This window comes from Lupinus angustifolius, chromosome LG18, assembly GCF_001865875.1.
Source record: "Lupinus angustifolius cultivar Tanjil chromosome LG18, LupAngTanjil_v1.0, whole genome shotgun sequence".
NCBI lineage: Eukaryota > Viridiplantae > Streptophyta > Magnoliopsida > Fabales > Fabaceae > Lupinus > Lupinus angustifolius.
Window position 1 is genome coordinate 15,898,133 of NC_032026.1, and position 67,450 is coordinate 15,965,582.

The 67,450-nt window shown below is 33.1% G+C and overlaps 12 protein-coding genes, 3 long non-coding RNA genes and 2 other non-coding genes across 23 annotated transcripts; 8 read left to right on the forward strand and 9 right to left on the reverse strand.

Annotated features, from left to right (window-relative positions):
• Window positions 2,078-7,106, forward strand: LOC109333247 (calcium-dependent protein kinase 18-like). Its single transcript, XM_019568623.1, has 12 exons — window positions 2,078-2,653; window positions 3,170-3,300; window positions 3,510-3,551; window positions 3,747-3,858; window positions 3,937-4,015; window positions 4,139-4,308; window positions 4,490-4,616; window positions 5,325-5,440; window positions 5,530-5,637; window positions 5,706-5,768; window positions 6,019-6,192; window positions 6,558-7,106. Exons 1-12 carry the CDS (start codon window positions 2,213-2,215, stop codon window positions 6,705-6,707), a joined length of 1,713 nt encoding a protein of 570 aa, XP_019424168.1. The 5' UTR covers window positions 2,078-2,212; the 3' UTR covers window positions 6,708-7,106.
• On the forward strand, window positions 8,280-11,566 carry LOC109333196 (ferredoxin--NADP reductase, chloroplastic). 2 transcript variants are annotated; one of them, XM_019568535.1, is made up of 10 exons: window positions 8,280-8,513; window positions 9,008-9,269; window positions 9,362-9,495; window positions 9,668-9,746; window positions 9,897-9,988; window positions 10,101-10,178; window positions 10,835-10,897; window positions 10,989-11,223; window positions 11,307-11,386; window positions 11,424-11,566. In XM_019568535.1, exons 1-9 carry the CDS (start codon window positions 8,415-8,417, stop codon window positions 11,372-11,374), a joined length of 1,110 nt encoding a protein of 369 aa, XP_019424080.1. In that variant the 5' UTR covers window positions 8,280-8,414; the 3' UTR covers window positions 11,375-11,386; window positions 11,424-11,566. The 2 variants fall into 2 exon arrangements, with proteins under 2 accessions (XP_019424080.1, XP_019424081.1); XM_019568536.1 differs by having other exon boundaries at window positions 8,284-8,513; window positions 9,023-9,269; window positions 11,307-11,566.
• Window positions 9,390-9,744, reverse strand: LOC109333198. The gene is made up of 2 exons (XR_002105988.1): window positions 9,635-9,744; window positions 9,390-9,530 (listed from the first exon to the last, which is right to left on the reverse strand). It is a non-coding gene; the product is annotated as an uncharacterized LOC109333198 (long non-coding RNA).
• On the reverse strand, window positions 10,105-10,922 carry LOC109333197. The gene is made up of 2 exons (XR_002105987.1): window positions 10,808-10,922; window positions 10,105-10,225 (listed from the first exon to the last, which is right to left on the reverse strand). It is a non-coding gene; the product is annotated as an uncharacterized LOC109333197 (long non-coding RNA).
• On the forward strand, window positions 12,609-13,874 carry LOC109333441 (cold shock domain-containing protein 3-like). Of its 2 annotated transcripts, XM_019568931.1 has the most exons (2): window positions 12,614-13,486; window positions 13,559-13,874. In XM_019568931.1, exons 1-2 carry the CDS (start codon window positions 12,730-12,732, stop codon window positions 13,654-13,656), a joined length of 855 nt encoding a protein of 284 aa, XP_019424476.1. In that variant the 5' UTR covers window positions 12,614-12,729; the 3' UTR covers window positions 13,657-13,874. The 2 variants fall into 2 exon arrangements, with proteins under 2 accessions (XP_019424475.1, XP_019424476.1); XM_019568930.1 differs by having other exon boundaries at window positions 12,609-13,874.
• LOC109332376 (thaumatin-like protein 1b) lies at window positions 16,908-19,253 on the forward strand. Its single transcript, XM_019567339.1, has 3 exons — window positions 16,908-17,014; window positions 17,194-17,896; window positions 18,465-19,253. The coding sequence occupies exons 1-3, from the start codon at window positions 16,951-16,953 to the stop codon at window positions 18,604-18,606; spliced, it is 909 nt and encodes a 302-aa protein (XP_019422884.1). The 5' UTR covers window positions 16,908-16,950; the 3' UTR covers window positions 18,607-19,253.
• LOC109332961 (26S proteasome non-ATPase regulatory subunit 4 homolog) lies at window positions 20,426-34,132 on the forward strand. 4 transcript variants are annotated; one of them, XM_019568145.1, is made up of 11 exons: window positions 20,426-20,550; window positions 20,703-20,816; window positions 21,043-21,148; window positions 21,673-21,787; window positions 21,874-22,083; window positions 22,213-22,519; window positions 22,667-22,785; window positions 23,341-23,449; window positions 23,546-23,614; window positions 32,336-32,535; window positions 32,989-33,803. In XM_019568145.1, exons 1-11 carry the CDS (start codon window positions 20,539-20,541, stop codon window positions 33,770-33,772), a joined length of 2,145 nt encoding a protein of 714 aa, XP_019423690.1. In that variant the 5' UTR covers window positions 20,426-20,538; the 3' UTR covers window positions 33,773-33,803. The 4 variants fall into 4 exon arrangements, with proteins under 4 accessions (XP_019423690.1, XP_019423689.1, XP_019423692.1 ...); XM_019568144.1 differs by having other exon boundaries at window positions 22,667-22,790; window positions 23,346-23,449; window positions 32,989-33,792; XM_019568147.1 differs by lacking the exons at window positions 32,336-32,535; window positions 32,989-33,803 and adding an exon at window positions 24,143-24,452 and having other exon boundaries at window positions 20,539-20,550; window positions 22,667-22,790; window positions 23,346-23,449.
• On the reverse strand, window positions 25,307-25,380 carry TRNAI-AAU. The gene has a single exon. It is a non-coding gene; the product is annotated as a tRNA-Ile (tRNA).
• LOC109332963 (L-ascorbate peroxidase 3, peroxisomal-like) lies at window positions 25,901-28,194 on the reverse strand. The gene is made up of 9 exons (XM_019568150.1): window positions 28,079-28,194; window positions 27,833-27,957; window positions 27,677-27,726; window positions 27,467-27,532; window positions 27,244-27,292; window positions 26,974-27,056; window positions 26,723-26,796; window positions 26,276-26,378; window positions 25,901-26,121 (listed from the first exon to the last, which is right to left on the reverse strand). Exons 1-9 carry the CDS (start codon window positions 28,189-28,191, stop codon window positions 25,939-25,941), a joined length of 846 nt encoding a protein of 281 aa, XP_019423695.1. The 5' UTR covers window positions 28,192-28,194; the 3' UTR covers window positions 25,901-25,938.
• Window positions 35,497-36,463, reverse strand: LOC109332965. The gene is made up of 2 exons (XR_002105957.1): window positions 36,372-36,463; window positions 35,497-35,773 (listed from the first exon to the last, which is right to left on the reverse strand). It is a non-coding gene; the product is annotated as an uncharacterized LOC109332965 (long non-coding RNA).
• LOC109332964 (rac-like GTP-binding protein RHO1) lies at window positions 35,615-38,005 on the forward strand. The gene is made up of 7 exons (XM_019568151.1): window positions 35,615-35,775; window positions 36,374-36,461; window positions 36,548-36,657; window positions 36,829-36,892; window positions 37,419-37,483; window positions 37,561-37,626; window positions 37,716-38,005. The coding sequence occupies exons 1-7, from the start codon at window positions 35,677-35,679 to the stop codon at window positions 37,815-37,817; spliced, it is 594 nt and encodes a 197-aa protein (XP_019423696.1). The 5' UTR covers window positions 35,615-35,676; the 3' UTR covers window positions 37,818-38,005.
• Window positions 40,882-46,163, forward strand: LOC109332962 (protein MID1-COMPLEMENTING ACTIVITY 1-like). The gene is made up of 9 exons (XM_019568148.1): window positions 40,882-40,981; window positions 41,200-41,251; window positions 41,401-41,825; window positions 41,925-42,340; window positions 42,518-42,618; window positions 43,748-43,819; window positions 44,287-44,393; window positions 45,544-45,637; window positions 45,986-46,163. The coding sequence occupies exons 3-9, from the start codon at window positions 41,436-41,438 to the stop codon at window positions 46,036-46,038; spliced, it is 1,233 nt and encodes a 410-aa protein (XP_019423693.1). The 5' UTR covers window positions 40,882-40,981; window positions 41,200-41,251; window positions 41,401-41,435; the 3' UTR covers window positions 46,039-46,163.
• LOC109332803 (SKP1-like protein 1A) lies at window positions 48,725-57,170 on the forward strand. Its single transcript, XM_019567854.1, has 4 exons — window positions 48,725-49,045; window positions 49,586-49,769; window positions 50,270-50,275; window positions 57,160-57,170. Exons 1-2 carry the CDS (start codon window positions 48,749-48,751, stop codon window positions 49,757-49,759), a joined length of 471 nt encoding a protein of 156 aa, XP_019423399.1. The 5' UTR covers window positions 48,725-48,748; the 3' UTR covers window positions 49,760-49,769; window positions 50,270-50,275; window positions 57,160-57,170.
• TRNAE-UUC lies at window positions 50,447-50,518 on the reverse strand. The gene has a single exon. It is a non-coding gene; the product is annotated as a tRNA-Glu (tRNA).
• Window positions 52,719-54,372, reverse strand: LOC109332802 (protein FD-like). Its single transcript, XM_019567853.1, has 3 exons — window positions 53,845-54,372; window positions 53,552-53,629; window positions 52,719-53,121 (listed from the first exon to the last, which is right to left on the reverse strand). Exons 1-3 carry the CDS (start codon window positions 54,307-54,309, stop codon window positions 53,050-53,052), a joined length of 615 nt encoding a protein of 204 aa, XP_019423398.1. The 5' UTR covers window positions 54,310-54,372; the 3' UTR covers window positions 52,719-53,049.
• LOC109332800 (la-related protein 1C-like) lies at window positions 59,484-62,888 on the reverse strand. 2 transcript variants are annotated; one of them, XM_019567851.1, is made up of 7 exons: window positions 62,249-62,888; window positions 61,626-61,673; window positions 61,193-61,535; window positions 60,964-61,120; window positions 60,768-60,858; window positions 60,238-60,309; window positions 59,484-60,137 (listed from the first exon to the last, which is right to left on the reverse strand). In XM_019567851.1, the coding sequence occupies exons 1-7, from the start codon at window positions 62,660-62,662 to the stop codon at window positions 59,829-59,831; spliced, it is 1,434 nt and encodes a 477-aa protein (XP_019423396.1). In that variant the 5' UTR covers window positions 62,663-62,888; the 3' UTR covers window positions 59,484-59,828. The 2 variants fall into 2 exon arrangements, with proteins under 2 accessions (XP_019423396.1, XP_019423395.1); XM_019567850.1 differs by having other exon boundaries at window positions 61,193-61,673; window positions 62,249-62,887.
• On the reverse strand, window positions 64,472-66,403 carry LOC109332801 (NEP1-interacting protein 1-like). The gene is made up of 5 exons (XM_019567852.1): window positions 65,940-66,403; window positions 65,374-65,552; window positions 65,151-65,234; window positions 64,881-65,048; window positions 64,472-64,764 (listed from the first exon to the last, which is right to left on the reverse strand). The coding sequence occupies exons 1-5, from the start codon at window positions 66,091-66,093 to the stop codon at window positions 64,642-64,644; spliced, it is 708 nt and encodes a 235-aa protein (XP_019423397.1). The 5' UTR covers window positions 66,094-66,403; the 3' UTR covers window positions 64,472-64,641.

Genomic DNA, 67,450 nt, shown 5'->3' on the forward strand with positions numbered 1-67,450 from the left:
TGTTATCTTTGTAGAGGTATTTAGTGCATTTTCTCTTTGTAGAGGTATTTTGTTTCATCCTCTCATTTATCTCTATCTGAAGTCTCGAAACTCAACAGTCTCATATATACAATATATTTAATACCTCCATTCTAGAATTTGCTCTTGCAGCAACACATAGAGACAATAACAAAGCTCACAGCACAAAGAAGAAGAAGGCATAGAGAAGTTAACCAAGCTCACGACAAAGAGAAGACGAAGAAGTTAAGATTTGTGAGTTTGAGTCTTTGAGAGTTAAAATGGAAGGGTTTTCAAATTGCATATTTGATTGGGTTTCAAGTTTGCAGGGGAAGGGTTTCTTAACTATCCCATTTCTTAACTTTGCAAACCATCTGGTTCAACCATCTAGGTTATTCCGGTTTTAAGCGGTTCAACCTGGTTGAACCGGAATCTCAATGGGCAGAAGCAGGCTAAATACAAGGACAACTTTTTTGAGTAACCGAAACCGTTTGACTATCCGGTCAGTGGTTGAATCGATCGAAATGTCCAATTCGGTCCGATCCAAACAACACTACTATAAAATATACCATTTCATATATTACTTAATGTTTGGTTTAAAAATATATATATTTAAGTTGAAATTTAATAATTAAATATTTTTGTTACAAATCACATGACATATTGTTTAAGATAGAAAACATGTTCATATGAGAGGAAGGAGGAGGCTATATGGGATGAGATCCTATATTTTTATTCTTATCTCACTTTGTGTTGCTACCGAATTAGAGAGTCTCATTTTATTAAAAAGAAAAATTATAAAAACAAAATTAATATTTGTATGTTACTTTATGACATCTGATTGGTAGAAAACATATAGATATAGACAATGTTTACTTTCGGTCATCCTTGTTGATGTATATAGATGGAGATCACCTATCCTAACTTGTTATCCCCATTCCTATCTTACTCCACTTATATTTATACTGTGGATTTAATATATTATTTTAATAAAATAAAGTAAAAATACAGTATTATTTTTGATTTGTTGGTAAACACTGGTTAGTTCGAAATATGAGACATGAACTTTTTAGAGAGAGACAATCCGGTTCTGATGTATATGGACTCCAACATGCCAAACCAGTCTGCATAATTGGGCAACATACACCACTAGTTAAGAATGAGAAAATTCCTAGTCCATTTAAATGCTAGTCTAGGTTAATAAAAAATATGGGTAATTCCCTCTCTAGTAGGACACTAATATTCACAACGAACCACTTTGTATTCTATTACTTTTTGAGTAAAATTGAGTGTTACTCTTTTAATGAGAGAAATAAATATTATAAAAATACTTTATATCATATAACTATTTATGGAAATATGTCTATAGTTATTAATTGTTAATTTTAGGAAGTTTTCCACTTTAAAATTAATGATTTCATTATTCTACCTTTTTTTTATATTTTATTTGTTCACTTATCTTATATTACTGTTTATTTTGCACCACACATAGAAAAGAAAATTTTGGTTATGAATCTCAGGGTAGATAAGAAGGTTAATTAAGTCATTCATTCCCTCATATTTTAAGTTATTAAGATTGAACCAAATCTGAAACTTTTAACGAATTTATTTTCAATACAAAACACCCAAAAGTCAAACAAATGCAGTATTAGTGATTTAGTACCTCAAAACCACATTTATATATATATATAAAATGTTAACTCTTGTTCAAGCGTTTCTTTTATCCACAAGATTCAAACTTAAAATTATATTTAAAGAGAATTAAACATGTACTAATTAAACTAACATCCGTTAGTTAATAGATCTGAGATTGACATAAAACTAATAAAACTAGTAATCATATAGTATTACTAAAAACAGACATGAAAAATCAAATTTTAGGAAAACTAAGAATCCTCCGGTATAAATGGTAACAAAATAAGTAATAGGTAATAATAATTACAACTAAGAAGAAAGGAAAAGTGTATTGGTATTCGGTATAATAAAACTAACACCACATTACTAACTAAACATGAACAATGAAGAATTAAATAAATAAATAAATAAAAATTGTGCCAGAGAGGGTATTGAAAAGTCTATTTTGACCCTCTCTTTCTTCTTCCTATTGATCCATCTTCATCATAATAATATAATATCATACTCTTGATTCTTCTGTTTATATCCAAAAATCTTATCTTTCTCTCATTTCTCAAACACCCATCTTCATTTTCTCATCATGGGTATTTGTTTTTCCACCACAAAGGTGAGTGGCTCAAACAGCAATAATACTACCACCGCCGCCGCCGTCACCGGAGCAGTAACCACCGCCACCGCAAACCTGAATCGTAAATGGAGTTCCAACACGCAATCCGATGTGACCACCACGGTGGTGAGCATCCAGAAGCAGCAGCAACCGTTGACCAACGGTGGTCAACGGCAGAAGGTGAAGGAAGAGAGCCATAGTCAGATTCATAGAACGAAAGAGAAAAATTCTTCGAGGCGCCAAAGTGGGCACGTGCCGTGTGGAAAGCGCACAAATTTTGGTTATGACAAAGACTTTGATCGAAGATTCTCGCTTGGGAAATTATTGGGACATGGACAATTTGGTTATACCTATGTTGGAATTGATAAAGCACGTGGAGATCGTGTTGCTGTTAAGAGACTCGAGAAGAACAAGGTATTCTTATTCATTATGATTCTTTCTATTTTCCCATATGAACAAAGTTTTTATTTGATTTATTTATTAATTACAATTCATGATTTGCGTTTCTTATGTTTAATTTAATGAAATAAACTTTGGTTGTTTTTTCATTATGTTTATTTCCAATCCTGGTTTTGTTATGTTTAATTTTGGTCAATGGGTCAAGAAGAATTGTGAGGTTTCGGTTATAGAGGTATTCATTTTTCATTTTATATTTTCAATTGAGTCCACCTCTTGTTCTTTGTTTTGATTAGTTATTAGTTATCAGTTATGAATTACTAGATGTGTCTTATTCTTCAAATTGTTCAAGCCATTTGAAATAAAAGCGTGAATCCTGCTAAGGTTGCAGATGCCTGCAATTGGTGTTAAATAAATGTGAAATGAGTTTGAACTTCCTAAGTTGCACTCAAACACTCTTTTAGTATTTTTGTTGTTGTTGTTTTTGTGAGAGGTTTTATGTGTTCCTGAATTGATCATTGAATTTGGTGGCAGATGGTTTTCCCGATAGCTGTTGAGGATGTTAAACGAGAGGTCAAGATATTGAAAGAACTTACAGGCCATGAAAATGTGGTTCAGTTCTATAATGCTTTTGAGGATGATTCATATGTGTACATAGTTATGGAGTAAGTACTTTTGATTTACCCTCTTCTTTATGCTATTTCACTGTGCACTTTTGATTTTGATCAGCGCTTGACTGCAATAGACGCTGGATTTATCTTTTCGGAGCTAATTTGTCGAATCATTTTTGTTATGATTACTTTTTATTGTTCCTTTATATTTATATTTATGGACTTTTTATTAAAGTGAACTTCTTGATATTTTACCTCCTTAGGTTGTGCGAGGGCGGAGAACTGCTAGATCGTATATTGTCCAAGTAAGTATTGTTTGATATGGGACGTTGGACGTCATTGATTCTTTTCCTTAGCTAGGTATCACTTTAAAATGGCTACAGCTGCTCAGGTTAAGAACCAGGATAACTAATGAATCCAAACTCGTAACCAGCCAGATTCATGGGTTTGTGTTTATTCTTGTACAAGTGCTTACTTGGTCTTCCTGTTGCTTTAATCAGGAAAGACAGCCGGTATACCGAAAAGGATGCAGCAGTTGTTGTTAGGCAGATGCTTAAGGTTGCAGCTGAGTGTCATTTACATGGTTTGGTGCATAGGGACATGAAACCAGAGGTATTTTCAAGTCCACTGGCATATTTAAGCAATATGGAGTTATGCTAATCGACAATATTTCTTTCTCTTCGAGTGCAGAATTTTCTTTTCAGATCATCCAAAGATGATTCATCTTTAAAGGCTACCGATTTTGGTTTGTCTGATTTTATTAAACCTGGTGAGAAAAATATTTGTTTTAATCATTGATTTGTTTCCTCTTTTTACCCCCTTTGTTTAATAAATGTTCTTGCAACCTTTATTTGACAGTTCTAGTTCTCCTTTTTTTTTTAAAAAACTTCAGGAAAGAGGTTTACAGATATTGTTGGCAGTGCTTACTATGTTGCACCTGAAGTGTTGAAACGGAAGTCGGGCCCTGAATCAGATGTATGGAGTATAGGTGTGATCACATACATATTGCTCTGTGGGAGACGCCCATTTTGGGATAAGACTGAGGATGGTATCTTCAAAGAGGTATGGTTCATAACTGACATTTCCAAGATTCCGATAACTCAAGTGGGATTTGCTGTTTATGCTTTAAGATAATCAATAAGTCTTTGGCCCTTTCGTTCATTGCCCACCTGATTGTGATGGAAGGAAGTTTCTACTTTTAATCAACATTTTCTGTTATGCTTAATTTATGATCATAATGCAGGTGATAAGGAACAAGCCTGATTTCCGCCGAAAGCCATGGCCAACCATAAGTAATGCGGCTAAAGATTTTGTGAAAAAATTGTTGGTAAAGGATCCTCGTGCAAGATTAACTGCTGCTCAGGCTCTATGTATGTACTCGTTTTTTTTTATTATTATTATTACGAAGGCTCTTTATCATGCCCTGTTTCCTTTCCTTGAAATAATTTTACATTTTGGTTGCTTCCTCAAAGTTAAGGTGTTCAATAATGTTTAAAGTTTAGCATTGAATTTATATTTAAGTGTTTCGCACATTGCCCGAACTACCTATAACACAATTCAACCATATTTTCTACAGTAGGAATTACCCAATTTTCTTCCTAATATATTCATTCCTAATCCTATTTTGTTTAGTGTGTCCACTCATCCAACGCAATATTCTCATCTCTGTACATTGAGTTTATTCATTTGTTGACATTTTACCGCTCAACATTCAGTCTCATATAACATTGTGGGTCTTATAGCTATGAGGTAAGATTTTCCCCTTAATCTTGAGTGACAGCTTTCTATCACACATGACACCTGATGCGTTCTACCATTCCATCCACCCGCTTGAATCCTATGGTTTACACCTTTCTATCACATATCACAAGGTTGTTGCTTAGTGACCATGAGGTCAAATATTCAAATCCTGAAACTGCCTCTCCGCTAGTAGGGGTAAGATTGTATACAAATATCCTCCCCAGATTCCACTAAGTGGGAGCTTCATGTGTTGAGCCGTCCGTTTTACTCTTCTGAACATTTGTAATAGAAAATGTCTACCCTCATTTGGAACTGTTTTGATTTTCTGATATTTCCAGCACATCCATGGGTTAAAGAAGGAGGGGAGGCATTGGAGATTCCTATTGATATATCTGTCCTGAACAACATGCGACAGTTTGTGAAGTATAGTCGATTGAAACAGTTTGCATTGAGGGTAAGAAGACAAATTAATTCAAGCCTTTGCATGTTAGAAGGCATGGAATTTGTTTGAAATCCAATTTTTGTTACTTGATTATCTTGCAGGCATTGGCTAGTACAATTAATGAAGAAGAGTTGTCTGATCTAAAAGATCAATTTGGTGCAATAGATGTGGACAAAAACGGTGTTATCAGCCTTGAAGAGATGAGACAGGTAGCTGATTAATCAACTGGCTTTATGGCTATATTAAATCTAAATACACCATTTATCTATCTGTGCAGGCTCTTGCTAAAGATCTCCCTTGGAAGTTGAAAGAATCGCGTGTACTAGAGATACTGCAAGCGGTCAGTAATTTTGCTCCTCCGCAAGCACCACACTTTTTCGTTGGTCACTTATTCCAGTTTTTAAATTTTGAAAGAAATTCAGGTTCTTCGGTGTTTGTTGATTATTTACTCTAATGACAAATAGATTTTGCTTCCTCTAATCACTCTTATCAATTATGGCTGCTTTTATCCTAAGTGCCGTTGGTACTCTGACCTCTAAACATCCTTTACCTTATTAAATACTATGAACTCTTGTCCTGTGTGCATGCAGATAGATAGCAACACAGATGGGCTAGTGGATTTCACTGAGTTTGTTGCAGCTGCATTGCATGTGCATCAATTAGAGGAACATGATTCCGAAAAGTGGCAGGAACGGTCACAGGCTGCTTTCGAGAAATTTGACTTAGATAAGGATGGCTATATTACTGTAGATGAACTTAGAGTGGTTGGTCTCATGTCTTTTACTCATGCTACCCATATATTTTCTATGATAAATTCTCTTAAAAACTGAAAGTAGTATTCCTGTATTATATTTAAAGAACATTCACATCCTTAATTAAGGTTTCTGTTTAAGCACAGCAAGAAATCTACCTGTGTATATTTGTAGGCACATCAAACTTAGTTCGTCGAGGTTTGATTCCTTCTTGGGTCTGTTGTTGGTTGGTCATCAAAGTACTGCTATAAATGTTTGTTGATCCTAGAAGCATGTCTTACCGTTAATCCTATATTTTATTTATTGCCAAAACAAAAAACGGTCTTTAATTTCGCATATTTTCTGCTACTAATATTATGATATCTTTTGCTTCTTAGCATACATGCCTGAAAGGCTCTATTGAGCCATTGCTTGAGGAAGCTGATATCGACAAAGATGGAAAGATCAGCTTACCAGAATTTCGGAAACTTCTAAGAACTGCAAGCATAGGTTCTCGAAACATGATGAGCCCACACAGCCGTAGATGATTCAGGATGTAAGAGTGGAGTTCCCTTTAAAGATTATCTCATGTACAGAGTGTGCTGGAGACCTTAAGATATCTATTCTGCAGATTTTGCTTGATCTGATCATTCCATGGAGCTCTTTTTTGGGGTGGATACTTTTCTATGAAATCTTAAAGCCTAAAACTCAAGTTATATCGACTATGGCATCCCGAACCGGAATCCATGTAAAGCTGAGTCTAGAGGACTATGTCAAAGAGGTGTTTAAGATCCTGCTTGGATTGGCTTCAGTTTCATGGGTGTACATCATTTTAAGTATCAGGGTTTTCTTGCCTTGCTTGTGCAGTGTAACTATAAATAAGAATCTCCTAGCAAAAAGAAAAATAATATCCTGCAAGTTAAGATTCTCTGAAATATATTGATGTACAGTTCTTATTAATTGTTGCCCTTATTTGCAAAACTAAATATCATAGTTTAAGGTCTTTTTTCGCAAATATTATAAACCAGGTCAAATGCACTATTTTTGTGTTAAAAACTCCCTTTGAACCGGAAGAATTGTTCATTTGATTTTACCAATAGTTGATCTAACTATTTTTTGTGGGCCTCACTATCAATTTCATGTAGCTCATAAAGATCATAGAATAGTTCATACTTACAGTTTTGCATTAACTACCTTCGTATTCAAAGTGATATCAGCTATTTATTTCCTGGTCACATTATAAGTGTAAGTATGAACTATCCAGCTCATGACAAGTAAATCGAAAATGAAGGTGGAAAATAAACTCATCAGCAGCAAATATTGGAAACAAAATATCTCTAGAGTATAGAGTTGCATTCTCATTTTTGGGGTGAGAGACACTGTTTCTCCCAAAATACGGTTCCATCACTCAAAACCTGCCTACAACTAAGGCCCAAGAGTTGTGCACCACATGCAAAGGTTTTGGGCTTGGCTCAGGTCTACACCCCTTATTCAACGGGAGCACATCTTCTGTCACACTATATGTGCCATTCCATGTGCCATAGGCTGTCATTGGTCAAAAAATTAATTAATAATTATATTTTTAATTTAAATGCATTTTTTTCATCAATCATAATTTATGCCATATGAAATGGTATATATTATAGGATAAAAGATGTCATATGTTGTTCTACATCTAATGGCTTTGTAAATTTAATTTATGGCTTAGTTTATTTTATGTTGAAAGCAAAAAAAAATTAACTTTTGAAAAAAATCAATTATTTTTCATAATTTAAGTTAAACCAAACATTTAAAAACCAGGGTAGAATAGGGAAATAAAAATGGTAGCTTTTCTGGTCCTCTTATTTGTGGAATTTGAGATCTTATGGTAACCAAATGTGATTTTTTGTTATTTTCTATTTTTAGAATTTTTTATTTATTCATATATCAAAATGCAATAGACTTGAAACAAAAAATGAGACATAGTCGGGGACAAGTGATCTTTGTCATTATGTGGGTATTGATTTTAGTGGCCTAGGACCCTCTATGTTAACAGAAAATCATGACATGGTTTAGTGCCATATATAACACACATATACTTATCCTTATATCTACCACTGCATTGGCTTACAAATATCATCCACTCAATCTCAATAAAAAATCTTCATTCTCTTTCTTTTCACACTTCACTGCCACACATACATACATTACATATCATCACTTCACTTAACATAACTACTTCCTCTTTCTCTGTTCCCTTAGTTTTTAACATAAACATGGCTTCTGTGGTTACTGCTGCAGTTTCCTTTCCATCCTCCTCCACTGTTCCAACAAGAAACTCTCTTTCTGCCTTAGAGAGAGTACCCTTCCAAAGGGTATGTCTATGTCCTATAGACCTGACATGTATTGAAGCAATTGAGAGTGCAATTTTAGCATTGTAATTAGTTTGTTAAAGTATGATCTTAACTAGAGATTAATTACATTAGTTAGAGATCAGTTAGATTGCTCTACTATATAAGTTCTCTACTTTAGACTCATTTATATCATTCTTCTTCATTCAATCAATATTTGGTTTTGTTTGGAATATGATCTGCATTATAGATATAGTTCAGTAAGTTACATTAGTTAGATTGTTCTACTATATAAGTTTCTGTTCAACTTTATGCTCATTTATGTCATAATTCTTCATTCAATCAATGTTAGATTCTGTTTAGATTGAGTTAGGTTGTTCTATTGAATTAGTTTACATTATTTAGATTGTTCTAATTCTACTATATATGTTTTACTTTAGATTCATTTGTACTATTCTTCTTCGTTCGATCAATATTAGGATCTGTTTGGTTTGCAAAAATGTTTGCTAAGAACCTAGGTTGTTGTTTCACAGGTTTCATTCCAATACAGAGATGTTTCTATCAGTGGAAGAGGAGTTTCAATCAGAGCTCAAGTCACTACAGACACAGAGGCAGCACCGGTTACTAAAGTTGTAAAGGAGTCGAAAAAACAGGATGAAGGTATAGTTGTGAACAGGTTCAAACCCAAGGATCCATACACTGGAAGATGCCTTCTCAACACAAAAATCACTGGGGATGATGCACCTGGAGAAACCTGGCACATGGTCTTCACTACCGAAGGTTTGAGCTAATGCGTTTTCGCTCTATTACGGTCGATTGCTGTTAAAGTAATCAGTATTTTGAGCTAAAAAACTATCATTGTGTTATTTTAGGAGAGGTTCCTTACAGAGAAGGACAGTCAATTGGGATAGTTCCAGATGGAATTGACAAGAATGGCAAGCCTCACAAGCTGAGACTCTATTCAATTGCTAGCAGTGCCATTGGTGATTTCGGAGACTCCAAAACAGTGAGTCTTAATTAAGTGAAAGTGAACTAATCATGCTATTTCTATATATTATTGTGTCTGGGAATTGGGACTTAATTGTTGAAATTCCCTAGAGCTTTTATTATTTTTTTGTCATTCACTGTTGATCCATGTTTCATACTATTGTCTATTCTGATTCGATGCCTTAATACAGGTTTCTCTATGCGTGAAACGTCTTGTGTACACAAATGAAAGCGGAGAAGTTGTTAAGGGAGTCTGCTCAAATTTCTTGTGTAAGGATGAATAGTGTTAGTTTTCATATGAAGTATTCTAAAAGAAAATCAGCAATGTTCCCATTTGAGATATTGGATCATGAAAATGTAATTTATTTTTATACAACTATGTGTCTCTTGTACCAATCACTTCTGGTTCTCTTTATTTAGGTGACTTGAAGCCAGGAAATGAAGTAAAGATTACTGGACCTATTGGTAAAGAAATGCTTATGCCAAAAGATCCTAATGCCACCATCATCATGGTACATTAACTATCAGCCTTCATTGTAATTGAAAAAGGAATATGTGATGCTTTTATGCATTGATAATTGCAGCTTTGATTTCCATCATTAATCGTTGTAATTTTATCCATAGTTGGCAACCGGAACTGGAATTGCACCATTTCGCTCATTTTTGTGGAAAATTTTCTTTGAGAAGCATGATGACTACAAGGTAAGTGTACACAAAACCTTATATCCTTCTTGAGCCTAGTATCTAGTCTGCACCAGGATTATAAGTGTGCCTAAAATTCCCATATATTAAAAAGAACTTGATTCTTGGGCAGTCGAAACTACTTTGTAACAGATTCATATGTACTCAATCTCCGAGGCAAGAGTTCGAGGAAATGAAATCAATACTGAGTGATTGATATTACCATCAAAATCCACAACCATTGAGGCCCACTACTTTGTTGCAACTTATGGATCCTTAAATTTATACCTGGTAAACATGGAAAATGAAGTGATTACTGCCTAAGAAACTACAAAAGTTTAAACATTGTCATAGATGTATTTGTAGTATCTAGAAGTAGATCTACGGTGCCATAGACATTGATGCTTCTCACTTGTACAAACAGTTATACACACATATACGTAGTATTTGTATAAAAAATATTTGGCCCTACCCTCGGCCGATGATAAGGTTGCTGCCTTGTAACCTTCCCAGGTTCAAAGCCTAGAAATAGTTTCTCCCTATACTCTACCAGGTGATATCTTCGACTCGTGCTCTAGGTCGCTTCACTCCTATGTTTTCTGGATTCATCCTTGCTTGTAAGTGAACATTACACATTGTTAATAATTAACTTTTTTTTGACATGTATATGTATGCAGTTCAATGGTTTGGCATGGCTCTTTTTGGGTGTCCCCACAAGCAGCTCACTGCTTTACAAGGAGGTGAGTATCAAACTATCTTTACTATTCGAGAACTCTTCGACTCTATGTTCGCTCGTACATGTGCTGATACTAGTCTAACTGTATGGAGCAGGAATTCGAAAAGATGAAGGAGAAATCACCTGAAAACTTCAGGCTTGACTTCGCGGTGAGCAGAGAACAAACAAACCAAAAAGGAGAGAAGATGTACATTCAAACCCGAATGGCCGAATACGCGGAAGAGCTATGGGAATTACTGAAGAAAGATAACACTTTTGTCTACATGTGTGGACTGAAAGGGATGGAAAAGGGTATTGATGAAATAATTGCACCTTTAGCTGCTAAAGAAGGTAAGAAACAATTTCTTTTCTTCCATTACACTTTGTCTTTAAGAGAAACTTCATTATCCATCCTATTGTGTTTGTTACTTTAGGCATTGATTGGATTGAATACAAGAGGCAATTGAAGAAAGCAGAGCAATGGAATGTGGAAGTTTATTGATTTCTGTTCATTTGCATAAATATCAACTCCTACCTTTTGGAGCATCAAATTTGTCAAATCTCTTGCATTGTATAGATAGATTAAGCCCATGTAATTTTTCTTCAATGGTTTTATCTTTGTTCATGAACAACTTTTATTGTGACAACCAGTCTTACAAGAAATAATTTTGAGAATAATGCATTATAGATTAAGCCAACTTCAGATTATCAATTGTTTTTAGGTGTTCTAAATGCTTTCTTAACTTTGAACTTCATACTCATATTCTACTATGTCTTAAAGGTTATATCTAAAGTTTCACAAATTGAGAAAGTCATCATTTCAATGATTTAAAAAGAGATTTCCTCACGATTAATTCTTTGAAAAAATTGTGAAATTGTTAATGTTAATTTGTATATAACATGATGAATATGCTTGTTATGAGTCTGATATTGATGTGAAGAGCTTGATGAATTCTTGTTTGAGGGGATAAGCTATGATAACCATATCAAATGATTAATACACAAGTGATTTTTGAAATGCTAAATGCTAAACTAGACCTACTGCCCAACAAGAACAAAATTAGCTTTTAGAAAAGCTATTTTGTGTAATCAATGTGCTATGATTTGTTTGGTGAAGAATTATTATTTTTCCATTGGAAATTTATGTATGATTAAGTTGTTTTTCATCAAAATAAATTAATTGGAACTAAGAAATTATTTTTAAAAGCTAACACTTGCAAGATTATACTGTCCAACAAAAATGAAGTACCCTTAAGGCAAAATAATATCAATCATACACATGGCTTATGATCAAGGACAAAAATCGTCTATCCAAAAAGACATTATCCCTAATCAATAGTATTTCCCAAAATAATTTAAAATATTAATTTATGTATTTTATAAAAAAATCCAATTAAATAACGCATTCTGATTGACTTGGTACATTAGTGAGGTAGGAGATCTTCAATCCTATGATCAATCAATTAAGTATGCCTAACTTTTCACCACTTTTTGGTTAAGGATGAAGATTACATGTCTCAACCTGGTGTCCTCATTCATGTCTCGTTCTATTTATATCTAGACATTTAGAATTAATATATTATTTTAATAAAATAAAGTTAAAATGAGGTGTATTTGAAATGAAAGAGGATCCCGTTCCTTGGGTTAAAAGTTAAAACCACCGTTGAGATGAGTAGTGCAGAAGGTACTAGAAGGTTCTAGACAAAACCAATGTGGTTCGGGCCTAGTGGCTAACCTAGTTCCTTAATCTGTTGGGTTTCTCTACCCAATCACTAATATATATAGAAGCATCATAGACCCTCTTTCTTCTACATCACTCTTCCTAAAATTCAATTCACTCACATTTCTAGGGTTCCAATGTCGAAGGCTAGAATCACCGGCATTGTTCAAAGGTTCAACAATTCCAAAGGCTTTGGCTTCATCAAACCCGATGATGGCGGTGACGATCTCTTCATTCACTACTCTTCCATCCGATCCGACGGTTTCCGAACCCTCGTTGAAGGTGATCGCGTTGAGTTCACCGTCGGAACTGGTGACGACGGCAAACTCAAGGCTCTCGATGTTACCGGCGTCAACGGTGCCCCGCTCCGCTCCACTGTAGAGAATAACGCCGGTCGTGGCGGCGGTGGTGATGGATGTTATCAGTGTGGTGAATTTGGTCACATGGCTAGGGATTGCAACCGTGGCTCCAATGTCGGTGGTGGTCGTGGCGCCGGTGGAGCTGGATGCTATCAGTGCGGTGAATTTGGCCACCTCGCTAGGGATTGCAACCGTGGTTCCAATGCTGGTGTTTGTTATAATTGCGGTGGAATAGGGCACATGGCTAGGGATTGCACAAGTGGAAGAAACAGTGGTGGTGGTGGTGGCGGTGGCGGTGGTTGTTACAACTGTGGTGGATTTGGACACATGGCTAGGGATTGCTTGAAGGGGAGCAATGGTGGTGGTGGCGGTGGTGGTGGGGGATCGTGCTACAATTGTGGCGAGTTTGGGCACATGTCGAGGGACTGCAACGTTGGAAGTGGCGATCGTGATCGTCCTCGTGCTGGTGGTAATGGTGGAGGTTGCTATAGATGCGGTGAAGTCGGTCACTTGGCTAGGGATTGCAACAAAGAAGGTGGAAGCTATGGTGGTGGGAATGGTGGAAGCTATGGTGGTGGCAATGGTGGAAGCTATGGTGGTGGGAATGGTGGAAGCTATGGTGGTGGGAACGATGGAAACCGCACTTGCTTCAATTGTGGTAAGCCTGGCCACTTTGCTAGGGAATGCATTGAAGCTTCTGGATAGAAGATATTACAAAATTTTGCAAAGGAAAATTCCTTTTGCAACTTTTTACAGTATTGCTTTTTAGTTTACTATGGTAAAGTTTATGAAATTTATTTGGTTAACAAACAGGATGTTATGGCAAAGAGCCAAAGACTGATTATGGCTCTGTTATTGTTTCACATATGGGTTATATGCTACAGGACCAATGTTTCTATTTTCATGTTTCATTCTTGGTTGACCATATGCATTATTACACCTTGTTTTTGAAATATGCCTTTGTTGTTCTAGAGCTGTGAAAAATTCATACCATTTGTGTTTTAGGCTGTTAGGTTATTGTTAATGGTCATGGTTTGAAGTTTCATGCTTGCATGATTGTGACTTATACCCTTTTTATGGATATGATAGGAAACGATAAAATTTGGTTTACTCACTCTGCCTATGTATTTCCATAGATGTATTGGGTATGGTATTGGACTGAATTGTTGGTTGTTATTTTCATTTATTTGGGTTGAAACTTATAACAATGGGAACAAAGATTGTGTAAAGTGCTGATAAGCTGAGGAAGACACTAAAAGAATAAAAAAAAGAGTAATGATAGTATTTTGCACTCTGATAAATTCCCTCCTGCATTGCATTTCAGAGGTTGAGGAGTCTTGAAAACATAAGAATATGTCTTCTTCTTTATAAGGGTTTCGTTAATCCTCTTGCTATCTTGTTGTGCCTTCTTTTATTGGCTGAACCCTGATCTTATCATGGGCAGCTTCTCTTAGATTCCTGGAATATATAGAGTGCAATCTGTAGATCCCATTGCATTAAAGTCTAGGGGTTTCTTGTTATGGTTTTAAATTGTGAGTCACTACATTGTAGTTTTGATAATCTTCTCAACCATATAAAGATGCAATTATGGTCTCGTCAATCATAATATTCCTGTAGTTATGCAAACATAATTGCATTTGCAATTAAAAACCCTATATCTTCCTACTGATTTACTATCTTAGCTTTTGCTGCATTTCAACTTATGCGTTATCTTAAAGAATTTTAGTAGGAGACTTCATCTTACTTATATGTCTGCCTGTGTAACTAACATATGAGATATTATCATATAATCTCAAACATAGGTCTTGGGCTTTTTGGGGTAGAGCATTGCATTTTACTTTTGAGGTCTTCCCTGCATCTTGAAACCCTGTTGGTTGCCACTTCTGGTCGAGTTTGTGTCCTGTTGATTGGATTCTAGATCCTATTCAACTTTAATTTCACATCAGGATATCTATGACTTTCCATTTTGGGCTTCAATTTTACATCTAGTTTATCTCTACTTGAAGAGATGAATAGAAAAACTGATCTTTCATGTCCAGTTTTCCTGTATGATTTCTATATTGAAAAACAACATGAGTGAATTGAAATGAAATCAGGTCCTTACCCATATGTTAGTTACATAACTTTTGGTCAACCTTACCTTTAATTTAAGGTGCCATGGTTGGTTTGAAGTTAACTGGGCTAATTGATTGAAGATTATGCTTGTTTAGAGGTTGGGTTTTTAAGTCCTTGCCCGATATGATGAACTGGACTGTAGTGCCACCTTGACCGACCGATGCTTTCTTCTCTAATCTCTGGGTCACCCAATCTAATCCCTAAAGACAATGCTCAGAACTTCTAAGTGGTGTTTAAAAAAATAATCTAAGGGATTGATCACTAATAGTGTTTTCAAATAAGGATTTGCTAACCATTGCCATTTCATGCTTATGATAATGTTTAAAGAACGTAAAATGTAAAATCAATTCTGAAAATTTTAAAATGTGGACTCTTAAATGAAAAAAACATATCATTTCTAAAGATGAACTTTGTATCTTTAGGTTCTTTAAACATTACCTTTAAGGGATCAATGATGATTAAACATTAACAGTAGATATTGTCGTGACAATGTTAAAACTCATGCTGCATATATTTTTTTTCTCAACCAAGTTTTTAGTAGTATTTCTTAAGGTCATCTTTTTTTTAGTTTCTAACCAATTTTATACCATTTCAAACATCTTTCTTTTCTTTTATGCTTTTAGATATAATTTTTTGTTGTCACCTTTGGAATGCCATATCTGGTTACTGTTATCCAACAACACAAGTTTTTTTTAACCAGCATTATGTACCAAAAGAGAAAGAATCAATTATTAAAAAAAGGATTTATATTACCTTCATAAAATCCAAGGCAGAACGCAGCATGTGATCACAGACATGGTTCATGGCAACGCTGAAGCAAGATTCCCCACAGAGACAAAAGTCACATGGAGATAGTACTTAGATCCAACATGGTTATAAATTTTAAGTGAAATTTTAAACCTGAGTCATTCATTTTTAAGATTTTTGTTCTTGGATGAGTCGTAAACATAATTGCATTTTATATCCTTATGATATTATATCAATTATATTAGAGGTTTTGAGGTTTTTAAATCGAATCTTACTGATTAAAATACTACTAATATGACAAATCCTAAGAATCTGAGTAATCTTAGGATGAGGATAACATTATGTTACTTAAAAATGACGTTGCCTTCAAATGAAATAGTCTCGTATTTAGCACTTATAATTGATTCCTTCTATTATCTCAATATCTATGTTAACCATTGCCCAAACCAATAATATAAACGAATCTTGAAATGTTTAAAATGTAGGTTCTTAATAATTAAATAAACAAAATTTCAACGTTAACTTTACACTTTTAGATTAAAAAAACCTTTCTAATATAAAATAGATTCCTAGATGTAGAGCTTATGCAAATAAGCTCGCATTTCGTCATAAAAAATAGACACTCTGCCGACCCTAAAAGTTGCGGTGAATGCATGCATGTGCATATGCATTGCTAAAGTGGGACCATGTGAACAGACGTTGGTTCAAGTGGTACATGTTTGATTCCCCTTAAGTAAGAACTCGGGTTCGAGTCTTGTAGATGGAAAAATGCCCATTGAGAGAGTTAGCCCCCACGTACCTGTGGATGTTCCCGGCTCGGACAGGATTGCCTCCAGTGCGAGAGGATACTTGTGGGAAACAAAAAAAACTAAGTCTCAAAACAATGATAATAAAATAAAAATAGAAAAAATAATGAGTATTAATTGTTTTAATTGATATAGTATATTTTTATTAGTCAGATATATCAGTAGGGACAATATATTTTTATCCAATATGCATATGGTCCCTAGTTCAATCCTCTATATATTCACTTCCCTCCCATCTCCCATCCTAACCACTTTTCAAATACCCTTCATCATAGGCAACCACATTCTTCTCCCTTCACATTCATTAATTTCCCATTTTTTAGTTTCAACTATGGCTACTTCAACTCATCTTGTTACCACTTTCCTCTTTTTATTTTTCTTCCAATTCCTCAAAGGTAACAAACCCATATCTTTTAAGGTTAAAATTGTAACTTTAATATAAGTTAAAAGTCATAAATGTTATTATTTTTTAGTTTTTAATGTATTTTTCCATAATTGTCCTCTCTATTATCGGAAATGTGTTCTGCTACTAATTAAGATATCTCATGTTGTTGTGTTGTAACATGTTACACAGGTTCATATTCAACGACATTCAATATAGTAAACAAGTGCAGCTACACAGTTTGGCCAGGCATTTTAACCGGCGGCGGGACACCACCTCCCTCCACCACCGGCTTCGCCCTCGCCCCTGGCGACTCCAACACAATCGCCATCCCCACCGCCTGGTCTGGGCGCGTATGGGGACGCACCCTCTGCTCCCAGGACTCCATCACCGGAAAATTCTCCTGCATCACCGCCGACTGCAGTTCCACCACCGTAGAATGCGCCGGCAGTGGCGCCACCCCTCCTGCCACCCTAGCGGAATTCACCTTAAACGGCGCCGGAGGGCTCGATTTCTTTGACGTCAGCCTCGTCGACGGTTACAACCTCCCTATGATGGTGGAGCCTCAGGGAGGAACAGGCGCCGGGAACTGCACCGCGACGGGTTGTGCGGTGGACTTGAACGCGGGATGTCCACCGGAACTGAGGGTGGTTAACGGCGGGAATGGAGATGAGAGCGTGGCATGCAAAAGCGCGTGTGAAGCATTTGGGGATCCACAATATTGCTGCAGTGGCGCTTACGCAACGCCAGATACATGCAAGCCAAGTTCATACTCGCAATTCTTCAAGAGCGCGTGCCCACGCGCTTACAGTTATGCCTATGATGATGGCACCAGCACCTTCACTTGTTCCTCTGCTGATTACCTCATCACATTTTGTCCCTCACCAAACCCTAGGTAATTTGTTCTTATTCATAGTTAAATATCATTTTTTAATTTAATTTTACTTTTAAGCATTTAATTAATAGATTTTTTTTTTTGGAAATGATGTATTCTAATAGTAAATTCTCCTACTAAATCCCAACGGACGTTGGTTCAAGTGGTACATATTTGATTCCCCTTAAGCAAGAACCCGGGTTCGAATCTTGTGGATGGAAAAAATATCCGTTGGCAGAGTTAGTATCTTTTTTATAAGAAAAATATCTTGAAATTTTGAGTTTTCAAAACGTGTTTTTGGAGAAGGAAATGAATAATATATTGAGGTTGAGTTTTGAGAGAGTTTGGTTTAATGTCAATTATTAAGGGACCAGTTATGGGTGGGGTATCACAATAGATATGGCTGTCACGTTTCTTTTTATTTATTATATTCCTAGTTGAATGGAAACTACTCAGATTTTTGATGTTATATTATAAGTCACCACAAAATTAGTGTATAATATTTTGCTTCTAGGGTAAGCTTGCTAGCTAGATTTTGTGTTCAGATTTGAGTGCAATGTTTCTAATGGTTTTTTGAATTTGAATGCAGTTCGATCAAGTCATGGAACGGAAAATATCCAATGGCGGTGGATGTATCTATAGGTCATATAAATGGGTCACAAAACAACATCATAGCTGTGGTTGTTGCTTCTATTTTGTGGCCATTTTGGCATTTGTTGCAAACTTACTGACTGCCAATGTTATGTCACATTACGAAATGTGGATCAGCCGTCCCACTTTTTATAACCTATGACATTAGGATATAGAGTTTTTGGGACAGAAGATCATAATTAGTCACATTACATGTGGCCGATGAATTTGGTGGGCTATTAGTATTCATCACTAATTTTATAACCTTACTAATATAACTGGGTTATATTATTGATAAAAAAAAAGGACAAACAATTATATGTTGTTTATTTATTGTATGTCTCATTACTATAATTCTTTAGTTTTTTAATGATATAACCCTATTATATGGTAATCAATTAGAAGAAGTAAAGTACATAAGAAGATTTCCACATCTTGCATTTGCAAAGTGGTGAATCAGGTTCAGCTCATTGGAGGGTAGCAACATGGTTTAACAGATACAATCAGCACCTTTGTGCAAAGATTTGTCACTTCTCAACTTGCATGGTTGAAATCTTTATCTTACCCTCCTTATTATTGTTGGAAGGTTAAGATGAATTAGGCAAATAGCATTAAATAGGAGGGCATTTTAGGATTTTTATTCTTTTAAGGATAAACATCACTAGGATTATTTGCGCCAATTGTATATATCAAATTTATGGTTATTATAATAAACGAAGAGTGCAATTTTGATCCATTGAACATATTACTTTATCAATTTCGTTTCAACCCATCACTTTACTTTTGCTTAATTAATATCCATGTCTCTATCTATATAGAAATTCTAGAAAGTTTAATCATATTTTGAGTGTGTCTACAATCTTATCCATGCATGCAAACGAATCATCAAAGAAGGATCAAGACTCTGATTACAATTGTTAATTAATATTCAGATTCAACTGTATATAGGAAGATAAGAAAAGCACAGAGTCTTATTATGTATTTGATAAGATGAGGTTACCATAATAATTATGTGAGAAATCCATAAAAGTGATTTATGATAATAATCATTAACATATTGTATAGTGTCAACAATATACAAAGAATCCAATCAGTATTGTTAGAGGTATTATGTGTCTTCTTAAGATTTTGGAAGAGTTAATTTTTAAGATTATATCAAAGTGAGGAAAGGTTAATAAATTAATTACCTTGCCATATTATTTGACTAATGTTAAATTTAAGCTCATGATGAGTGAATCGGTCCTAAAAAACTATTTGCATAGAATAGCTAAATTCAATGTGATGGGTGTTTGGCTTTTTTTCTGTTTTATTTTAATGGACAAAGTTTAAATTCTGTCCTTTTCGATTTAATAATTTCTATCACTAATTAAAACATGTCACGAGATTTGAATAATTAATAATTAATATATTTTGTTGTTTATGCTCAATATCCGGAAATCACATCACCCTCTAAGTAATATTTTTAAGTTTTATATATTTTATTTTGATAAAATATAATATTTTTAAATTGAACATACTTTATATTATAATTTTATTAGGTGTATTTTATATTACATTTTTGCTTTTATTTTAATGGTCAAATTAGTTAATATATTGGTAGTAGTTATATATAGTTTTTTTAGAAATTAAAAATTGTTAAAAATAAAATAGTAAAATTATACTATGGTGATAGTTACACAATGTTTTCTCTTTATATAGTATAAAAATAAAACTCGAATTTATAATCTTAAACAAACTTTTATCATTTGGTTACACCAACAAATATTGTTTAATTAATTCTATAAAATCATTTATAAGTTCTGAATATATCATTTTATACTATTTATTTAATCTTTTATCTCAGTATCTTGCAAATCTATTGATATTTATTTTCACGAAAAATATTTTTCATGAATTGCAGGCCCATGTTTGAATATAGGCCCATTTCTTTCTCATAACACTTCACTTCTCTCTCCATTCTCTTACATTTCATATTTTCATTCACAACAACATCTCTCTAAAAAAACTCGATCCTTATTTTCTGAATCTTCAAAATGGTGCTCGAGGTAAATCTCCTTTTAACTACGCGTTGATTTCATCTAACCATAGCATTTCAATTCAACCTATTCTTTTTTATTTCTTATATCTAATGAAATTAGGGTTTTTTGTTCATGATGCTATTGAAACACTTTTTTATTTCAATTATTTTGTTCAATAGGCTACAATGATCTGTATTGACAATTCTGAATGGATGCGTAACGGAGATTACTCTCCTTCTCGATTTCAAGCTCAAGCAGACGCTGTTAATCTTATTTGTGGTGCTAAAACCCAGGTAGGTTAAACTAATCATATATTTTCCTTTCTTTTACCTCTATTTTTAAGGGGTTTGGAAAATTAGTTAGACATAGATAAATCAGAATGTTATAGCTGGCTTGAGATAGTTTAAATTATGTGTTAAGTGTTGATGTTCTATTTCAGAATTGGGTTTTAATTGAGATATAGATACTTGCATGAGATTCACTGTTGCTTATGAATGTATTTTGATTTCAATGATACAGTCTAATCCAGAAAATACAGTTGGGGTTCTCACAATGTCTGGGAAAGGTGTTCGCGTTTTGGTCACCCCTACTAGTGATCTGGGCAAGATCTTAGCTTGCATGCATGGTTAGTTTATTTTTTTAATGTGTGCTTGCTTTCCTTTGATTATGTTTTTTTCTTCATGTGCCCTATCGGAAAACTATTTGATAGGAGTGAAAATTGAACCTTGCTACCTTATCTAATGGATATATTTCTTGCTCAAGTTTTATTATTAATTGTTATTTGAAGATTGTACCTATAATTTCTTAATGTCGACACATTCTTGTTTTTGTCGAGTCCTTCTTGAAGAGTTAGAAGGATATATGAATTAAAAGATTATGCTGAGATTCTTGAGTCGTGAAAACAATTGAGTTTTCTTTGCTTATTGCCTTCAAGTTTGTTGACCTTCTGTCTTTCTGGTTGCTACTAGCAGCTGTATAGGTTGCTTTTTATAGGGCATGTCCATTAATGAGGTTGATTAACTTTCTGTGAACACTGAACATATTTCTGAATTGAACAAGTTTGCAGCATATTCGTTTACCATATTGTGTCACATGTGGATTCTTCTGTTAAAATTTTTACCCCTTCTCGCCATTTTCTTCCTAAATTAGGACTAGAAATAGGTGGTGAGATGAACCTAGCTGCGGGCATTCAGGTGGCACAGTTGGCTCTTAAGCATCGGCAAAATAAAAAGCAGCAGCAAAGGATTATTGTTTTTGCTGGAGGGTATGCTTAATTATATTTCAAGCTGTATCAGAAGTTTCTTATTTGGTAGTTATTTACTGTCTGACATATTATTCAATATTTCATAGGCCTGTTAAGCATGAAAAGAAAATGTTGGAGATGATAGGGAGAAAGTTGAAGAAGAATAGTGTAGCTCTTGATATTATCAATTTTGGTGAAGAAGATGAAGAGAAAACAGAAAAGCTGGAGGCACTCCTAGCAGCTGTTAATAATAATGATACTAGCCACATTGTTCATGTTCCAGCTGGCCCAAACGCTCTTCCTGATGTACTTATAAGGTTTATGGGTTCAGTTTAATCTTGTCCTACTTTTCCTTCCCATCTCTTCTTTCTCTATTAAGATTTAAGTTTAATGTCAGGATTTTTCATCTAACTCCTTGTTATTCATGTAACGTTGCTCTGTGGCAGTACACCTATTTTCACTGGTGATGGGGAAGGGGGTAGTGGGTTTGCTGCTGCTGCAGCTGCAGCTGGTGGTGTATCTGGATATGAATTTGGAGTGGATCCAAACTTGGATCCTGAACTGGCTCTTGCTCTAAGAGTTTCAATGGAAGAGGAGAGGGCAAGGCAGGAAGCAGCAGCAAAAAAGGCCGCAGAGGATGCTGCCAAACAAGAGAAAGGAGGTGAACAGCAAGCCAGCTCACAAGATGCAACAATGACTGAGCGCGCCAGTGCAGCAACTTCTGACGCTGAGAATAAGACAAATGATTTGATGGTTGGTGTCTTTGTTGCATTTGACAAATAAGCTTTATATTTCCCTTTGCATGTGCAATCAGTTCTCATGTTTCCCTTCATTTTTCATGTAGATTTACCTTAGACACTAGTATTTTCATTGTTTATGCTGACTTTTGAGTGGAAACAGGATGATGAAAATGCCTTGCTAGAGCAGGCACTTGCAATGTCAATGGATGATCCTGCAACTAGCCATGATGTGAAAGATACAGATATGTCAGAAGCAGCTTCAGTTGATCCTGAATTGGCTTTGGGTGGGTTTCTATGCTGTTTATGCACTCTTCATGTAAAAAAGTACTGAACACGGACACGGGATATGTCATAGGCATTGGCGCTGCAGGAATTTTTTTCCCAAGTGTCCTGTTATGCTTTTTTGTTAACTGTCTTACTGTTTATGCTTCATAGTTTTTCCATTAAACAAGGGTGAGTGCGTTGAAAGTTTGCTTGTTGCATGTTGTCTTTTCTATGTGAAATGCCTTGTCTATAGTTTTGTTGTGTGATATTGAACTAGTTCTGAATTGATAAGATTTATTCAGCTTTTCAAATTTCTACATAGTGAAGAGAAGATTTCTGTATGTGTTTGCACTTTAGTGAAGTAAAGAGTTCTTATTTGTTTCAATTTGAAGGTATGGTTTCAATGCATTGGGTTTGTTTTTGTATACAATTGCATATTTAACTCCTACTAGTTGTAAAGGCGGGCCTTAGTTGAATGAGTTAAATTAGTTCGCATGTTCTTAGATTTTGTAAGACTTGCGAAAGCCTTGGTGGTTCTTATAACTTTTTGTTGATTTTTTATTTGTTGTTTCTAGCTCTCCAATTGTCAGTAGCAGATAGTACAAAGGATGCAACAAGCCAGTCAGACATGAGCAAATTGTTGGCAGATGAATCCTTTGTATCTTCTATCCTTGCATCAGTATGTCATACAAATCCTGGAATCATCTGTTTTATTTATATACTGGATTGATATGCTATATTTTATTCACCAAATCATAATGTTTTGCTTATGCAGCTTCCAGGGGTTGACCCTAATGATCCTTCTGTCAGAGATTTGCTTGCCTCCATGCAAAATCAATCTGAGGTTAGTCTTTCTATAGAAAAACCATACATTAGATTTGAAATCCTTTCCATCTCCCCTGGTCTAATTGATATTACTTTTTAGACTATTTAGCAACAGTTGGATTTTGAATGGTGTTTATTTGGTTAGTGGATTTTGTGGACGGGTAGTTGCCTTTATTATGAATATAAAAACTTTGTATCACAAAGTGGGATCCTTGTATAATAGGGTGAGTTGTAACATAAATATGTTCCTAATAACAAAATTTAAGTAATTATCTCATCCCATTAGTGTTTGTTTGCTCTCTTTTTCTTTTAAATATTTGAATTTATTTTGAGGGGTAACATTGTGCTTGAAGGACAATAACAAAGTTCCTACAAATAGCATATTTAAATATGCTTGTGTAAATTCTGCCTTGTATATTTTTTATTTTATCACTATTTTTATCTCGTGCCAAATTTCTGTATCAATTTTTATACCTAGTTCTAGCTTATTTTCCTCTCATTTTTAAAAAGGTATACATTTTCTGATTGCTGTTGTATGTTCATCCAGCCTCAGCAGAAGGATGATGAGAAGCCATCATCAAATGAAGAGGAGAAGAAATAATCTTCAAGTGAGGTTTTTTGTGAGACATTGGTAGCATTGTGTAGATGGTGGTGCTAATCAGTGAACCATATCTTTACATCTTGCAATCATTTGCAGATTGGAACTAATGTATGTCTCATTTTAAGTGTTGGATGATTTTTATATTACTTGAACATGCTCTTAGTTGTCATGTACTATGCTGAAATGATGATCAAGGTGGTGCATTTTATGTAATGAGGTTGAAGATAGAGTTACATTTATATTTATTTCAATGCCATATCGATTTTTATGGGTGCTACGTTACTAGAATGTGGTTGTAAAATTTAAGGAAGTTTTTGACAATAAGTTGTTTTATGTTATCAGAAGCCTCATTTAGAGATATTTCTTTGAAAAATAAGTGATATGGTTCCCTTAAAATAAGGGTTCGTTTTTAATTTTACATCTTTAGTTGCCTTTCGAATTTAGCTTCTGAGAAGTTATGTATATAAAAGTCTTCTGAAAGAGAAGTAATGTTTAATAAAAACGCTTTATAATTGTTAATATAAGTTTCTGGTTCAAAATAAAAGTAATATTATCAAATATATTTTTTTAATTTCACAAACTGGTTTTTTTATCAAACATACTTAACAAGATGCCACTGCATAATAACCTATGCATAATAATATTTTTATTCCCTATATTATTTCTCAGAATTAGAAGAACAAACCTTCATGTAAACAAAATATGTGCAGTGGTAAGAAAAAAAACAGAAGTAGTAACATATAAGTGATATAACCACTTTTTTTTTAAAGAAACGACACATAAGCAGAAAATAAAAAGGATAAAAGTCGCCGAAAAAAAATACTAGGATATGAAATTGATCATTATCAATTTATCATACACTTACCCTGCAACTATGAAATAGAAGAAAACAAGTTAACTTCCATTATCTAATATTTTTTAATACTGTTAGCTATAGGCATTCCATTCAACCACAAGTTTTGTTTGAAATTTTATGAAGTGGATCAACTGATCATGTACCCATTATGCTGCTATGCAAGATTACACTTACACAGTACTGGTTTGGCTTAAATCATTGGGTTTGGTACTTTACTTTTTGGTAATTTAATGGGGAAAAAAATTAATTTGCTTTGGCCCATGCAGGTCTCGAACCTGCGACCTTCGCGTTATTAGCACGACGCTCTAACCAACTGAGCTAATGGGCCATGTTGATGTTTTTTTTAGCAAAACATTAATCTATACTAATACCAGTAGATGTAAGTTACACCCTCTTCATGCTACTACTGCCTAAAAAGGTTATCAAGGAATCAGGAAAAAGAATATTAGAAGAGGGGAACATTGTAAAAGTGATGGATTATGTTTATTATTTCATGTCATAATTTTATTTGATGGGATAGGAATTTGTATAAACTTTTGGTGACACCTTATCTGCATTAAAAAATATAACCCATACAAATTTTAGTATCTTAATTTGCTATTTCCTTAATGCAAACATTTCTAGATTTAAGTCCATAAGGTGCAGTAATTAACATTTCCCATTTGAACACATCAAGTTGTCACTTTCAATGTTGGGTTGAGTGTTGGAAAATAAAAAAAACAAATAAGATATAGTATGTTTCCAAATTCATAGAAAAATGAAAATGAGAGTGACATTTTATAACAAATAAAGAGAATATAAACTGAAAACATTCTATGTAAACATCATGTAATTTGGAATACAAGTATATTAATAATAGTAATAATTCAGGAATAATAATCTCTCTTCACTTTGTTTTTCTGTTCACTTCAATTAGGTATCCCAGGATCACAACAGTTATGGCAATAACAACTGCTATAGCTCCCTGGGCCAATGTAGGACCATTTTCTGCAACATGCTTGGAAGTTAAACCTAGCTCTGAGAGTTTCTTATGTGAGGCTGCATAATCTTCCAAAAAAGCATCTTCATCCTACAACAGTTGAAGATTACTAGTGAGTCTAGAATAGTATTTTACTAGTTTTGCGTTATTTTCTTCACAAAAAATAAAAATAATGTTGTTATTATCAATGAAAACTAGAATAAAATCACATATCATTCAATGATAATAATTATTTGGCCATTACCGTTGCATACAGCTCAACATACTTGCGGAACTTAGGATCTTCGACTAAAGCCATGTCTGTGGGAAGCTTCAATAAGTCTTTAGAATCAGCTTTCAGTAGTTCCCTATTAGTTTATGTCAAATGTTAATTTATATACTATTTTAGATAAACAAAAAATTCTAATAACAATTTTTTATCGGCAAAAGATAATTATATTAGGATAAGATAATTACAAAGGAAAAAAATAAAAAAAATGAAGCAAAATAAAGAAAGATGAGAACCGATTACACATCGATAGTAAGACAAGAGATTGAGTTAGAAACCCGGTCTGAGTAAAAAAAAGAATTATTGTCCATCTGACTATTAATTAAAAAGCCAAAAATTAACTCTTAATTAAAACCATTTCTAAAAAGTCATGTAGCCGAAGTTGAAGCTAACAATATGATACTCGAAAGTTTTGAATCTTACACAAAATATGAGTTATCAAACTTCAAATGTTCTCTTGTCCACTGACCATCATAGCCTGAGCGCTCTAGATGAGCCTTATATCAGGAAAATAATGAGATTAAATATAATGAATTCTTCAACTATATATATTTGTAAAGGGTCTCTCTTTTTATATCAGGAAATCAATAATATAAATATATATATAGTTAAATAAATAATGCAACCAGTTAGAAGGGTTCAAATAAAGGGTCTCTTTGATATATTGTTGTTACCAGTGTGTGGCCTCCAGACAAAGCCACAATGTCTTTATCAGTTAGACCCATGCGATAAAAGATTTCCCTTAAATGTGATGCACCTGAAATTTTCCATAGAATGAAGTGTATATTTTTTTAATAATTGTAAGTGAGGATCACTAATACTAAAGAGGAAAACCATTGTCAAACATAAGATCTATAACAAAAGGGTTACATGCATAAATCAATTACAAAATGTTGAATAATATATCATCTATAATCAAATTTGATCTATAATAAGTTATTTACCTTGTTTAGCATCTGGAAGTCGTCCTTCTGGTGGAGATTCCAGTAAATCCTAACAAAGGAAAAAGATTAGGATATATAAATGTAGACATATAATATATAATATATATATATATATATATATACCATTTAATGTACCTTGAGAGAGTAATGAAGGGACATTATTATGCAGTGTGTGTGATATTAACAACCCTGTTAAAACACAACTTTTTGATGATATGTATACCTTTCTTCCTGGAATAAAGTCAATTGTTGGACCCCCAGTGACCTCTACAGCAACAACACCAGCTAGCTGAAATATAAAAATCCAACTTTATAACTATATATACAAAGTTATGAAATTAATCTATGACTCAACATGTAAAACTCCTCTTCAATTTATTCATCAGAAAGTCATATATATATATATATATGGCAATATTATATATAAAATAACCTGGTAAATGTCAGCATATGAAAGTATTGGATGTTTGGTCTTTACTTCTTCTGTTCTCCAAAGAAACAACAACACAGTTAGGAAACAAATATATATATACATATATATATATATATATACAAACAGACAAAGGAAGAAAAAATGAAAAAAACACACCACATAATTGAACTGCTTTATGCAAGCCCTTATTAGCACTGTGATTCAATTCTTGTACGTTCCTGATAGAACCATTGGGACCTCCTGTTCTTGTTTTAGCATCATAAGTACCAGCATCGTGCCACCTACAAATTATTATGTATATATATATATATATAGAGAGAGAGAGAGAGATATTATGGTATAAATGTTAAAGGATATATAGAGAGAATGAAAAGAAAATAGTTGTTAGAGTGAGAGACTAACGCTAATCGAAGCATGAGAGGAGCGCAGTTTGTGGTGGAAATAAGAGCTCTTAGATCACGACGTGCTTTGTCAATTTCCTTCAGATATTCTTTGTTAATAACATGTTTGGCCATGGTCAAAGTTTGGTGCAAGATTTTGCATGTCAAGGGTTTATATATAAATGGAGAAAGAAGAGAGAATGGAGAAGATGTGCCATGTAATGTTATGTAAGTAAAGAATTTTATTCTCTTCATTGCTTTATTGCTTTCTTGCTTTCTTGCTGCAACACGAAAAGGAGATCATTTTTTGTATCTTCCTTGCACTCGGACAAGATTTGGTTCAAACTCCAAATTATTTGTAAATATTTAATGTTTTAAATCTACTCATTAATTTAAATTATTATTATTGGATTTATTTAAAATTGAAGGTTATGATGAGGAGTAAGTTTAAAAAGCTTACTCTTCAAATAATTTTATTTTATGAACTGAAAATTATTATAAAGGAATTAAATAAAGATTCATATGAAAATTGATGTATTATTATTGTTTTTTAAAATGTGTCTCAGGACATGTATTAAAATGGCTCTATGGAAAAATAATTCCCTATTTAATATGCATATTAAGGAATATAGAAATATTATTAAATTTTTCAAATTTATCAAAACCACCATTCATTAACTAAGTTATTTAATTATTTTTTCCCACTTGAGTTATTTAAGCAAATAAATTATTTTGACAATGATCATTTAAGTAGGACAAAAAGCTCCTTATAAAAGGAGATGCAATACTATTTTCCTATATTTTTTCTCACTCCATTCCTTATCTTATGTAGTTTAACATATTAACACATGGATAAAAAAATCATAAATTTGATAGCAAATTTTTTTTACTGAATACCCATATTACTTTCCTTAAAACCGTAGAGATTTGATCCATTAATTTTTTTTTTTCTCACATGTATTTTTACATTGAAAACAATCATGTCCGAGTCAAGAACATTGACAGTGTAGAAAGATAAACTAAAAGAAAGTGGAAAGCAAATCCCATACCAATGTACCATACCCCTGGTGAAAAAAATCTTGTAATGTCCTTAATGTACAGAGTAAAGTACCAAAATAACATTGGATCCTATAAATATTTAGATACTCCGTCCGTGCATCTTATCTGGCGCTGCCAAATCTACTAAAGTGTTTTGTTTGAGCATGTTGTTTTATGCATCATGCCATGCATGTTCCTTCACGTTCTGTAAAAATAACTTTGACAATATATTATTAATTAACCTATGCATGTAAATTTGTATTGTTACCATTTTTGTGAAGCAAGTCAAAATCATCAATTAATAATTCAATACCTTATATAAAAAGAATCAAATCATATTAACTTTGTAATATAGAATTCTACTTTCACATTTTGTTTCATTGAGATTTGATATACATGCTTGAGTGAACTTTATCATTTACATTTTTGTTTTAAATATCTTGACCTTTTGTGTTAACCAAAAATATTTGGAACTAATTTCTTTATAAGTGTGTAGCTATCCTTCACGCAATTGTCACTTATATAATTAAATTTTGCCCTTATATGGTAACCAAGAATATAACAGGGTTTTAAGCCACCACTGAACCAACCCATTTTTTTTTTCACCCAAATTTATTCAAATTTCAATAGTTTAAAAATTTATATTGAATTAATATATCATATAATTCATTTGTATTTTTTTAAGAGTGAATAATGACGGTAAATAAAAAGGGAACGACGGTCTGACAACGTATGAATTGTTACATTGTTACATTTTTTTAAAAAAAAATTGTATTTATCAAAAGATTATTTTAATTTTAGTGTGTAATATCAATGCATTATGAGTATAAAGATATATTCATTTATTTTACACGATCAACACATTATGCACTATTCATTTATTTTAATTTTTTAAGAACTAATAATGATTAAAAATTAATGTTTGAACATCGAATGAAATGGTATAAAACTCTTAACTTGGATACATATTTTTCTATGGGAAAATGTTAGTCTAGTGATGTAAGGTTTACTGGATCTTAGAATGATCAAAATGTTAAGAATTTAATTTATGTAAACGAAATTTGTTGAGAAGTATAATCACACACCCTAACAAGATTAATCTAAAACTATATAAGAAAATAAAGTTTCTTCATGTCACGTGTCAAGCCGAGCAAAATAATTCCCTCCTAAAAGACTTCACTTCCTCACATATACCCTACCACACATGATCAAAACCAACCTATACTCATTTGACATTTCTTATCACGTGCTTAATTAATGAATAATGATAACACCACAATAACTTTTCCATAAATTGATATAATCAATAATAACCTATCATCATTTTAAAATGTGCACAATTACCTAGATGCATGAAACCAACAATTGTTTAGAAAATATGTATTTTTATCCAGTCGAATGCGTAAAAAATATGTATTCTTAATCATACAACAAAAAAATATTATCTCGTGCGCATAGATGGATAACTTGTTAGTTTTTTTTTATCTAAACTTGCTAGTTTTTTTTTACCTCGGTAGTAGAAACAAAATATATTTTTTTCCTGTTGTTTTTATTCCTTAAATAATATTGAATAGAAAACCCTATATAAAAATAGGATGAGTGTCTTTATAGCAGGCTCTCTGCCCAAAGCTCCTTCATTGTCTCATTGCTTTCTTTCTCATTTCCAATCTTCCTTTCTTCTTCTTCTTCTTCTTCTTCTTCTTAACTACTTCAATGGGGTGTTGTCATTCACGAATAGAGAGAGAAGAATCAGTGTCAAGATGCAAGGCAAGGAAGCGTTACATGAAGCAGTTTGTTGAAGCAAGACACGCTTTTTCTGCAGCGCATGCTATGTACATTCATTCCCTACGTTCCACTGGTTCTGCCCTTCTCCGCTTTGCAAATGTTGAAACCACAACCACCCACTTCCACCACCATCTTCCACCGGACCCACCACTACCCATTCTTCCATCACCGCCGCCGCCGATGAGTCCAAGTTCAGATACTTGGACGTCATCAGTAACTGCCTCACCTCTTCCGCCGCCACCTCCGCCGCCGGTGGCTTCCTCCGGGTGGGATTTCTGGGACCCATTCATGCAGCCACATCCTCCTCCCGCTCCTCCTTCTAGGTTTGCTATTGAGGAAGAATGGGAAACTACTACCACCACCACTGGCTCTGAAGTGGTGGTCATGGCCCCTGGCGTGGCGGCGAGCATGACGGCGCCTCCGTCTATGGTGAGTGGGTTTTCCAAGGATACCAAAACAAGTAGTGAGCTTGCAGTGGTGGCTTCAAGGAATAGCAAGGATATGGTTGAAGTTATCAAAGAGCTTAATGACTATTTTCTCGAAGCTGCTAATGTTGGTTCCCATGTTTCTTTTCTTCTTGAAGTTCCAAGTTCTGGTTTTTCTGATCACAACAAAGGAGGTAAGATTCAGAAGCATGAAACAAATTTTGGGTTAATTTTGTGCAGTGTGAAGTTCACATCTTTAACTTTAAGACACAGTCTTATACTCTAATTGTTCACCTTTTTTGAGTTTTGAAGATTGTGTTTTTTGTACTTGTTGGTTGTAGGCAAAGTATTAAGCTATGGATGGAGTCTAGGTCCATCATTGTGGGCATGGGGATCGAGTCCGAGTTCGAAACTGAACGGATTTAGCAAGCTGGTTGAGGGAACACCTCATGTTTCAGTTGGTAATTTTGGGGCTAATAGTTTTAGAAATGGTGGCCATTGCTCCACTGTGGAGAGGTTATATGCATGGGAGGAGAAATTGTACCAAGAGGTCAAGGTATGTAGCATAAATTGGATGTAGGTCTAATGAATAAGCCTTCTGTAATAGATGCTATGGCATTTTACTATTTAGTAGTGGCCTACACGGTTATTGGTTCAAGTGGTACATGTTTGATTCCCCTTAAGCAAAGTCTCGGGTTCGAGTCTTGTGAATGGAAAAAATGCCCGCTGGGAGAGTTAGCCCCACATACCTGTGGATGTTCCCGGCTCGGACATGATTGTCTCGAGTGCGAGGATACATGTGGGAAACTAAAAAATTTAGTTGTGGCCTCGTATTGATCTATTAGTTTTAGTTCAATTGTTTTAGATATGTAAATTAAAAACTTCTCACATATCTAAAACAATTGTAGAGGAAATCCCACTTTTACTTATTAGATTTGTTATGTACTTTGATAATTCCATTAATAATTGGTTAAGTCTCTAATACTTTCTGTTTTTTGTTTTTGAAGATTTCTAAGACAGTAAAAATGGAGCATGAGAAGAAGGTAGAACTGCTAAGGAAGCTAGAGATGAAGAGGGGTGACTATGTGAAGACAGAGAAGACAAAGAAAGAGGTTGAGAAACTAGAATCACAGATGATGGTTGCTTCTCAGGCCATTGATAGTACATCTTCTGAAATCATCAAATTAAGGGAGATAGAGCTCTACCCTCAACTCATTGATCTTGTTAAAGGGTTAGTCTTATCATTTTCTGTTCTGCATTTTGAAGCTCCACTTCAATTTCAATTTTCATTTTATACATACAGTTCCTACCCTCACATCGGCACATCTTTTGTCCTACAATTTGTATCACTCCATGTGTCATCACTTGTTTTCTTACCGAATGATTTTCATGGATTTTGTGACTACTGTTCCTTCTGCTTGCTGAGTTATTATTATGATTTATGGATGTAATTAGACTCACTCACCAAAGTGTAAAGGTCTTTTTACATTGTCAATCAATCATGCACTGCCACATCATTGAAAATCTTTGACTATTCTAATGTATAATGTATGATTGGTTAGAGTGTATCAAAATCAAAGTCTATTATTATTAATCATTGTAGTGACATTACAAACTTGGATTTTTTGTTTGATTAAAATGAAATCAATCACACTTTGCAATCTGTGTTTCTAAATGTTGTTAGATTGATGTGCATGTGGAGAAGCATGTATGAGTGCCATCAAGTCCAAAAGCACATAGTTCAGCAACTAGAATACCTCAACACAATACCATCAACCAACCCCACTTCCGAGATTCATAGGCAGACAACTCTTCAGCTAGAGCTTCAAGTACAGCAATGGCACCAATCCTTCTGCAATCTCTTCAAGGCCCACAGGGACTATATTCAATCCCTCACATGTTGGCTAAGGCTCAGCCTTTTGCAGTTTAGCCGAAACCTGCTGAGCAGAACCACAGAAGAGTCGAAGATAGTATCTCTTTGTGAGGAATGGCACCTTGCTGTCGATCGTATTCCAGACAAGGTGGCATCTGAAGGAATCAAAAGCTTGTTGACAGTTATTCACGCTATTGTAGTTCAACAGACGGAAGAGCATAAACAAAAGAAGAGGTCAGATTCTGCATTTAAAGAGCTTGAGAAGAAAGTTTTACAGCTTAGATCCTTGGAGTGCAAATATGGTCCATACTCAACGCATGAATCCTCAGGTACCATGAGAACCAAGGACCCCGTCGCCGAGAAGCGTGTAAAGGTGGAAACTTTAAGAGCAAAGGCCGAGGAGGAGAAGAACAAATATGAAAAGTCGGTGCGTGTAACGAGGGCCATGACACTGAATAACCTGCAGATGGGTTGCCCACATGTTTTCCAAGGGATTGTGGGGTTTTCAAGTGTGTGCATGGAGGTTTTTGAATCGGTATACAACAAAGCCAAACTCTCTGATCAAGAGCATGATGTGAAGAGAATATTACCATAGAGGAATCAACATGGAGCTATAAAAATGATGATGAAGATAGTAATGATGATCACCCTTGCTCATGTGTCTAGATTGTATTTACCCTCAGTTATATCATGATAGGTTACTTAGATTATATGGAAGGTGAATGGAATAGTACAATCTAGTTCACTTGTTTTTTTGTAGGACTTGGTTTGGTGTAGAATCTTGATTCCTGTGTGAAAGTAGAAGCTGCCAACTTTGCTAGTAAAGGTAGCTGAAAAGGACATAGCTTGGAGTTAAACTTGGTTTCATTTTATTGTAATGTTAATATAATACATATAGGTGAGAAAAATTGAAATTTAGATGAGTGAAAAGTGTGTAACAATGATGTCCTTTTCTGAGTAACTAGTAGGATACCCGTGCATTCGCACGGGTGGTAATTTATTTTGTATAAATTTACTTAAAAAGTGTCAGAATAATTTATTAATAGAAATGTTAAAAGGTTATCTCATAAAAGATGATGTATGTATTTTATCGTTGAAGTAGAATTGTTAACGAATGAAAAGGTGTTATATGTTATATTAAATAATTATTATGAAAAAAATTGAAACACAATGTACAATAAGTTATAGAATAAGACATCCGAGAAATATATATGGTATTTTCAATTTTTTTTCCCGGCGTGATCTTTACTTCAAGGACATGATTTGTTATTTTAATGACAATCAATTTTGTACCATTATGATTGGAAAGAATAAAGGTTTTACTCAAGAGTTAGTAATGGTTCTGTTGAACAAGGTAACATGCCCTTTGGTTTACAAAATGTTTTTACATTCTTGAGCGCACTGGAGGCAATCCTGTCCGAGCTGGATAAAAATGTTTGATAGAATACCATAAAAAAGTTGCCAAGACAAATGGGGATATAAGAAAATCATTCCCCAGCATGCTAGTTTAACTGGTTAATTGTTATCGGATACTAAAATTTTATATAATTAATAATTATGTTTCGTTTTTTGGATTAAAATAAAATAAAACATTATAATATTACACTCAGTTTTTTCTTTTTCTCTATATAGATAGTATAAGAGTTTTTTACATTGTGTATTATTCATATTTAATTATAATTAATTCTTCAAATAAGTGAATACAAATAAATGGTATATAATGTAATAATTGTGTATAATGTAACCCACAATGTAAAATACTTTTCCTCTAAACATATAAATATTAGTCTTGTATTTTGCTTACAAATACTTTAATTCATTCTTATTTATCGATATAATCTAAAAATATTCTAATTGATAGACGAACATTAGGTGCAAAGACCCACAAGCGAAATTTGATTTGCCTCAACAAAAACTACTAGTATAACCAATTTTGATCGATACGATTACATAATAATATAATTAATGTATCGTACTGATATTTGATTCGGACATGAAGAAGAGAAGACACTGCAAAAAAGAACTATTTGTGGCCCATGAAACAGTGGAGACGGGATCCGAATTTGGTTGCGATTAACACGTGAAGTTAAAAAAACCCAAAATAGGAAAAACAGAAAATAAATATAAAAAACGATATTAAAATAAAGAAAAAAAAGGTAAAAAAAGAGAAATAATAATAACAAGTGTAGAAAGAAGATTGATTGTGTGAATGAACGGTTCAACGGCAACATTTCCCGGCCAAAAGGGTTTGTCTCTTTCTCTCTCTTCCATAACAATTAGGTTTTCCTCTTTTCTTCTATTTTCCCAATTAGGGTTCACCTTTCTCTTTCTCTCTCTTTTCAATTCATGGAAACTTATTCTATTCTCTTCAATTTCGTTCTGCTTCTTACAGATGTGTAATTGAAGCATAATTTTGAAGGGAGTGTCATCGATTGAGTCCTCAGGTTGAAGATCTGAGGGAGGCTTTGTTTTGTTTTGTGTTTGTTTGAGTTCAAAAAGATGAGTGCTTCTAGGTTCATCAAATGTGTCACTGTTGGGGATGGAGCTGTGGGTAAAACTTGTTTGCTAATTTCCTATACCAGCAATACTTTTCCCACTGTGAGCTCTTTCTCCAAATTTCTCTCTTTTGTTTCAAATTGGTGTTGTAGTTATGTTGCATTTACTGTCATTATGGAAATTTGTGGGAAAATAAGGGTGGTTTAGGCACAATTGCGGTCACAATGCCATTTCAAAACCACAATATTTGAGACACAAATTGCGGTTGCCGAACACAGATTAAAACCTTACTTTCAGCATTGCACTTTCTTTTTTGAAATTAGGATTTTGGATTTTGGCTATTCAATATGAAATTCAGGTTGTGTGTTCTTAGTACTGCAACAAATATAAAAATTACTTGAGAACATGTAATGGGGTGTTAAAATAAGTGATTCTCCAAAATCGACCTTAACAGAAATGTTTCTGTGCGAAGCACCTAATAATTTCCCCCTTTTCTTTTTAGATAATGTTTTTTAGCAAAGACCCACACAAAAAAGCATACAAATGTGCCATATAAGATGCTCTTTTTATGAAGGAAAAAAAGTAAACAAATAGGTCCACAATATGAGATTTGGCAGTCATTAGATTTTTGGATTGTATGTATATTTTCGAAAATTTAGGCATTTGTCAGTTTTTAACTCGACCCGTTGCTTGTAAACAGGATTATGTCCCAACTGTTTTTGACAATTTCAGCGCAAATGTGGTTGTCAATGGAAGCATTGTTAATCTGGGTTTGTGGGATACTGCTGGTAATGTTGCGTATCTAATTTTTGTTTCTTTGAAATCTATGATCTAGGATGTACTTTATGAATTTGTCGTGCTATTTGCGCAACAGGACAAGAGGATTATAACAGATTAAGACCTTTGAGTTACCGTGGTGCAGACGTTTTCATACTGGCTTTCTCTCTCATAAGCAAGGCCAGTTATGAAAATGTGTCCAAAAAGGTAATCAACCCACTTTACTGTGGTGTCCCTTGTTTTGTATATGCACTTTTGTTTTTTTCTTTGAAATTAATTGTAGGCTCCTTTATGACCCATAATGAACAACATGCTGATTGTGCTTTATATCAATTAACTAAATATTGATAAAAAAAATTGTGTTGGTTTCATTTCCAGTGGATTCCCGAGTTGAAGCATTATGCACCCGGTGTTCCCATAATTCTGGTTGGCACAAAGCTTGGTAAGTTTGCTCCTGCCTGATGTGATACTCGTTGTGGTAACCTGCTTTATTAGAGTCTGCCCCCAGATTATTTTATTCAATTATAACTCACGGTTTGTGTTATGATGAAATCATATAAATTTTACATGGATTTAAAACTTCTGGTTATCTGAGTGGTGAGCTTCTGAATGGGCTCTTTCTGTTGGCCAGAACGGGTTGCAGGATTGCTGGTGCAATTTATTCTCTTTTCTTTCCTCCAGTTTGTCATCACCATTTTTTTCCATTCCAATGTCTCTTGTTACCAGCATTTATGGTCAATGTTTTGATATTTCTGGTTGGTTGTTAGTTTTATTCATTAAAAGCATTTGTAGATGGATTGGCCCTTTCTCCAGATATGTTTTAAGATTTTCAAATAATCTCCCTGTGAGTTTCGTCGTCTGCTTTGTTGTGTACGTAGTTTCATGACGGGTGCATATTCAATGCACGGTTTTCTCGATTAAGAGGTAGTTACTTATCATTTTGTGATTTGTGAATTATAATGAGACAGATCTTCGGGATGATAAGCAGTTCTGCATTGACCATCCTGGTGCCGTGCCCATTACCAATGCTCAGGTGAATATAGCTTCTTAAGCTTTGAAATCTTCTTCACTTATTTAACATTTAAATCTGACATGTGCATCCCTTTAAAGGGAGAGGAGCTTAGGAAGCTGATTAACGCACCCGCTTACATTGAATGTAGTTCGAAAACGCAAGAGGTACACATTTCAATCTATTTCCAAAAAAAATTATCTCACAATTGCTAATATAATATGTAGTTCAAAATTATTTCTGGTATGTATTGCAGAATGTGAAGGCAGTCTTTGATGCAGCCATAAGAGTTGTTCTTCAACCACCAAAGCAAAAGAAAAAGAAGAATAAAGCCCAAAAGGCATGTTCAATATTGTGATTCTACCTGTATTCCACTCTCCTTGGTTTTGGTCATTTCTTTTTCAAGCATAAGGTGGTTTTAACCCTTTGTTTTATTGGAATTATCATGTTAACTCTAATAGGCAAATTTGTATTTCATGGTTCCCACCTTTTTCTTATGACATCTCTTTTGATTTATGTATTCATAGACTGGAATATCCAGTTAGGATAATGACCTTGTTTGCTTGAAGATATATATATTTTAATTATTTGTATTTTTATATAAAGCTTGGCTTTGTGTACATCCATTATTTGTATATCCATTTTAGTTTATTTCTTATTTGACATTAGTTCAAAAGCTTAAGTTGTTTACATTTTTTTGAAGTAAATTAGTTGTTGTAAAAAAGATAATTTTACCCACGATTTTTGTAGTCCCTAATTTCTCATAATCCTTCTTTTGGAGAATGTTTATTCCATGTATTAAACTAAGCGATAAATGATAAAATAGGAAGAAAGCACGCTTCTTTGATATTTTGAACCCGAGTCTTCATGTTGCATGAGATGCAACTTTAACAAGTGAATTTATTTGAGGTTATAATATGATAAATTGTGAAAAGAACTTTGTTAACCATTGATTTTAGTCCTTGGAATAATATTTAAGTAATAAAACAAGAAAATAAACATTGGAAATCTAAAAATATTTTTCTCCAATCCTTTAATATTCACTTCTCTTTTCCTGTGTTCCTTTAATTTAAGGAAATGATTAGCGGACCTCATTTTAAAATAAACTTACCTCGATAGAATATAAAAAATTAAAATAAACTTAATACCATAAAGTAGTAGCAAACAATTGGTTAAGTTGTGCATGGAAAAAATGTTTGTTAGGAGAATTAGCCCCACGTACTTGTGGGTGTTTCTGACTCGGACATGATCGCTTCCAGTGCGAACATATACGTGGGAAACAAAAAAACAATTGGTTAAGTTGTTTGCCAAAGAAAACAGCTTAAATTAATTTCAGAATTGGCTTTTCATGACTTTTGGGACTGCATTGGTTTTGCACCCTTTCATTCAATGATGAATCAAAACGATCCCTAAGATTATACGTGAAGTTACGTTCACGGATATAGTAAGGATCAAAACTTTGATAAGTGTCATAAATTTATGCCCCAGTTGAATATAAATGCTGCAACAACCCATGTTACTATTTATTAATGAGTAAGGTTATATTCTTCTACTATATCATCATATTAATTATTATACTCATAAGAAAGTGATATATGTCATTTATAAATCAATCATCAATAAATGAAGTATTGTATTGTGACATGTGACTGTCACTTTTTTATCCGTAAGATGATTAATAACAAAATTTAGTATAAAGATACAATAGGAAATATATCATTTTCTTAAAACTGAAACATGAGCAGTTATTGATTTATTTAATGTTATAATGAACCCTTTATAAGTACACCATTACAATAATCTTTAACTAGAAACAAAGTGAGATAATGCTGGCAGCCAAATAAACAAGTTATATAGTGCAACATTAAAGCCTAGTTTATTGGTCACGGGACAAAACGAAGTTCATATATAAGATGGGTTCTCGCAGTTATATTCAACACTAACATGACTCATAGGCTCATTATACTGCTTTACACTAATACTACGATAGTATTAATTTATTTTTTTATATTTTAGGGGAAATTTAATGAGTGGTTCCAATGTCATTAATTAAGAAAGAAAAAATAAAATGACAAAAAAAATTATATACTGATAATGTATGAGTTTATATATTATAACCGTATTGTTTTAGTCGGAAAAAATATCTTAACTTCCAATCCAACCTACCTTTATCTTACTCTATCATCTCTCCCCATCACTTTCAATTCATTCACGCCATTGTTAATTAACGAAAATAGATGAAATATTCCATCAAGATATTTGATTGAACTATAAGTTTTCATTCTACACTTTTTTACATTCATTGTAATAACATGATTGTATGATGATCCATATAAAAGTTAAATGCTTTATAAGCAACATGTGATGGACCTAATGTAAAAATAAACAACATAATGTAAATGATTAGATTTCAAACAATGAAGTTAGAATTATTGATCCAAGTTACAATAATCAATGTCAATTTCATTAGGGTAAAGACATGTTACTAAAAAGAATGATTATTCAAAAAAGTAATACAAATGAATAGTAATCATGTATAAATTTTTGCACATATATATTACACTATTTTTTTATTGCTCAAAACGAGTTAGCATCTTCTTCATTCATTAACGGAGAGACAAGTGCTTCAAAAACAAAGGAAAATACAAATTTTAATGACATATTTATTCTTTTAATTATAATGAAATTGCATTTTTGTCATTAAAAATAAAGGGAGACACATACACTTATATATTCACATTAATGGAGAAGATTTTTGTTCGCGAAAAACTTCAAAATATTCCAAGCTCATTGTAAATGGCAAGTGCTATGTGATTCATGCACACAGAATGCTCCAACCTTCATTGTAAATCACAAGTGCCAACTGGCTCAGCATTAAAAAAAAGAACAACAATCCTCTCTAATATTAATAAAGATATAAGTAGTTGTTTTTATTCGTATTTTTAATAGTAAAAACAATATAATTTTATAATAAACAAATAGATAAACGTATTATAATATTATCTTTTATATATTATTACGTGGTACTTGTCACATATTCCCATTAACTGAAAATGACTCTTCATTCATTTTCCACTAACAGACACACAACTAAAAGCTTGGAGAACGGAAGGGACAACAACCTGTCTCATAAAGAATGGCAATATCGTAATAAGGCTAGAAAACGAAGACCAATAACGTACTTGTATATATGTGACCAGCTTAGTGGGGCAAAGCAGCACTTGTTGAGTCGGAAGCTCGACAATAATGAGTTAGACTTCTCTCCATCAACGGAAAATAAAATGCTATACAAAATAGAATAAAAAGATAGTTATGTTATTCTTTTTATATTTGTAATAATATTTTTATCTTAAAACTAAGTGTAAAAAGATCAATTCTCTCCAATAATAATAGTAATGATATCTGCAGAAAGCAAAGAAAACAGAACAGAAACAATGAGCTATTAAAAGAAGAGATATATAAAAAGTGATTCATAACAATAACAACAGGTGCTTCTTCCCGCAAAACAATGCTTCTCTTCACGTTAATTCTATGCCTTTTCTCCTTTTTTTTACAACACTTATTAGAATACATTCAAAACAAATGAAAAATAAAACCTCACTTACTATTTTTTTAACTGTTTTTATTTGTTTCATAAAGTTAAATAATGAATTAGTGATTGTGGTTTTATATTTCTTCAGTGTCAATATTTGCTGGTTCATATTTAATTTTTTAATAATTCCATTTGCTATGTTTTGCAGTGCACGTGTCTCTGAATCTTCCACTGTTAACATTTTGATGCTTTAATCAAAGGTAACATGAATTATATTATCTCATCATTGCATAGATAATTTTTATGTTTTGTTATTATGAAATTGATTGAGTAAATATTGAAATGCAATTTTGGGAATTGAAGCTATGAACTGAGTTTGATATGGGTAGATTTTTGTTTATTTGTTAAGGTTGATTTGGATAGAGCATGTGAATTTGGGAAAACATGGGGGATTTTGCAAATGTGGCTCAATTAACTGGTTTAGATGCTGTGAGGTTAATTGGTATGATTGTAAAGGCTGCAAGTACTGCAAGGATGCACAAGAAAAATTGTAGACAGTTTGCACAACATCTCAAGTTAATTGGAAATTTGTTGGAACAGCTCAAGATCTCGGAGTTGAAGAGGTACCCGGAAACTAGGGAGCCATTGGAGCAACTTGAAGATGCTCTTAGAAGGTCTTACTTATTGGTTAATAGTTGTCAGGACCGAAGCTACCTTTATTTGTTGGCTATGGGTTGGAACATTGTTTATCAGTTCAGGAAGGCTCAAAATGAAATTGATAGATATTTGCGGCTCGTGCCTCTCATTAGTCTTGTAGACAATGCTCGAGTTAGGGTATGTGTTAATCTTAAATCTGGTTAGTTGTATCTATTATCTCTTGTAAATTTTGGTGTGACAATGGTTAATATTCTATTGCTTTTATGGAATATTCAGGAGAGGCTTGAAGTTATTGAGATGGATCAATGTGAGTACACGCTGGATGATGAGGATCAAAAGATTCAAACAGTTATTTTAAAACCTGAGCCTGATAAAGATGATGCTGCAGTGTTGAAGAAAACTCTATCTTGTTCTTACCCTAACTGTTCTTTCACTGAGGCGCTCAAAAAAGAAAATGAAAAGCTTAAACTAGAGCTGCAAAGGTCACAAGCAAATTATGATATAAATCAGTGTGAAGTCATTCAACGTTTATTAGATGTCACAGAAGTTGCAGCTTATTCGATTCCGGAGAAGTGTTCACCTGAAAAAAGTCATAAGAAAAAGGAGCACAACTACTCTGATGCCAGTGACGACAACTGTCATTCACCTGATGAAAATTACCATACAAAAAGTGACAGTCTTTCAGGATCGAGGTGATTTACTTCTCTTTAACTTTCATGTGTTTCAGGTTCAATCAGGATAGTTTGTTGATCAAAATCAGAATATTTGTGTGAATCTTTATGCGGTCAATACTAGTTATTCAAAAATGAAAACATTTGTATTTATTTTTCTAACCGACTTGTGATGCTTATGTGTGTGGGCTCAAACAGATCAGCAGTTTCCCAAAAAGATCTGCTATCAACTGGAGGTTCATATCAGCAGGATGATTGGCATACTGATTTACTTGCTTGTTGTTCCGAACCTTATCTTTGTATGTTCTCCCCTGCTTGACTTTCTTTACTTTTGCTCTGCTAAAATGATTTGTTTAATATTAAAAATATATCATTTTAGATTGTGTTAATTAAGTGATTTAATTCTATTAGATTTTAGTGTAAAATGAAAAATGTGTTCGCTTAAAACCAAAATAATCAATTTCTATTGTGTTTCCTGTTTTGTGCCTTGTCTCTCCCTTAGAACACCAATTATAATCAAGCTACTCAGAGTAGATTATGGGATTCTTAACAAAAATGTTTCATTCTGTTGAAAAGTATAATATCAAACAAACACACTGTTAATTGTATAGTGTTTCACTATATTTGTAGCCTTATCAACAGGAATGTCTTTCATTATGCATTTCCACTATGAGAGCAGTACAACATCACAGCCTTTATTAAGTTATTGTGCATGATGCTAAAACCCTTAATTCTGATATCAAAATTAATTTCTGCCATTATCTTAAGGTTTATCTTTCATTTTTTTTATAGGCAAATGTTAGTATTTCAGTATTTATTCTTCATACTTTTATAAATTCATTGTAGACTCGTTGTTGAAGTAACATGATTTGACTTATTTTTTTCCTTTCTTAGACGAGAAAATAAACAACATCTATATGGAAAAAAAATACCAACCCCACTTATTTTAAAATACTGTTATGATTCAAATTCAACTTTCTTTCTTTCTCATCAATTTTTAATTCCCATAATTTTCTACGTTTGTGGCTTGGATGAGATGTTTTTCAACCCTTAATTGGACGAAAAATTGATGACTTCTTGAAAACTAGAAAGAAAGTTAGGAAATAAGATTGATCTGGCTTGCATGATGTGCATGAAAAACATATGTCGCTGCACAACTTTTTTTTTGTGAATCTCAAATGAGACTATAGGCCCGTAGTGGCAATTGTGGAAGCCACTTCTCTATGTACTTTTATCTTGCATGCTGACTCGTGCATGAATAATTGTAGTCCTGTTAAGCACAAAAAACAATTTTTTTTTATAAAATGGAAAGTTAGATCACTCTGAACAATACAAAATGCTAGGGAATAATAAAAAGGTAAAATCAGCTTAACAGTTCTCTCCAATTCCTCTACACTTTTCATCACAAGTAATAGCATTTGATTACAGGTATGACGACATTCTTCTGTCCCTGTGGAACATTTTCAAAGATTGCTACTGTTGCAATGAACAGACCCATGTGTAAGTTAACTGTATTATATTGTGTTAGCATTAAAGTGAAGAATCTATGTCTGAGTAATGTTGATGTTTCTTGCCATCATTACTAGAATATAAGTAGATCAAGTTGATATCAGACATTATACCTTCAAGTTATATGTGTACCATAGAATGATCTCTTGCTTGGTTTCCATGACTTTTGTGGGAATCTAGAGTGATGGATTTTGAAATATTGATTTCATCAGTTCAACTGAAGATTTACAATAAGCTATATTTTCTTATGTTGTGTAGACTAAAATCATTTGAAATATCTTGAACAATACCAGTAATGAAGACATGACTTTATGTTATTAAGGCCTTTTTTCTTCAACCGATGAGGTTAATGCTAAGGGCTTTTAACGTTGAAAATATTTCTCATTTTATGCCATTCATAGCTTCAGTCTAGTTAATTTGAAACACATAATCCATTATAATTTTACTTCTTTTACCAGCTTCCGGGGATGCATGTAATGAATTGATGGCATATTCATTAATTTTGTCTTGCTGTTGTTATACTTGCTGCGTAAGGAGGAAACTTCGTAAGATGTTGAACATCACGGTAATGCTCCCTTCACATAAATATTAACTCCCATCCCCTTTACTTTGTCTTTTATGTTTTTAGGTATGTAGATATATTTAGCTTTATTGAAGTTGCATGAAATCGCATATAAAGCTTTTTTTTGCCAGCATTGCTCACTGGACAATGTAAAGTGTATTCATATTATTCCAAGGGATATATTTGACGGCTATTTTCCTAAACACGATATAGCAACTCATAGGCAGTAGTTGTTCAGTGCTTAGTATCTGATAGAGACTGGGGATAATTGATAGTATTAAGCTAGGAAAAATGGAGCTCAGCTCATGACGGTAGAGATTTGACTCTGAATACGCAGAAAAAAACAAAGAGAAAGAAGTAATACCCACAAGTCCCAAACACCAAGGGAACTCCTTTCCACACGTTTTTAGATCGGCATTCTGCCTCCTCTATATGCTCCACTAGCTCCAGCATTCGCTCCTCCATTCATTATTGTCTCTTTTCCATCAATTGCTGCCTATCCTCCATCCTCCTCTTGAACTCATCTAATCTAGCTTCGGTGCATGCTGATACCAGTCATGGCTACCAGGTTCAGGAGTTCAATACCAAATTGATAAACTGTGAAATAGTGGTAATATTAAGCTACAAAAAATGGTACTCAGGTCCTTACAACAGAGGTGTGCCTCTGAATATGCAGGAAAAAAAAACAGAGGAATGTTCACTAAGTACATTGCTTGCCTCTCCTATTTGTCTCACCCTCCTTTTAACCCTCACTCTAAGTTGATTCTTCTCTATCCCCTCATAGCTTCCCAGTTTTCCTTCTTGCATAACAACCTTCTAGGCCATTATTTCCCAGCCCTTGTTGGCCTACAGGTCTATCACTCTCTAATCATCTAGTCTTGTATATTTTTGCACTTACCAACTCCTAATTATTTCAAAGTAGAATTTGATTGTCAAAATTTCAATGTGAGTTAAAAGAATATATCAATCATGTATTTGTTGAGATTTGAGCATACTTGATGTGTTTGCCGGTATTTGTCGGGAGCACATTTGCGGTCCCACACTTTCTGACCAATCATATGCCCATGGACATGGAGTGGCACAAAGTGTGGAACAGCAGATGTGTACCCGTATTTTTCGATGTTTCATTACTCACAGTTAAATTTTATGGTAGGGGGGCTTTATTGATGACTTTCTCTCTCATTTGATGTGTTGCTGCTGTGCCCTTGTGCAAGAATGGAGAGAAGTGGAGATCCGTGGGCTTAGTGGTATATTCTCATTCTGAAATGTTACCTTTCAAATTCACCTCTAACATGTCTTGGCTCTGATGAGGATCGCCTGTTCACCAACAATGTCTCATTCTCTGTCCCAAGTCAATCACATATCGACACGTGAATAAAAGAAAACTTTTAAAAACAAAAAGTATTAAAAAGTAGTATTCTGATTGGTGGCTTGAGACAGGAAATGAGACACTGTTTGGGACAGGTGATCTCTGTCCATCTTGGCCTTGTATTTTTTTTATACCAATTTATGTTGCTTTTCTAATTAGTCTTGCTGATCAATGCTCAAGTTGTGTTGGAAATGTTTTGATGTTAAATCATTCATTTTTGTTGTAGGTCTTGAGAAGACTAAAACAAGCCCTCCACCCTCCCAGTACATGGAATCTTAAGTGAAATTTTAATTTGGTTGTTTAGAGATTCAAAGGTCTATGAAGACCTTATTAAATATAGAGGCTATCTGATATTGTAATTCTCTAAAACACAAAAGTATAATAAATCTTATGCATTTTTCTAACTTTTATATGGTTCTCCCAGCTATGCCCAATACAAATCTAAATGATATTTTGGTGCTAGCACCACCTAAAATTTACTCACTATAAAGTTTTTTATACTCTCATCCACAATTCACTATTAATTTATATTACTTTTGTTAGCGAGTTCATGATGATTTATATATGAATGGTACATGATTTACTGACAGTGTAACAAAAATTACTATTATATTGGTTAGATTTTAAACTCTTTTAAAATATAAGAGTAATGTTAAGATACTAATAACTTATGATGAGTGGCAATTTAATTAGAAGATAGATAAAAAGGACTAATAAGTCGAGCCCAAAAAATTACAAGAAAAAAAAACCTGTGCTATTAGGATTATGGAAGAGTAAATAATGAAGTAAAATTGACTTAACCAATGTATAAGCATGAAAGTGCAAGTGGTAGAACCAAGTTTTTAAAGTAATGAGATAAGGTGTGATTTAGTTTTTATTTGGTACGTGTAAAACTAAATCATAATATTTGATTGAGATATATCAATAAATGGAAGATGAGTTTTGATACAATTTTTATTTAATATATGTAGAAGTAAATTAATAAACCTATAATATAAAACACTGATATTTTTATTAAAGATGAAAATAGACAATGTAAATCGATGGAAGCGATATACCATAATTTTGTAAGAAGCTAACTTGATGTATTATACGATGTGAATGCGTTGGAAAATAAATTTAGACTCTATTAATCCGGAAAGATTAGATATTAGATTAATTTTATGATATAATAATGTATTGGATTACAGATATTGCAACAACAAATATTAGATATATATTCTATAAGATTTGATTTGATTGGAAAATAAATTAAATTAGACTATTATTATATCACATTAAAATATAAATAATAACAATTAAACCATAATCTTATCAAGCAAGGTTGGCTCAATGTATTGGAAGATATTATAATTCTCTATGTACCCAAAAAAAGTATTGTAATACACTATGATATTATTGGTCGTGTAATCTAGAAATTGATTTAAATCTCATTTTATTTACATACCCCAATGCATCTTCTAAATGAAAGAAAAAAATATATGAAGTGAGTTTGTTTCATTGTTTAATTATTATTGAATAACTTATGTAAATACTTATTATGCTCTTTCTACATCACACATTCAAGCAACTTAGAGGTATAATGATACAATATTTTTTAATAAGAGTGAATGGACTTTCAAAGGAAGATTGTTCAAGATATTATATATTTTTTGGATTTAATATATACACACAAACAAACAGTATAACTGTCTTTTATACAATCAATAAATCATATTAGTCATCGTTGACGGTCAAACAAAAGTAATCTAAATTAATGGTGAATAATGTGTTGTCAGTTTAAAAAAAACTTTACACTGACAGTCTATGAAGCACGGATTCGTCAAACACCCTCACGTGTCGGTGTCCGACGCGTATCCCTGCCGGATACGCTCGGATTCGCGAAAGATACGTATCCATAGAGTATCCAAAAATTAAAAAAATAAAATAAAATAAATAAATATTAAGACACGTATTCGATTCATTTTCAATAAAATATAGGATATATGGATTCGTTTTCAGAAAAGTATATGATATATAGATTCGTTTCTAATAAAACAGAATAAGATATATTCATTTCCAATAAAACAGGATAAGATAGACTCGTTTCCAATAAAATATGATAACATAGATTCGTTTTCATTAAAATAAGATAAAATATATTTGTTATGAAGGGCAATGATTTTATGATAGATTTGTTCTCATTAGAACAGAACAAGATAGATTTGTTATAGAGGCAGTGATTTTAAATTTCCATATTTTTTACTTTGGATATTTTGATTTACACTTATAATTTTATCATATTTTATGTGTTTTTATTATTTTATACGCGTATCCCTAAACGTATCGTATCCTGTATTTTGGAAAAAATACATGTCGATGTATCGGATACGTATCGTACCCGATACACGTATCAGTATATGTGCTTCATAGCTGACAGTATATGTGCTTCATAGCTGATAATGCCCACATATTAAATTCAAACTCTATTTTTTCATGGTTACACTTGCACTTGTTAGTGTATACATATTAAATTCTTTTTACATGGTCTGTAATATGATAATAATAATAATATAAAAGATCCTATATTTTTTTAGGGGATCTACTAGCTCGTCATCGTAACAGTCAATTTTATGAACATATAACGATTTAGATTTACTTACTAATATAAATCATTTGATTTTCCTATAATTAATGACTAGGATTAAGAGTAGAATAAAAAATTTGATGATTAAGATAAAAAAAAACTTCAAAAAAAACTTACTCTTTGATGAATTAAGTTATCTCTCCATATTTTTTGAAGGGTGAAAAGATATAGAAAATTATCGGGATTGATAAAGATATAGAAAATTATCGGGATTGATAAAGATTAAGAAAATCATTAACGATAGACAAAGATATGATTCAAAATTAGTCTGTTACTTAATTCCCTCCCTATAAATAGAATCTCTACCCCTTTCTTCTTATTCAGAAAAATCTCAATCTCTCTCTCTCTCTTTCAAATTCAACAATGGCAACAACACCAAACAAGATCACTCTTACAAGTTCCGACGGAGAATCCTTTGAGGTTGATGAAGCGGTGGCGCTTCAATCCCAAACCATCAAACACTTGGTTGAAGACGGTTGCGCTGACAATGGTATTCCTCTTCCTAACGTCACAAGCAACATTCTCGCATTGGTTGTAAAGTATTGCAACAAACATGTTGAGCCTTCGGATTCTGACAAGAAATCTAACGATCAAGATCTTAGGGCTTGGAATGCTGATTTCGTCAAAGTTGACCAGGCTACACTCTTTGATCTTATTCTGGTAACTTTTCTATTTTTTTATGTTTAATTTATTATATCTAGTTGTTTTTGTGGTCCAAGTTGGGTAATTTTTGTGGGGTTTTTTGAAAATTGGATTTTTTTTATGGGTGGTTGAAATTCGGTTTTTTAAGGTTCAGGGTTTTAGAAAGTTTGGTTTTTTATGGTTTTATGGCTCGATTGTTTTTCGAATTTAATTGGGCATTTGTGTTTGGGTTTCTATTTGAGATTGGGAATTGTTATGTTTCTAATTGTTGTTTCACAGTTTTTTGGGAATCGTGAATTGTTCTATATAAAACTTGATCAGGTGGTGTTTTTATGGTTTCTAATTGTTGTTTCACATGTTTCTATGTAGTAATGTGTTAGTGTTTTGTGAACATGTGTTAGGTTCTGAACTTGATAGGATCAATATTTTTTCTGTTCTTCTGTGTCTTAAGTCTTAACTGAGTTTGTTTTAATAGTTTTATGGTTTCATGAGTTTTGTTTCTATATTTTAAGAAAATAAATAGTGGTTTGTGATGACATTTTCTTAATCTTGATATAGGCTGCAAATTATTTGGACATAAAAAGCTTGCTGGACCTTACATGCGAAGCTGTAGCAGAAATGATAAAGGGGAAGAGTCCTGAGGAAATTCGAAGGAAATTCAACATCCAGAATGATTTCACCCCTGAAGAAGAGGACGAAATTCGTAGGGAAAATCAATGGGCATTTGAATGATCTTCTTTATCTATTCAAATCATGTTCTAAGTAGCTTACTTATGGATTAATATTATGCTTTTTTGTTTCATTATCAAAGGCATGCCAAGTGGATTTTTCTATATATATGATTGTTTTATTTTCATTACTCCTATTTCTGTTTCCTGTGTTCTTAGTTTTTCCAAAGAATGTTTCTATCTTACTTATGAGCGCATCCTTTTGTCCTATAGTTTATGAACTTATGTGTTATGCGATTATGATTAGTTAGAAAAAATATATTTGAGGTAAAATTTAATTGTGAAGTATTTTTTTGACTTGACAAGCTCATTACACATGAGAAAGACTTGTGTGGATGCATATATATATATATATATAGAGAGAGACACACAACTAATAAAATATTGTCAACACATTAAGAATTCAATTCCAATTAAAATTTAGTTCTAAATGATAGCAGCAAAAAACATAAATACACTTGTCTCTAAATATGATGTAACGTATGTGTTTTCATGTAAATTTTTCTCCATTACATACAGAGTGTTATTTATAGTTTATACAATTGGGTCATAGATGTCTATGGTCATAAAAAGTGATGATCAAATCTAACTAAATGTTTTGTCCATATATTCGTAAGAGACCAACATTAAAGCACATACATAAGCTTGGTTTCAAACTCAAATCGTTCAAAACAAAAACAAAAACAAAATGTTCCGTTGCCGGGAATCGAACCCGGGTCTCCTGGGTGAAAGCCAGATATCCTAACCGCTGGACGACAACGGAGCTTGTTGTTTGATGAATGAATTGTTCATTCAAGTTTCTACCAAGATAATATTTTATAGAATACTAGTAAGTGTTTCACAAGTATTTACCCATTTTCTGAAACATATAAAATATTTTAATATTCCCTTCACATTTTATTATCTTCTTCAAAAGGAAATACTTTAATTACCTTATAAATGGGGAGGTGACGTTGTTGATTTATATCCAAACATGTCTTTTTATATTATATACACATGTTGAGTTATGACTTTAATATCATGTAAAGTTTCATTTTAAAATTAAATAACAATAAAAGTAGTACTTTGTATCATTGTATGTATTTAAATCATTACCAACAAATTCAAATAATTATTGTGTCTTTCAATCTAACAAAAGCCATGAAAATTGGGCTTTACCCATCAAATACGCTTAATCATGGTGGACCTACATATCCTCTTCATTTATCAAGAATTGACCTTATGGTAAAATTCTAAATTATGAAACATCTTTTCCGGAGTTGTTATTGACTTGTTTACAATATCAAAGTTTTTTATATTGTCCAAGAAAAATTTAACACACATTGTTAACATTGTAGTGAATGCCAATGGACGATAAAATGCTAATAAGATAATACTTTATGTAACAAATAGGAGAATGTTGTGTTGGATTAGTAAATGGACAATATATGATTAGAAATGAAGGCATCTGAAGAAAATTGAATAACTCATTGTAAGAAATATGGTATAATCACATCGTAGATGTTTTGGACATATGTGAATGTGACTAGTAGATGCTCCCATAAAAAGATTTGATACAATAGAAAATAGTCTAATCTTTAAAAAAGAAGTAAGACAAAAAAAAAACAAAAAAAAAATACTTAAACTAAATGGTTGTATATAAACTATTCACATTAGTCTGATAAATTAAAATTAATCCATAATGTTTTGTTTTGTGGGCATGCAAAATCTATATTCATAAACTGTGTTTTAAAGAGACTGATTTTCATGTTAGAAGTTAGTTGTTGATATCTACACACACAAAATTAAAAGAAATACTATCCAACACAAATACTTAAGCTTTAATGTATAATTTGTTAATTGCCAAGTCTTCCATCTCGAATTTTATAAGTCAAAAAAGGTTTTTTTGAATATATATATATATGGATAATATTTAGAATCCGAAATTAAGTAATTACCACATACTTCCTATTCATCAATAAGCATCCCGAAAGAAAAATCAACTTAAAATATTTTAGACATCAATTACCGATAAATGGGAGAGTTGAGAGCCATAAAGTGAGATCGAGACAAATTTAAAATAAAATGTAATAATAGTTAGTATATCAATTTTATACATTATCATTATATTATGTATAATTTATATTTAATCATCATTAGAAAGTCATCTAAATAAATGAATGAATAACTATACTATTAATATAGATATTAAGAACGTGACGCATGGACAAAAATGACATTATTGTCAAAATTGAGTGAGGTCATGGACTTTTCTTTTTTCAAAGGATACGATAAATAAAGGAATATAAAAGAAGAGATAGAAATAGTACCTTGTAGAACTTCAACAATTTTAGATTTAATGGGCGTGGCTAAGTTTTTTATATGTCGGCACATAATCTACATCACAAACTCTAAATCCACATAATATTGCAAAAAAACAAAACAAAACTTCTACTAACATAATATTAAAATTAAAATCTTATTTATTGAAAATTCAACATTATAAATAGTATTTGACAATGTATTCTACATTACCCACTTAATTAAAAAATATAATTAAGATGTGATCTACTCTACCTACTTCATTAAAAAATAATTTAAGTGACAATTTGACATTATAATTAGATAAAATATTGATCCACTCTACCGGCATCTACTTCAAAAAGAGTAAAAGATGCATCAATGTAAGTGTGTTTTTTACGTTATTAGTCTATCGTTCATCATTCATTTTTAATCATAATAACTCTTACATAGAAATTATAGATAATGTATCAACTATGTATAAATTTGTACACCGCAAATGCATAAATATTGCAATTGTTTCAAAAATCAAAAGTTGGGCTCTAATTTGCAAATAATGGCAGTGATGGAAATGGGTTGGGATAAGAACAAAAAGAGACCCTTCTACTGAGGCTATGTCCTACCATTACCCACTTACCCCTTAGACCACTTTTTCTGCTTTTGACATGAATAACAAAAATTGCTAAACGTCAAAAACCATAGGAACAATTCCATAAAAGACCCATCACAAATTAACTCCCATCTTTTGGTTGAGGACCCTACAATGGGAAATGCAAAAGCACCTTCTTTCTCACACATTTTTTTTTGCTTTATAAAATATATATTCCCTTAAGCCAATGTCTATCTAAAGAAAGATTCAAAAGTGGAACTTGGAATAATTACAACCACAAATCTAGAAATAAAATAAAACCCATTACATCATCATCATCATGCACTACTACTGAAAAGGGTGAAACAAAGGGTATTTAGGGGTTAAAAACAACAAGGGTACTAATAGATCCATCTAGATATTTCTCAAAATGGTGCAGTAGATGTTCGATATAGTGTGTTCTTCTTCTTTTGCTGACTTGCTGCAGCTTCATACAACTGCAACCAAACACATATATAGTAGGGACAATAATAATAGTAATAATAATAATACCATTCAGGTAAACCCTCAAGACCAATCAATTTATACTATTAATAGTCCAAATATGCAATGCGTAGAGTTATGGAAAAAACACTGCTTAGCTGCATTATGAAAAAATATATATATGAATGTTCCTCTAAAGTAATAATAGAAAATAAAATGGGATAATGGATGGAGCCGTTCACTCAATCTCAGTTATCCATTTTCTTAAATCAAACGGAACATAAGGGTAAGTGATAAAATGATGAGAAAAAAGAGAAATTTTAAATAATTTTTAAGTTTAACCCTTATGGATTTAAGAAAATTAATGACCGAAATTGGGTGTAACTAATGTAACTTAACTTTGGTGTAAACGGATCTCTTTGTAATAATATATGACCCACCAACCTGTTGCTGCTGTCTCTTGAGCCTTTCATTCTCTTCCTGCAACAGGTCAACTTTAAGCTGCAACTCTTTTGTATAAGCCTGAACAAATAAACAAACACCAAACTCAGAGACATGTTAACCAAACCATTTTCTTAAAAAAAGAAAGAAAGAACAAATTGAAACACTATATTAGGTGTTATAATGAGTTAAACAATCTATCATGTATTTTGTTGAGTAATAATAGAGGAATATATCATGTTTTTTATTGACCAACTAGAACAAGAGATAGATAGAAAGAAGGAAGCAACATTTGCCTGCTTTCTAGCTCGTGACCGTGCAGCAGATTCACGATTCTTGATCATACGCTTGTTTCTCCTTTCCCCAGGGTTGAAATCTGGTAGTTCAGAAAACCTCTTGCTCTCAAATGGGGTTGTAGTTGTAGTAGTAGTAGTAGCAGTAGTTGTTGTTGTAGGGAAGCAAGGTAGCTTTGGATTAGTATTAGGGTTTTGGGTATGTAGTAAATGTGACTCCTTAGAAGATCTAAGAGAAGAATCAAAATGAAACTCAGGGCGAGAACAACTAAGACTAAGAGCAGTGACTGGAGTTGGTGGTGTTGGAGAATAAAGGGAACGAGTATTTGAACAAGTATTTGTTGATGGGTCTATGCTCAAAAAATCTTGAAAGATAACTCCTCCAAAAGTTGAACTTTTACTCATGGATGAGCGTGTGTTTTGTTCATTCAAAGAAGCAAGGTTTATGTCTTTCCAAACCTCTTCCATGTTGTGTAGTAGCACTAGCACTGCTTAACCTTAAAAGACAACAAGAGTTTGTTAAAGTTGAACAAAAAGGGTTTCCAAAACCTCCTGCTAGAGTTGAAAAACATGAACAACAGAAGAGTGATACTTTAGTTTGAGGGTAGTGTTGTTCTTGTTTGATGATGACAACATTTGGTTAGGTGAGAAAGATGATAGAGGCAGTGTTTTTATTGAAGCAAGCACAGATCAATACTAATGTTGTCAATCAAATTTATGTGTATAATAATGAACTTGTTTACTTTTAAATAATGATATGAATGATGTAGCTGTGATAATTTATAGAGGAATTGAGAATAAAAGGAAAAAAAATTGTATTGTAGAGTACTATTGCTAGTTGCTATTACTATTCTTGTATCCATGGTTGCTTGAAATTCTTGCAGCATTCTGTCCACACTTTTGTGTGACTAGTCATATCGGAATCTAGGCACGTGACAAACGAGGCCACTCAAAGCCCAATGGTCCAATATAACTCATAAATAGTAGTAGCCTCTCTTGCAATACAAGTTGAATTTGTTGGGTGGAAATAAGAGGAACAATGGGTGGAAAATAATAATTACTATAGACAAGATAAAGTTGGAAAAAGAATAAAAGAGGAAGGAAGAAAGTTTCTTAGTTTACACCTTTTTTGCATTCATTCTTTCTTGGAGGAAAAGGGATGGAAGAAAAAGGAAAGGACATTGCTTGTTTTTTTTCACGACCTAATAAGTAATTTCTTATAATTGTTTGATAGGAAGGGATTCACTTACTTTAATAGTAATTGGAAAAAACTTACTTTACATTCTAGTTATTTTTTTCGAAAAATCTAATGGTTTAAATTAGTGAGGTCTAAACTATTGGATTTCTCAAGAATATGTCAAACAAGATACTTTTGGTTTTTGAATTTTAAAGCTGAATTCAAAGTTGAGCAAGTGAATTATATGATTCTTGAAGCTCCATAGTGAGACAATTTTGTGGCTCGTGCAGTCCAGCCCATGGGACCACTAGGACTAGGCCTTATTACACCGGGTCGAACGAGAGGGGTTTCAATTAACCCAACTCGTTTTGCCAACTCGGATTTTAGTTTTCTAGACTACTTAAAAGAAAGAAACAAAAAAGTACTTTAAGATCCTCTCTTTTTTTACCAGAGTTTTAAGATCCTCTTATTTATAACTTTGCATAAAAATGTAAACAAGTTATAATTATAGAAGTGAAAAGGCAAGGCCAAATATAAACGCTCCATACAATGCTCCTAGTCCTAGGCAATGAAGTAAAAGTTCTATCGTACCGGTCGGTTCGATCGGAAAACCGGCGAATCGGACTCCTAACCAGTATGGTACAGATGTTGAACAGACCAAGTATTAAAACCAGTGAACCGACCGATATTTGACTAAACTGACCGGTTTATACACATAATTAATTTTTTTTTAAAAACTTAAAAACCATTACAATGTGACCATTTTTCCAACCCTTATTCAATACTTCAATGCACATGCTTTCAAGGCATACTTATATTACATTTTTTTGTTCCTAACATTCATGTATAATCTCAGTGACATTTGTGTAATCTTGGAGTATGTCTGAATATAGGATTTGGTGCAAAAATATAATCTCGATATGAGACAACTTTAACTCTTTGATGTTAAATGTTAAAACTCCAAATTTAATTTATTTGTTTTGTAGAGTGAGTTGTGAACTTGTGTCATTTATTTATATTTTGCAATTGTTAAGTGATACTTTTGGATTGATATATGTTTTGTAATTTAGACTTTGAATTTGTTAAAGACTTAAAATTGTTTGTTTATGTGAATTTTGATTAGATTATGAATATGAATTATAAATTTGAGTATCTACCTATTTGAATTTTTTTGTTATAGTTTATATATATAAATATAAGTAGGTATGTCCGGTTTAACCGACATACGGTTTAATTACTAAACCACCGGTTAAACCACTATACCAATATCCTAACCAATTTGATAATCGTACAATTTTAACAACACTAGTCATTGGTATTCTTAAAATAAATAAATAAAATTATACAATCAAAATTACTCAGATAAAAATAATTATTCTAGTTAAATGTAATAAGAGTTTTATCGATAATAACAACCATATCTATGTTCCTAACCTTCTCACGCAACCGGTCAATGATTGGTGTGATGTCTATCAACATGCACTGTACTTAACTTGACGAACTCATCATGTCCTTCAATATGCATATTTTCTTTAAATTACTTCAAGTTCCGAAGAATATATGTTGTCAATCTAATAAAATAGATGTACATTACGGGTCTTTAATGCATAGCACCATTGTGCATTGTGTGATTGTGGGTAATTGGTTGTACTAGTTCACATTCTTCATTTATACTACTATTAAATGACAAACCATGTTTAAAGAGTATTCGGATAATTAAATAAATATCATTTTTATATTTTAAATTTATCCATATACTTATTATATAAAAATAAAATATGTTTAATATAATCAAACGTATATGATTTCTAAGTTATGCATTTTTTCGGTACATGTAAAGATTTGAGCTCAAGTAGTAAGATTTTGTCAAATCACTACCTATCTTAACACACAAACTAATTATGCATCAAATGTTGCACTCAATAAGAATGTATTACATAAGCTCTATTTTCTATGTTCATATCAATCGTTATCTTAAAAAAATGAATCATGCACCTTAAATTAGCACGATGCAATATTGCAGCATTAGCCAAAGAAAAAACACAGCTAAACATGAAACATGTTATGCTTTTAGAAACCAAAACCAACCAACCACATTCCCAAAATTATGTGCAGAGGTTTGAGAGACCACAGCACAAGAGTCAGTCCTGTGCTGTTCAGCTGTCAACTCTATATTAAGGGTACACATCTGCTGATGTTTCACAGTTTTTGCAACTCCATGTATCATGTGTTTGTGATTGATCAGAAAAAACATATTTAAGTTAAAATTTAATTATTAAATATTTTTCTGACCAATCAAAAGTTTATAGCACATGGAGTGACACAAAGTGTAGGGCAGCAAATGTCCTCCCCTATATTACTATCATGATAAATATGAATTTATATCCTCTCCGATACCGAGATGATAATTATGTTTTAATTTATAATTTTAAGAATATTATTATAAATAAAATACAAGTTTTATTACCTTTTACATTTTCCTACTTCATTTCCCCAAAAAATGTAACCATTTTCTCAAATCAAGGCATGTGCCTAGTTCTTCCTTACAATTCTTCTTTTGTTCACTTCTCTCCACACTTTCCATTTTCAAAATAACATTCCATATGAAGAGGAGACACAAATTCCTTTAAATTCTCCTTCTACTTCATTACTAGTGTCATGTACTAAAATAAAACCAAATCGTGCAGCATTTTTATTTTCCCTTTCTATATACAAACGTTTGGGATTACCATGTTATAGTAACAGTTGAGAAATGTAGGAACTTACCTAAGAGGGTCATCGCTATTCGCTAGAATCGAGGGTTGCTAGCACTTGCAAGTTTCAATGATGAAGGCTAACGAAACCTTTCAAAGAGAGTTTGATTGATCTAGACCCAACAAGCTAGCATTACTCGCTCTATAGATGATGTCAATGAGAATCTGAGTCATCATGTTTACACGTTTGAATAGTGATTGATATACATATTTTATAGGAACGAGACTCTTCTCCTGCATTAGAGAGGAAAATAAAATCAAAAAAACAACGAAAATATTATATATAATTACATTTTTATCTTTATATTTATTATGAATTTATGATAAGACAAATTAATACTTAAAATTATATGAAAAACTTAACTACCTTTTCTATTAATAGAAATGAGTCTAACCTATTTTATAGAGTAGGTTCACGTAGTTATTGCAATTTGCAAACATATGTGAATAATAGTTTATTTAAGGAGAATAACTGAATAAGTGTTGTAATTAAGGATGTCTCGAATTAACTGAAATTTTAAATTGGAAAATGATCCATTTATTATTTTAAAATGTAGTTATTGTATTTGTTTATCAACGTTTTATTAATATGTTAGAATTCCTTAAAGTGCTGAACAACACTATTTTTAATGTAACAATATATATTGATAGTGCAAGGTTGCAAAGGCAAAAATCCCTCGTCCTAAACAGTATTTTATTCCATATTCTAAACTAATCAAACTGATCAGAGTGCTATATTTTATTACTTTTTACTTTTAAATTTTTTATTTTATCCACATATTAATACATGATTAACTCATAACATAGAATAAGACACCATTAAGAATAAGTGATCCCGTGCAAATGACATTGTCCATTGGTATATAGAAGTTGGAGAGGTTAGTAACTATTGGATGTTTTTGAGTGTCTACACAGGAGGAGCTAGACCTAGAGGTAGAGTCAGTCCTACGTAGTTGGAAGCAAAAGAAACAGAGAAAAGGGTGAGGGCTGTTAAAAACAGCACATGCTTTCTTTTCCAATGCGCATTTGTCCACTTCCACTTCTAAAAACCATTTCCATTCTAAAGGGCGTGGTATTTGGATTGCTATGTATAGATTCGTCTAGTATTATTTCACAGACGTTTATAAATATATACCAAATATGAATATGTAGACGTTTATAATTAATAATCGAATTCTAAATTGATTCGTATATAACGGATGTAGTAATTTAGAATCTTTAACTTAAAGTACTTCTCTTTTTTGTTCTTATAAAAATAAATCGAAATCCATCCCTTTCATGTTAATTTGTTTATAACTTGACAGGGAACACATCAACTAAGTCTTATTTAGAAAAGGTCTAATTAATTTTTTATAGAACTTTTGATATATGATAAATGTTAATCTAATTGTATAAAACCTTACTGAATCCCTAAGGTCGAGAGTAATTCCTGAAAATAACATTTGTTAGAGAAATAACCACGAACCCCAAAAACAAAAAAACAATTAGTTCCTTATCAAAAAAGGTGAGAGAATATCATTAATAGTGAGACGCCAACCATAGTCACTATCAAGGGAGACTATAGTAGACATGGTGGAGTAATGAGAAATAGGGAGGGTTTTTTTTGTAGGTATTTACTAAAAAAACCATTTGTTATGGGGAAATGTTAAATTCCATATTTTGGGTGTATAAAAGAAGAAAAAAAATATTTACAAACAACAATCAAAGATTGCCAAACCATCCCGTTTATAAGGGTGAGAACATTATATCCAATAAAAACAAGTTATCACAAGAGTCATGCATGCTATTAGAACAACAAAATGAAAAATAAAGTCCTTCCTGTTGGGGGAGGAAGGGAAGGGTTACCCTCTTGGTCCTTTTTCCTGTTTTATGGTACTTATTTTCTTTCCATTATTCAACCATGTTGTCCTAAATATACCTTGTAAGAAATATTGTCTTGTTGTGCCATATGAAAAAGGGGGAAAAACAAGACCATCTTTTAATGTGTGCTTCCAGTGTCCTTATCAAGACCTCTCAAAAACCATGTGTTGAAGTAAGTACATTCACAGACCACAGCTCTAATTTCTTGCTGAAATAGAATGATCCGAACCTTGAACACCAACTTGACCAGAACCCTCAGTAGTGGAAAACTGCAATGGGTTATTCAAATTCCCAAATGAAGGTCTATGTTGTGAAGCATCATGCACAACATCCAGCCCTCCAACACCATCATAGTTAGGTGATTCAAGAGCTATATTTTGAACTTGTTCTGCTAGCATGTCATGATTCGACGTCCCAAGGGTTTGAGATTCTGTGACATTAGGAAGCTGAACAGGAGGGGGCATGATCCATTTCCTCCAATCATTTCGTCTCCTTATTTTGTCACCCTATGGAACAAAGACAAATAAATTTATTTAAAACACGAGGTTGGGTAGAGAGAAAAATGTGAATTAACTAAGATCTGTGATGCAAAGCTAAGAAATATACCTGCAATTCGACGACAGATGAAGTCCAAACAGCATCTAATATAAGTTGGATGTTGTCAGTCAACTGCATGACCTGACGAGAAAAATAAATATCCATTAGGTAATGGACGAAGCTACGATATATGATGAACTCCATCACATCTGATCGTTCCTAATAATTAAAAGCTTTCTCATTCCTATTATAATGATGGTGCTCGGATTTGTGTATAAACAAAATAATATTACCAAACCTATGTTTTCATTCATATTATCCTATTTCAGTGAAGGAGCTCCATATAAAAGTTAAAACTTCTTCCCAGTTAACCTATTTTCGTCTGAAGGAGCATTGCTATGGGACAAAAGTCATTCTCTTGTATTTATTTATTTCTCTAACATTAATCTACCAAATTTCCTACTATCATTTTGGGTTTCTATCAATTACTAAATTCTTTAAAAATAAAAAAGTATACATATATTATGAGTTAGCCATAAAAACAAAAAGAGCATTCCATCTTACATAAGGAGAACAATTATATTCCCCAGACAACTCACTTTGTTGAAGCCTGCTATTAATTTTATAGGAACCCAGCCCTGGCTATCCATGCTCTGCCGCAAGAATGTATCTTTAACTAAATTCTCATTACTGCAATAGACAAGTTGTGGTACGTCTACAGTCAACTTTTTAAACCACTTAATGTCAAGAAAACAACAAAAACTGGATACTAACTGACCGAAGTAAGAGCAGTACCTAAAATAGTAGTCAATCTGGTTGACTACCTTAGCATGCAACTGAGGGTCTGGACCTGTAAAGAAGAGTGGTGGCATTTGAGCCATAAAAGAAACACCTGTTAGTGAATCTGGCGGTGGAGGTGGACCCGGGAAAAATACCACTGCAGGTGCTAGTTCTGCAAATGAATACAGTCATCAGAGCACAAACATATCCTGAAAGAATTTTCCTTCATATTAATAGAGCATACCAGGAAATCCAGCAGGGCTACCAAAAGGCCGCATTGGTGGTACTGGTGGGTGAATAAATTGAGCAGAACTGGAAGGTGGTCTTATAAACCTTGGAGCAGCCCTTGGTGGTATATGAGTTTCTCTACCATTAAAATGTCGATCAGTATTCCATTCCTGACCCCGTCTATTCCCATAGCTGCGATGGTGAGCATCATTGCCTCTCTGATGAGGACCGCCATTACGATTTCTATATGAATTACGCTGCTGTGGATGATCATTAGACACAAACCCACTTCTTTGTGTATGGTCCCTGGGAGAAGAGTTGTGGGATCCTGTAGCTGCTGTTAAAACTTGGGCTGCAGACTGTTGTGGGTGGCCACCACTAGTAGATGCATTTGAACTATTGTGTTTGAACAACTTGTGATGAGTTGGCACCATATTGTTTACACTTACATTACCACTGACTTGTCTCTGTGAAGAGGAAGGCGTATTTCTGGTCCCCTGTAATTGGAACTTAAAAAATAGCAATGTCTACGTGTATATGATAGATCAAAACCACAAAATAAAGAACATAAATGCCATCAAGATGAGGAGTATGGTTTGTTTTCCATTTCAATTTTCAGATTATACATTTTCATCAATCACTTATGTTTAGTTTATTTCCCTAATTACTCAGCTTTGTGGAGGAAATGGTGAAAACAACATTTCACAAAAGTTTGAAAAAACGAAAACAAATATTACTGTATCAACTGAAAATAAGAACTAAAAACAAATCAAAAACCCAAACCCAAACACAATCACTTACTTCACAATCCATCCATTTTGTAAGATACAGAAACTTGATCTAATACAGTTTCTACAGGCTACAGCAGCTACAAGTATTTTTCATTATTAAAAACAATTAAATATTTACATGTTCTAAATTGTTCCATGGTAAAGTAAATCAGTCAAACCATTCACATTTTAAAAAAATCAACTAAAGTATACTACAAAAGACAAACATATCTAACTAGTATGAATTATCAAAATATCAGCGATTGTTATAACAACGGTATCACTAGACTGAAGAACGAGACCTGAAATTGAGGCACAGATGATGATCCATTCAACAAACCATTCGACGACGACACTTCTGGTTTCGTTGAAGCTCTCGCAGACGCGGACAACGACGGCCAAAAGACAGCATCCATGACCGGCGGCGTAACCTCCAAAGAAGCTGCGCCATTGGAAGAGGGCTTATTCCATACAGGCCTCTTCACACTACCGCCACTACTCGCACCGCTGTTATCGGAGCTCTCGGCGGAGCAGCTGGATTCATCCACCGTCACGTCATCGGAGGAATAAGGTTCAACAACGGCGGTCACTGCCGACGAAGATGAAGGAGCATCCACAGCGGTCTCCGATTCAACGCGAACAACCTGGTTCCACGGCGAAGAGACATGGCGGCGCGACTGGTGGTCATCGGAGGAATGGTTACCGGTGATGGCCATAGGTGTTTATGGGTTCGATGAGATGATCGAGTTAAGAATGAAGTTTGATTTGATTTGAAGACAGTGTTTTAGGGTTTTGATGAAACTGTGAAGCGAAATGTGGAAGAATTAGGGTTCCAAAATTTGAGCGATCTGATCGCAGTGGAAGAACAACAACTACAATTTCCCTTTGTGTGTCAAAGAAAAGAATGCTTCAGATGAAAGGTTTTTCTCCTCTGTGGCATGCGTGTTTACCAAAATACCCCAAGTTATTTCCATGCTCTTTCCAATAAGACTTTCCCGAGTTGTTTCTTATACTATTGTTAATTATTTATTATTAATTTGTATTATTTTGCTTAAAGGTCAATAATAATAGTAAATGATTCATTGATAATGTAAAAATGCTTATATTATTAGTATATACATATTAAATCCTAACTTTTTTTACTTTTCTATGGAGATTAAGAAATTAAATTAGGATTACATTTATCCATTATTTTAAGCTTTATAGAAATAATTCTTTTTGTAAAATAATTTTTTTTATTATCTAAGCTAATTGCCAACACAAACTTAGATTATAAAATAAGTCCCAAAAAAAGCTCTAGCAAAAAGATAAGCTTAGTGTCAATGTTATTGTTTTCAATCCTAAGCTTGCCACACTTTACAGTATATTTTTTTTCTATGATGGATTTACATTGAACTCATTGAGAGGAAGCAAAATTATGGTATTCTTAGTGAAACAAGCACATTATTGTGCTTGTGAGTTGCTGAAGTTATGCATATTTTTAAGCATATAAACTAATTAGGAAAGTATAGTAGTGTTATGAATAATGTGAATAACCTCACCCTATATTATAGGGATCACGAATCTCTCATGTGAGTGTTTTAATTCCCAACTGATGCTATTTACTTTCAGGAATCAAATATGCAAATGTTAATCTCAGATTCTAAAGGGACACGACAATATATTTAATGTGACACGTGAATATATCATGGCAACATTGCTGCTTGTGGTGGCTCATATCAAATACACGTGATATTACTTACACCTTTCCAATTCATGTACCATCTTTTTTTTTTTTTTCCACAGGTATCTCGCACTGGAGCAATCCTGTCCGAGCCGGTAACATTCACAAGTACGTGAGGCTAACTCTCCCAATATTTCATAATAATGTAACCATGTTAATAAACTGATTATTAAGCTGATAATTGACTTGACCATAGAATTCACATTTAAAATTGTTCTGGGCTTTTAAGTGTCCATGTAAATGCTTCTTATACTATCTCACAATATCTTAATGGAAATCTTGAATAATGAATATGAACGGAGTCAAGGATAGGAATTTGAAATCTCATCATTGGTGATTGACAAAACTTAACTTCCTGCTAATACATACTTCAAGTGATATGGATATATGTATTTTTTAATGCATATATTTTTTCGTATTACCAAGAGTATTCCTTCACCTTTTCAGGTAAGGAAGTAACCCATTTCGGGCTTCTTTGTGAATGTTCATTCCAACAAGTGTGGCGGCTCCCAGAAATTGAACTCTCGACCTTGAGGATCTAGTGAGGCCTTACACAACTAGACTAAGCATTGTTGGTTTGTTAATGCATATTTGAGAATATAGATGTCAAATGAAAATGATGATATATATGTAATTTGCACAAGATAATGTTCAATATAGCAAACACCTACCTCTAAATGATCTCAGGTAAGATTAGTTTCTCATGTTCTTTGCTCCATAAAATAAAGATTAGATAGAACATAAAGGTGTGGGGGACCAAGATCATTCACTCATTTCCATATACAAGAAATGGAAGCCCATAATTTCAAAACTTTCTTTACACTAATTTAGTACAATGATACCATTCATAACTCATATTGCTCCCACTAGATAACCCAGTACAAGTCCTAGAATTAAATAAGCATATGAACAAAATGAAAAGAAAAAAAAAAGGAACTTTTTTACTGTTAATTATATGCATATACACAAAAATTATAGATCCCTTCTGCATAATGGACAAGAAGCATGCCTCAAGAGCCACTTATCTATACAAGGTAGGTGAAACATGTGATGACAATGAGGTAAGCTTCTAACTGTTTCTCCATGCTGAAAATCCTGCATATGCATCAGTACACAAGTGTAAACATCGAAATCCGCAAGCTAAATAGCAGCATTTTATGGTATATAGAGATTAGTAGTGATATTAACAATGAAAACTGCAGAAAACAAACCTGGAGGCAAACTGAACAAGAAACTCTTTCGCCAGAACCATCGATATTGTTGTCACTAGTAATTTTGATTTTCGGGATTTTCTCAACTGAATCTCCTGATAAACCTTTTGAACCACCGATGTCAAAGATGTTTTGAACCTCATCAAAGCCGGTTTCAACAGCACCCATCTGGTAAGGAAGAATAGAGGTGTCAGCAACATGAGAGTGCATAAGCAAATTTCGATCTCGTAACTGTAATAACCTTATCCATTTTACAAAGAGCAAAATTACCTGACTTTGAACAGCACTCAACATAGCCGGACCTATCCTCTCACGCACAAGTCTCCCACTCAATAAGCTAGCAATAACATCAATCTGCATAACTCAACAACATTAGGCTAAACAACATGCCATTGAAAATCATAGAAGATTGTGACAAGGCCACATAATAAGCATTTATAAAACCTATAAAAGATCTCATTTTGACAATGGCACCGAAAACTGAGTTACTCACCAAGTATAAGAGACAACCAATTCCAGATTCATCAGATTTCCAAAGAACAAGAGAGGACTCAAACACTTCAATGGAAAAAACAGCTCCTGATATAGCACCAACACCAGCCCCTCTAATGAAGCCACTCTCAGTTTCTTGGCCTATCAAAGCTCCAGTCATAGCCCCTAACAAAGTCCCCACTGTAGAGAGAAAAACACTGGTCATTAAAGCTTGTTGAAATTGAAAAACATGAACAACAATTTTGGATGTTTTTGAGGAAGAATAAATAGCTAACTAAGATGAAATAACTGAACCATGTGCAAAACATTGAAATTGCAGACCCACACCCCAAGTTTCATTTTTTCACACAGATTTTCATTTTTTTATTTTAAAAACGATCATTTCTATAAAAATAAATTAACAAAAGTGCATTTTTGTGTTGAACACACGCTGACATTAAGAAATTCAACAGAAACAAAAAAACCCAAAAATTAAAAAGATAGCAAACAAATTAGAGAAAAACAGAAGCAAATCAATAAATGTAACAATGGGAATTGAAACTGTGTAAAGGGTGGTAAGAATCGAACCTAATGCAAAGCAAAAGGTCAAGATCGCAGAGAAAATGTTCCCAATGATGGCAGAGACAGCGAGGGTACCAATTTGTTTAACCCTCTCAACGAAATTCCCAAAGGAACCGAACAAAGGGGAACGCAAAGGACATGAATTTGGCGAAAACTCCATGTGGGTATCTCAGAAATTGAACCAATTTGAAGAAACAATTCTTAATCCAATACTCAAATGAAATTGGGTTTAAAGAATAATATAGAAGAAAAGGTTCGGTTACTTAGCCATGAAGAAATGCAAATGCGAAGAAACAAACATGAACCAACTCGCATTTAAAGCTTCTGTGCCTTAACGCCATACCCATTCTTCTCTCTCTATCTCTTCCTCGTTTTCTTCTTCTAAAGCTTCCATCAAAATATTTCACTCTAATTATTACGCCTTTTTTTTTTATGAAAAATTAAGGTTTACATTTTTTTTAATGAAAATTTAAGGTTTGGTTGCGACATATAACAGTGTGTGTTTTATTGCATTCAACAGTTTGATGGGTCACGAGAATATGATAGGATTAGTCTCATCTCATGTATTTAACAATTAAGTTTGATGCGTGATGGAAATATTATGAACTCATCACACAAATCAAATTCTGGATCTGTGGATCACTATATCAATATCTTGTTGCTTCATATTAATTAAGTATTATAGAATTTTCATATTATTAGAGGCGTCAAAATGAGTTACATGTATGGGTTCAGACTAAACTGAACCGGGCTAAACTGAACCTGACTAAAAAGTTCGGATATATTTTATGCATATTAAATCATAGCTGAAATATGCCCTACGCGGGTTGTGGGTTGTGACAGGCTGAGTCATATAATACTAAAAATATTTATTTAAATTTTAACAAAGAGCTTAAAATCTGTCATCATCCACCATTGATTTGTATTACTTTTGTTTGAGAGTCTGTGGTTAATAAATCAATGGTGGATGATTGACTGACAGTGTAATGTTTTTTATACTGTCAGCACACCATCCACCATTGTTTTGTATTACTTTTGTTTGAGAGCCAATGATGGTTAATAAATCAATGGCAGATGATTGACTGACAGTGTAAAAAATATTTACACTGTCATTGTATATATATTAAATCCTTTAACAATTTTACTATATTTAAAATATATATGTAATTATGAATCATTTGATATTAATGTATAACTTTTTAACACACTTGTTATGCTCAATGCAATCAAACTTCTTATATATATATATATATATAATGTATTGTATTTGAGTTAATACATAATGTCAAGTCCACATATATGATTTTTAACATAACTCATACTAAATCTCTCATTTTTATTGGATTTTTTCTGTCTAACACAATATAATTTGTTAATTCATTTTAATATATAAACATTTGGAAACTATTAAAATATTATCACTTTTTTATAGTAATGGTAATATAGACTCAAGTTTAAAATGAATTTTATATGTCAAAACATAATCACCAACGTAATATATGATATTTATTCTTTAC

Coding starts and splice junctions, on each gene's coding strand:
- LOC109332803 (XM_019567854.1), top strand. CDS start 48,749: ATGGCAACAACACCAAACAAGATCACTCTTACAAGTTCCGACGGAGAA. Junction 49,046..49,585: donor CACTCTTTGATCTTATTCTG/GTAACTTTTCTA, acceptor ATCTTGATATAG/GCTGCAAATTATTTGGACAT.
- LOC109332961 (XM_019568145.1), top strand. Junction 22,520..22,666: donor ATAAGACAAATGATTTGATG/GTTGGTGTCTTT, acceptor GAGTGGAAACAG/GATGATGAAAATGCCTTGCT. Junction 22,786..23,340: donor TCAGTTGATCCTGAATTGGC/TTTGGGTGGGTT, acceptor TTATTTGTTGTT/TCTAGCTCTCCAATTGTCAG.
- LOC109333441 (XM_019568930.1), top strand. CDS start 12,730: ATGTCGAAGGCTAGAATCACCGGCATTGTTCAAAGGTTCAACAATTCC.
- LOC109333247 (XM_019568623.1), top strand. CDS start 2,213: ATGGGTATTTGTTTTTCCACCACAAAGGTGAGTGGCTCAAACAGCAAT. Junction 5,769..6,018: donor TACTAGAGATACTGCAAGCG/GTCAGTAATTTT, acceptor GTGTGCATGCAG/ATAGATAGCAACACAGATGG. Junction 6,193..6,557: donor CTGTAGATGAACTTAGAGTG/GTTGGTCTCATG, acceptor TTTGCTTCTTAG/CATACATGCCTGAAAGGCTC.
- LOC109332802 (XM_019567853.1), bottom strand. CDS start 54,309: ATGGAAGAGGTTTGGAAAGACATAAACCTTGCTTCTTTGAATGAACAA. Junction 53,630..53,844: donor GGTCACGAGCTAGAAAGCAG/GCAAATGTTGCT, acceptor TTATTTGTTCAG/GCTTATACAAAAGAGTTGCA. Junction 53,122..53,551: donor TCAAGAGACAGCAGCAACAG/GTTGGTGGGTCA, acceptor GTTTGGTTGCAG/TTGTATGAAGCTGCAGCAAG.
- LOC109332800 (XM_019567850.1), bottom strand. CDS start 62,662: ATGGCCATCACCGGTAACCATTCCTCCGATGACCACCAGTCGCGCCGC. Junction 61,674..62,248: donor CATCTGTGCCTCAATTTCAG/GTCTCGTTCTTC, acceptor TTCCAATTACAG/GGGACCAGAAATACGCCTTC. Junction 60,859..60,963: donor CAGATTGACTACTATTTTAG/GTACTGCTCTTA, acceptor TGTCTATTGCAG/TAATGAGAATTTAGTTAAAG.
- LOC109332964 (XM_019568151.1), top strand. CDS start 35,677: ATGAGTGCTTCTAGGTTCATCAAATGTGTCACTGTTGGGGATGGAGCT. Junction 36,658..36,828: donor ATGAAAATGTGTCCAAAAAG/GTAATCAACCCA, acceptor TTTCATTTCCAG/TGGATTCCCGAGTTGAAGCA. Junction 37,627..37,715: donor GTAGTTCGAAAACGCAAGAG/GTACACATTTCA, acceptor TATGTATTGCAG/AATGTGAAGGCAGTCTTTGA.
- LOC109333196 (XM_019568535.1), top strand. CDS start 8,415: ATGGCTTCTGTGGTTACTGCTGCAGTTTCCTTTCCATCCTCCTCCACT. Junction 10,179..10,834: donor AGAAGCATGATGACTACAAG/GTAAGTGTACAC, acceptor ATATGTATGCAG/TTCAATGGTTTGGCATGGCT. Junction 11,224..11,306: donor ACCTTTAGCTGCTAAAGAAG/GTAAGAAACAAT, acceptor TTGTTACTTTAG/GCATTGATTGGATTGAATAC.
- LOC109332376 (XM_019567339.1), top strand. CDS start 16,951: ATGGCTACTTCAACTCATCTTGTTACCACTTTCCTCTTTTTATTTTTC. Junction 17,015..17,193: donor TTTCTTCCAATTCCTCAAAG/GTAACAAACCCA, acceptor CATGTTACACAG/GTTCATATTCAACGACATTC. Junction 17,897..18,464: donor TGTCCCTCACCAAACCCTAG/GTAATTTGTTCT, acceptor ATTTGAATGCAG/TTCGATCAAGTCATGGAACG.
- LOC109332963 (XM_019568150.1), bottom strand. CDS start 28,191: ATGGCCAAACATGTTATTAACAAAGAATATCTGAAGGAAATTGACAAA. Junction 27,293..27,466: donor ACTTTATTCCAGGAAGAAAG/GTATACATATCA, acceptor TTCCTTTGTTAG/GATTTACTGGAATCTCCACC. Junction 26,379..26,722: donor TTTGATAACTCATATTTTGT/GTAAGATTCAAA, acceptor ATAAACTAATAG/GGAACTACTGAAAGCTGATT.
- LOC109332962 (XM_019568148.1), top strand. CDS start 41,436: ATGGGGGATTTTGCAAATGTGGCTCAATTAACTGGTTTAGATGCTGTG. Junction 41,826..41,924: donor TAGACAATGCTCGAGTTAGG/GTATGTGTTAAT, acceptor TGGAATATTCAG/GAGAGGCTTGAAGTTATTGA. Junction 42,619..43,747: donor TTGTTCCGAACCTTATCTTT/GTATGTTCTCCC, acceptor ATTTGATTACAG/GTATGACGACATTCTTCTGT.
- LOC109332801 (XM_019567852.1), bottom strand. CDS start 66,093: ATGGAGTTTTCGCCAAATTCATGTCCTTTGCGTTCCCCTTTGTTCGGT. Junction 65,049..65,150: donor TGAGTGCTGTTCAAAGTCAG/GTAATTTTGCTC, acceptor CTTCCTTACCAG/ATGGGTGCTGTTGAAACCGG. Junction 64,765..64,880: donor CTTGTTCAGTTTGCCTCCAG/GTTTGTTTTCTG, acceptor ATGCATATGCAG/GATTTTCAGCATGGAGAAAC.